We start from the raw sequence: 72,089 nt of genomic DNA on the forward strand, positions 1-72,089 counted from the left end.
GAATGATAGTAAAGTTAATGTTGCCTTAGAGGACAACATCATATCATTTACATTGCTTTCAGATTCAGGGCATAATGCTGAATGATGATCAACAGAGCGGCATAATGTGCCATATTTCAGGGCCACTGAGCAGCTCTCAGAGAGAGAGAGAGAGAGAGAGAGAGAGAGAGAGAGAGAGAGAGAGAGAGAGAGAGAGAGAGAGAGAGAGAGAGAGAGAGAGAGAGAGAGAGAGAGAGAGAGAGGCAGGGAGGCAGGGACAGAGAAGTGGGGATAAAACCATGTACTCTGCATGCACATGTTGCCTGAAGAACAACAGAAAGGGCTTTGCTTTAAATGATTCAGAGCAAAGATTAAATATTTATTGAGGTGAAAGATTCATGTTTGCCACATCTATTAACTCATTGCTGTATGGCCACATTATTTCAAATTTCAGTATCTTGTGTTAAATAAAATAAAAAATGCCAGAGATTTTTCCTTTACATATTTTTTAAACCCAAACGACTGACTGCTTAGCAGTATATATTTTATACAACTTTAAAAAATGCAAAACTGTCATGTCATAACTGTACTTTGATGAATCTTGGTAACATTTTTGCTGCTTGAATAGGGAACATATTTATATTTATTTTTTTTCCATAAAAGTGTAGGCTCAAGTAGGGATGGGAATTAATAAGAATTTAACGATTCCGATTATGCTTATCGATTAGATTTCTTGTCGATTCTCTTATCGATTCTCCTTGAGTGAGGGAATAAGTACAAATCAGTTTGTTTGTACTAACTAGCTTTAATATCTGATCAGAAGTGTGTCTAGTGGGTGCCTTGAAAGATTATCAAGAGTACTTTAGGATTAGGGAATTGTCAATTTTCACATTAATTGGTCCAGACAAAAAATAAATGTTTGTCTTTTTAAGCCCAAATGCCATTATGTGCCCTAAAAACTAAAAACACAAACTGAAAACAGTCAAGGAAGAGCTTGTGCCTTTTGGAATATTAACAGTGCTCATTTGCATTAAGCTTTTGAAAAGATAAGTCTACAACTATTAACTTTGTCAAATTAACTATTTTTGTGCAGAAAAATTATCATGTTTGCCCTCTCAGGACGGATACGAGATCTTTAATGTGCTGTTCTAATGTGCAGCGCGCTGTTTATTATTAATATAACGGCCCGTCATCACATGTACCGGATTTTTTGCACATCGATCGCTCCATCAAGTTATCCAAGTCAGCTTTTGTATGGGCAGAGATCGTTATTTTAAGTATGTCTTTATAAAGTTTCTTGTTAAACGTTGGTGTAGGTTACTGTTTCCTTATCGCCGGACTGCCGAGTTCCGTTGTGTGTTGTTTTGGGTTTGTCTCCACCGCTGTGCGTAAGGCAGCATTAGAACAGCTGACGAGAGGAAAAATAATTTTTTTTAACCCTCTCCCTCTTTTATTTGCCCACGCCTAGGTCTACACACGTTAATTCTCATACATGTTATGTTGAAGTCCAAGTGATGGGCAAATCTGGTGCCGACTACACAGCATGATGCTAGTGTAGGTCAGCGGACGTTTAAACGTTTAACCGCCAGGATCGCCCTCTGTGCGCTTGCTTGTGCTTGTGTTTGTGCGCGTGTCGTTTGATGAAAAGGAAACTTAACATTTGTTGCAAGTGGCCATATTGTCGTCTTTTTGTGTGAAATACAACCAAACTTTAGAGCGCTTTGGCCTCGACGCCATGTTTGCTACGTTCTGAACCAAAACAAAGCAGCGCTTGTGTGAAGTCATGACCCATTTGCAACGAGCGGAAACGAACAGCAGAATCGTTAAGCAGGCATGCAGACGATTCCAAGGAATTGATTCACTTGGCACCGGTTCTGAAAAGGAACCGGGTCTTGATTCCCATCCAGTTTGGGGTTCTCTAATCTTTCATCAAACAGGCGTTTGAGAGAAAGAGCGGCAAATACCAGGATCTTGTGCATGACTGCAGGGAGAAAGGATGACAGGCATGGCTCTTCCCAGTCGACGTCGGCTGTAGAGGATTCCCTTCCCAGTCAGTGTGGAGGATCCTCACAGCAATTGGGGTGACGGGGAGGGAGAGAAAGACGGCAGCTCGCAGGATGGGGGAGGCATAAATGTAATGAGTTAATTCAACATATGCATGCACAACAAGGCAAAATCCTTCATATTCTCATTAGCATATAACAGTAAATATTTTCATTGGTATTGAAGTGTTGACTTGACACAGGCCTGATTGCACCCTATCGTTTAACGCTGTGAGAGACATTTGATTATTTCTCATGCAATAAATAGAGCATACGATTAAGTGGTATTCATTAGATGGGTGGATGTTAAAATGAACCACAGGCGACTGGAAGTTTGTCTTGGAAATCCACGGGGGTCCTCCAGCAGTTGGTGCGTGAAAACCAAATAAATCCTTATGGTTCAGGGTCATGGCAACAGTTCAGATGTTTATTGATTAAATGTCAACTGTCCAGGTGAACGTGATTCACAACCCAGAGGGGCCTCATTCAACAGTACATCAACAGTAGAGCAACGTTCAAACACACACATCATCAGGGCACTGTTTTCAGTTACAACTCGAATACAATTCCACAACTGATGGATTTTGTGCATGGTCGGAAATAGCACTGTCTATGAGGAAGTTGTTCTTGAAGTCATGCAAAGATAATTAATATCAGTCTGATTTCTATCTGCACGTACTTGTATTCATACTCATAAAACGACTCCAATACACCATAACCAATTCTACTTTACGGGAGTGTAATGTCACTAAGTAAGCGGCGGAGGACATACAATGTTGTTTAGAAATGGTTTCTATGTGTTTACGCATTCATTCATTCATCATCAAAAATAACACAAAAGATGGTATTCCCCAGCCAGTGTGTGCGTGTTTGCAGTGTTTTCCATATAATTGTTTTAGGTCTGCAGGCCTGCCCCTCCCGAAGAAGATTTGTACCTTTTTTAAAGTTAAATGCATCAATCTGGTGAACTTTGAGAGGCTAAATCAACAACTGTGTCAAATATGTCCTGAACAGAACTATTTTCTGGAATAATTTGGAGATGAAAAGCTAATGAATAAAAACACATTGATTCCAATAAAAATATTATTATCAGATATGATAAACACTAAAATCTAATATAGAGTAACGTACTGTCTAGTATTAATTTTTTGGAATAATCTGGACCACATTTACTTTCAATTTCCAAATATCTTGCTTTTAACATGGAAAAACAAGAACGGCAAATAGTAACACATACTGTATATACTTACACAAAACAGTCTCTTAATGCCCATAATGCATAAAATAAAACAAGGTAATGATCTGCGCTATGGCAAAAGTATCATATCACCTTTTTTATGGCAGGATCTAGGGATGGTCATAATTAATCGATGATCGATCATTGATCGTTAAGAATTCTGTAGATCACGTGAGATTTTTATCGATCTAATAGCTGTTGTGTTGCGCAGTGAGTCGCCACATTGTGGCCGCACCATAAACTGTATGGGAGCAATGAGACATCCTACCAGCAGGTGGCGATACTTTACTAGTTGAAGGAGACAACAGAACAGGATCAGGCAGTAGATGTCAAAAACATAAACATGACAAAGTCAAGGCGAAGTTTGGCATCGGACAGTTTTAGAACCAAAAATAACCAAGTTCGTTGAACATTGCTATAAGTACAACACCACGACAACTAGGGGTGGGAAAAAAAATTATTCTCCAATTATTCTCCAATGCATCGCGATTCTCTCTCAAACGATTCTGAATCGATTCAGATAAATTAATAATCGGAATTAATTTTTAATTTATTTTTTGAAATCGGAATTTTCAATACTAGTACTTCCTGCACCACTGCACATGCACACCACACACATGCAAGTTTTTAACAAAAGTGGTGACAAAAGGGCTGAGAGCAGCAAACCCATACCGGCACTGGCTTTATTTCCGTTTACTTTTTTGTATGAGAGCTGAATTCCAAGCCATACTTTTTGCACAAATGTTGAAATGACATAGAAATTAATAGAATAGAAATCCTAGAGAAACATGATTTACAAAAAAATTAAACTGAATCGGTTTAGTTTTTATACACTTCCATATTGTGTTGAAATGCAAGCTGCATTGATTATTGCATTGTTCATAGAAAGTCATATTTGTGACAAGAAAAGCTTTTTTCTCTAAAACAATATTAGAGAAGGTAATTCGTCTGTTGATTGTCTTTAATGATCATTTCAAAAGTAGGAAGTGATTAGCAAACTTTGAGTAGCAAACTTAGATGTGTATATAAATATATTTTTGAAAATCACACATGGGTATGTACTAGGGGTGGGAATCTCTTGGCACCTCACGATTCGATTCGATTCCGAGGTCAACGATTCGATTATCGATGCATTTTTTTTTACATACATACCTATGTGTGATTTTCAAAAATCTATTTATTTACACATCTGAGTTTGCTAATCACTTTCTACTTTTGTGATGATCATTAAATACAATCAACAGATGAATTACCTTCTCTAATATTGTATTAGAGAAAAAGCTTTTCTTGTCACAAATATGACTTTCTTTGACCAGTGCAATAATCAATGCAGCTTTCAACACAATATGGAAGTATGTAAAAACTAAACCGATTCAGTTTAATTTTCTTTCTACTCTTGTGAATCATGTTTCTATAGGATTTCTATTCTATTATTTTCTATGTCATTTCAACACATTGTGCAAAAAGTATGGCAAGGAATTCAGCTCTCATACAAAAACGTAAACAGACATAAAGCCAGTGCAGGTCATATGGGTTTTCTGCTCTCTGTCGCCACTTTTAACAACTCGCACTTGTGTGGTGTGCATGCGCAGTGGTGCAGGAAATACTAATATTAAATACTAGTAAAAAAAAATAAAAAATAAAAAAATATATATTTTTTTTATTTATTTTATAAATCGATTATTAACTTTAATGAATCGATTCGGAATCGTTCGAGAGAGAATCGCGATTAATCGGAAAATGTATTATTTTTCACACCCCTAGTATGTACATATATTTTTTTTTGCATCGAGATGCATTGAGAATCGATTTTGAATCGAATCGTTGACCTCTGAATCGGAATCGAATTGAATCGTGAGGTGCCAAGAGATTCCCACCCCTAACGACAACCCAAGTGATGTACCACTTATACATTGAAGCCTACATCCGATCTGACCCTGTGTATAAATTTGAGTACAAAAGTGGTATCCGTGCATTCCTGTAAAAAAGTTTCAGCCTTGATCACAGGAATGAGACTATGTTGTATGACTATTATTATTGTGCAGTGCAACTGTAGTGGGGTATATTCATTTGGATCCCAAACCCTAAGGGATACCCCTCCCATTAGACAGAGGTCTGGCAGTCTTGGTCTTCATGCAGCCCATGAGCGTACAGTGACACATAACCTTGCCCTGTCACCACCCTCACCAATGTGTCAGCTAACATTACTGTGATTGACGTTGAGCTAGCACTCCTGCCCTATGAGATCTGAGGCTCTGTATAACCTCGCCCTTAATGCGAACCAAGACTAGGACATTTGGGGCATGGTACTGGATCATGATGCCGTCTGTTATTGTAGCCTGTGCCTCTGGTAAACAAGGGAACACACCTTTGTGACCTTGCCCAAATTGGAGCTTTTTTATCAGTGTTATCTCAGCCAAAATTATTTATTTTGAAGTATCATTGTATCTATATATTCTTATATCACTGCAGTCTACTCAAGCGACCACGGCGGGGAGGTTGAACAACCAGGCTGCTCTACAATATAGCTAACAGCTAACTGGAGCTAACACAGCCTTTTCCTGTTCTCTCCGTCTCTGTCCTGTCCCCATTAACTGTATTGAATCGAGCCTGAATAAAACACAACATTCTACGACATGTTGGCTATTATAATTAAAGTTATAAAATTTAAATTAAATTAAAATCTACAATTTTGAGTTGTTTGAATGAAAGAAATATGTTCAGACGATAACACAGATGATATTATAGTACAAAACAGCATGTTAATGAAGATCCCAAAAAACATGGATTAAAGTAAGAACAATGATCTATAACAATATGTACTTGAGAAGAGTTTAATTAAAATAAATAACTCAAATATGACTAAGAACATAAATAAATCAAATTGTAATAAGATCTTTTCCATGTATCATTTTATATAGATATTTATTAATTTGAATTTACACAATTTTCTGTATCAGGTAATGTATCGTTATCAGTAAATTAAATTACCTATATGGGGATATGAGATATGGTCATATCGCCCAGCCCTACCACTTTAATTCAGAAGATGAATTCAACAATGAAAATGTTCAACAGCTAACTAATAAAAGCTCCAAGAAAATTATATATATAGGGGAGAGTGGCCTAAGTTGTGCCGGTGGGGAAGTTGTGCCACCCCTTGTTTCTAGAAAACCATAGAAGAAATTGGAAATGTGACCACATATTTAAGAAGAGCCATCCATTTGACTCACCCTGTAAAGAAGGGAGAAACATGGAATAAGATATAAGCACATTTAAGCTCAAAAAACAGTTTTTTGCCTTTCAAAGTAAAATTTCCATGATCAAGGTTTTTTGATTATTGTGTCTGAACAATTATAAACACGTTTGAAAACATTTGACACATGTTTTAGTGCTTTAGTATGCTACACTTTGTGTCTATATAGTGAGCACAATGTCAGCCCTAAACTGCTGCATCATGCTTATTATCCAAAATTCTGGGGTTGGGGTGATTTGTGCCAGAGGGCCTGGGGTGAGTTATAAGTACGTAAGTAAAATGTATTTATAAAAGCACATTTATTACAGTTTGCACTGTCCAAAGTGCTGAACATAGTGCATTCAGTAGGTAAAAAATTAAAGGCCTACTTCACCGGTGGGAATATGAAGGTGTATTGAATTCTGAGATCCTATGTAGTATAAATGTGCAAAAAAAAAAAAATCGGTTCATCCTAGCCTGAGAAAAGGCAGAAAGAGTGTTTTTTTAACCCTATATTAATCTTACTGTGACATCACAGTAAGATAAATATAGGGTTAAAAAAAAATTACTTTGTAAATATTACTGTGATGTCACAGTAGGAGAAATCACAGTAATATTTACAAAGTAAGGTTTTTTTTTATAAGAGACTTATGACAAACTGTCTTTAGATGTGAGTTGGATGTCTTTAGTGTCAGAGTGTGTCAGACTTTAGTATTTTCAAAGTTTTTCAGAGTGTATGGTAGGCATAAGCTGCATTTGTATGCATATGGAGCTACATATGCCGTTACACATTCAACAAGGAAACGAATGCTCTGACTTTTAACAGCACACTGGAGCCCCGTTAAAGGCAACAACCAAATCACATCATATTGGCTCTGAATCTTTAAAAATGTATAATTTTATTATTAGATTGTTGACCTTGTGTGCAGCTACAAAGTTGCCAAGGGAGCAATACACACCTCTGTGTGAGCAATGTTTCCCCCAGAAAATGTGTTAGTGAAGGTGGTCACTGGCCATGGCCACAGGAGTCGCGGCGCGAAGGGCCACAGGAGTCGCGGTATTTTGCTCACAGATGCCAATGCGCAGTAAATAAATAAACAACTGTTTATTTGAATACAAAAATGCAACAGACACTGACCTTACAGTTGTGCAATTTTGTTTGCTATGTGCAGGTACACATTGTGTGCAAACATGCAGACAGTACAAAGCACAATTAAAGAAAACTTCTACTGTTTGGGTGCAATATTATGCAGACACACTTAACAATAGGCCTGCTGTGATGCGATAGCCTATAATTAATTAATGGTTATTATTAGCATACTTGCTTGATTTTTTTTAAAGTACAGAGGTTATTGATAGTTTTGGAACAGTTTAAAACATAAAAATAAAGCAGCATTAAAAATTCAGAAATTAAATAATCTTAGTCCTACACTAGCATGCTGTTTTAAAAATAACTCAATAGTTGAAATAATACAATGTGTTTTCCCCTTAAAATTACTAAATGCATTTCAAAGACAGTAACAGTGTGGCACTTCTGTAAACTTACTGAAACTTGCAGGGGCCATAGTATTGTGAGTCTTACACTAGTCTAGCTTTGCAAAGCTCTTCTTTCTGTTCAGCTAAATATCCCCATAGAGCAGCGCTGCCTTTATTATCGCCGCTAGTTGAGTGTCGGCTTGCTTCTGCTCGTTTACTCTCCCGCGTGCATGCCGTACTCACGTGTGGCGCGGTCGCGTGCACAGTGCTACAGAGCAGGCCCCCAGGACTGTGCCTTCTCCGAGAATCCAGCATGGCCAGGTGGCCACGCCTGGTATTACACACTTTGACTGTCTGGGACGGGTGCGTAAAACAAAATGGAGATCATGGGAGCCCATCCCCATTCATTCCCAATACAATTTCGTCAAACAAGAATGTATCTCCGCTACATTTTTCTGGATATCAATCGAAGGCTCATACTTTTCTTTAGACCATGTACTAATAGAATGGAAATTTTCGCTTTTCAAAACGCCAGCGAAAGCGTTTTATAGCCGTTTTATTTTCAGTTTTAGCCGTTAGGCGTGGAGCTGCTAAAAGGAGTCGTAGTGAAACAACCGTTGCTTCGGCCGGCCCGGCCTCCGATGGCGGGAGGAATCTTCGTTTATCACTATATTACTTTACAGTGATAAAGATTACATATAGAAAATCATTGGGGATTAGTAATTTATACTTCCATGGTCGATAAACAATGCAACTGTGCTCGTCCCGCTTAGCTTAATGCACGGAACTATTGTAACGTTACACTGCTCGAGAATGAGTAACGTCAGTGAAACGTAACCTGCGCGTCATGCTTTAGGGCCGTGGCAGGCTCCCATGAAAGCAGTATGGACGCTTCCTTGTTGCTTCAGGAATGAATGGGCGCCATGTTTCAATTTGGTGTCCATTTCTTTTGTGCAGCACAATTTATTTATTTTATTTTATTTTTTATGGGTCGGTCGGTAGCCAAGGCGGGGGGGCTGGGGTTGTTAAGGCGGCCGCCTTAGCCATAAAGCGCTGGGGGAAACACTGGTGAGCATCTGTGTGCACGCATATGTGTGTTTTTCTTTGTATGCATTTGTAAGCAACCCCTGAACACAATATGGCAGGATTGTAGATTTGCTATCACTGAAAAGATTATATTCTTGATGATGATGATGATGTTACTCCTCCTCATTTTAAAAGTGGGAATGTGCTTGAGATTATTCTAGATGCAGCTTTGTATCCTTGAGTTTGTATTTTTTTCTAATCCGAAATATTCCCACAACACAGTTAACTTTCTTTTTCTCTAATTTATCAAGTCTTTTCTTTCTATAATATTACTTTGCTTGTTGGAGGCTAAGAGCCTCTGTCTAATTTCAGTTAATGTATGTTGTGATATGTCCTTTTAGAATCTTCTTATCGTTTTGTAGTCTAGAAAGCATAAACTGAATTATTGAATAGATGTGTTAATTTCTTGTACATTTTTAAATAGGATATTCTGCTTAACACAAGCTGCCAATGACCTTTGATTGAAACCACAGTAAAATATAAAAACAGCGATAGGGGGAGGGTTGCTATAGAGCTACAGTTTATACATGATTGTAGCTGCTGATATAGAAGTGGATATTTAGAAGGATGTAAAAACAAAAATAGACTTTTCAACATGAGGAAAAAATTATCACTCATAATCTTTCAACCTAGAATTAAACATATCTGCCAGTTTTATCATGAAGAATACACAGTGGCACTGAACTTTTATTTCAAAAGATATTATACAAATCAGTGAAGAGCAGTACTTTATTAACCCTCTGTAGAGAATGCCATGACCTACTGATGAAGTACATTTTATCTGCATTTGGTGGTCATCCACAGGGAAAGAGAACAATTAAAAGAAAAAGGAAATGGTCAATATCAGGAAACAATGCTTCTGTTTCCAACTGTGTTACTCTGTGCTACCCTTTTGCCACTTTCCTCAAGAAGACAATAAGAGAAGACATGCAAAACTAAGTCAAATCAAAGGTTAATTGGAGCCAGGAAAATGTCAACCAATTTTACCAATCACCCATAAGGGATATGCAGCCCTTGGTGAAATAGAAACTGGAATATCTGCCCAATATATTAGCTTCCATATCCATAATGGCCTTCTGAAGAGCGTGATGATGACATCTTTTCAGCACTTTGTTCCCCCTCAAAGCATTTGTGTGTGCAGGAAAGACAAAGCAAGAGTGTGTGTGCATGTGCGAATGGATGTGTTATATGCTTTATGTCGAAGTCAGTATTGTTTTTGGAGTTCCCTGGAAACCGACGAGGTGTTGGCACCAGATCTCTGACACCTCTGTGGTCATGACATATCCATCCATTTCAGTTAGTTTTACAGTAACACATAGCGGTTTTATAACAGCTTTCTCTCTGCTGAAGAATATAAATGCCGTTTTGGGCCTGTTATGCCATGTATTATAAATATGACAAATATAGTAGTGAAAATAGGCTTATGCTGTTGAAAAGCTTTTATGAAGGCAGCTTTTGAAAAATCAAAGGTGTGATTTCAGCTCATTGTGTGTGTGGGTCTTTTTGAAGGATTGTTAAAGCATCTTTCACAATTGCAATTGTGAAGAATCGCAATTGAAATCTGAAAAAAAGAGATTGATAAGAAAATGTAAAAGCTATAAGGGAAATGAAATACAGTCCCCTAAATATTTCATGAAATTCATATACATTTTGATGAATAATGAATCTCTGTATGATGCCTCCTGTTTGTTTATATCATTAAGTTAGTTGGGAAAACATATCTATCTATCTATAAAGCAAGAAACATCTGTCTGTGTGTCTGTCTGTGGCTCGCATATCTCTCTGGGTTTTAGTCAGATCGGCATGAGCTTCCGGATATTGCTTGCGCACAGCACGAAGGTATGCATCCTTCATTGTGAAGTTTTTAGAAGTACGAAGGTGTGCATCCTGCATCCTTCATTGTGTTTTTTTTTGTTCATTGTGTTTTTAGAAGCACGTGCACACACTGAAGGCCACAGTGAGCACGGAGCATGCACACACACACAGCTGCCTGCTACTGACACGTTAACGTTCATTGACAGCACGGTCTCGGATGCGGACGTCCGCGCGCACACACAAGTACCCCCCCCCCCCCCCCCCACACACACACACACACAGCTGACATCTACTGACACGTTAACGTTAATTGACAGTTATCCAAACTCTGTCTTATCTTTCAAATACCTAACAGTAATGGTAATGGGGTTGACAATGTTGTCATGGCGTGCAGCATAGACTCCTTTTATACACAGTGCAGCCATTTACTATATAGGCAACTGATTGTAAGTTTGAGTGCATTGTGCAGTATGGATGGCAGTTTAAATGTAACTGAAAAACAAATTGCCTTATAATGTACAACTAATATTGACAATTTACATTATACAGTAGTATTGTTAATTGAACTCATTAGCTCACAGTTGTGTATGTTTATTGCAACATTACTGAGCAGTACTTTAGAACACTGCTCAGTAATGTTACTTCTAGTACTCTAGAGTCTAGAGAGTTACTTGAAGTAACCCTTGCTATCACTAACATTAAATCATGCTGTCACACCTTATAGTCTTTTTTGTGTCTTTGACAAAGGGCAACTCGCCCTTGATCTTCCTCGCAGGACTACAGAGACTAATGATAATAAGTACTCTGGGTATAAGAAAAGGTGCTGTAGTCCTCTTTTAATTGGTGAGTTCTCTTGCTAAGTTGATCTAGTCTTGAGGCTGCCAGTTAGTGAACTGGTCAATTAATCTTCTCCGTCTCATAATGAGGTGGGGGATTTCAGATGGCTAGTCCTTCACACAAAGACAGACAATGTGCCCAAAGGATCTTCTGTCCCTGCACTAAGCGACCTGACAATTAAAAAATGTGCCTCCCTACTTCCCCCTCCTCACCAGGTGGCAAATTGGTCTGACCCAGCCTCATATCAAAACGACTAACCATGACTTCAAATCAACTTCACAGCCTCTAAAAGGGGGGAAAGGGCAGTATCCTCCATGAAATAAGATTGTTGTATTAAGACTTTTGGCCCAACATCATTCTGCCCTTCCGCATTTTGAGGTAAATGAAAGAAGACTTGTTGGGATACTCCCTGCTGTGTGTCAAAGGTTTACCCTCTCAGAGGAAAATAATGTGTTGTCACTTGATATTAATTTGATGATGCAGATGTGACAGTGGATTAAGCTAGATGTTAAGGGTTAAATGTGCTCGACCTTGCATTGTCACAGGCTTTAAATCCATTTCACCAGAAAGACAATTATAGAGGAGCCAGTCGCAATCAAATGCAAAATACCAAAAAAGTGATCACAATCTTTGACCTTAAAGGTCTCATATTATGCTAAATGCACTTTTTAAATGTGTTCTAACATATCCATGGGGCCACGGTGTGCCTAGAGACTGCCAAAATATCAAAAAAAATAACAATCTCTCCTTTTCTCACTCTCCCCCTTTCTGAAACCCCCACCCCTCCCCCCCAATTTACTCCAGTCAGAATTCTCGCCGGCTATGTCGTCACAGCCGGCACAGCCACATCCCCATATTTTCTATATATGTCCATGCTTCCGATGCTTCCCCCCCCCACATTAGTAACCAGAAATTTCCACCGTGCAGTAGTCTATGATAAAAAAAAAAAAAAAAAAAAAAAAGTCTATGATAACCCCACCCCCCCATTTCTTATTGGTCCACGGCCCGAGATCCCGTGGCCGAGATCCCATGAGATTCCACGAGATTTTCCCCTGGAAAATTTTCTGAGCGACAGCCATGTTGCTTTCCCCCTAAGCGACAAGAATGCCCATAGTAGCCTACAGCCTGAATGTTACATACACCAACACAGAATGCTTTTGCTCATACTCCACTAATTTATCTTATCCACAGCAGTCTATGCCTCGTTTTTAATAACACAACGGATAGGAAGCTACTTGTGGGTTTTTGCAAACAGTGAAACTGAAAGGAATGTTTTTATTGGTATTTTTGCCTGACTGGTGTATAGCTATTTAGCTTTGGGACAAGCATTCAGCTTTTGCTCATAAAAACATAATTCTATTACCCAAACCAGTCTGGAAATGCCTCGTTTTTAACAGGACAAAGGATTGTAACTTAATAGTGTGGAAGTGGAACTGATTTGTGCGGTACTTTTAGTTTATTTTATCGTCTGAGTCTTATTTTTAGCGTTAGCGCCCATGTAGCTTCTGATGTAGCACCAAGTTTTGCTCATAACACGCTGTTTATACTCCCCACAGCAGTTTGAAAATGACTCGTTTTTAATAGGACAAAGGATTGTAACTTAATAGTGTGGAAGTCAATTTTAAATATATTTTTTTCACTGATTTGTGTGGTACTTTTAGTTTATTTTATCGTCTGAGTCTTATTTTTAGCGTTAGCGCCCATGTAGCTTCTGATTTAGCACCAAGTTTTGCTCATAACACGCCGTTTATACTCCCCACAGCAGTCTGAAAATTACTCGTTTTTAACATGACAAAGGATGGGAAGATATTCCTGTAGAAATCAAGCTACTGTTTTCACTGGTTTTAATCATGTCAGGTCATGTCAAACTGTTCTCTTAGCCCGGAGCCTCTGGGTAACAACCAGGTGACAACACTGTGTTCGCAGTCACGACTCACGCAGTGTCTCTCTAGTATCGCGAGAGCACGGCAGAGACGGTGGGAGAGCTCCATGGCCATATAAAGAAAGCCCGGCAGAGAGGTGGGAGGGGCCAGCCAGATCGCAGAAATACAGCTCATCCAGGACAATCAGGGTATAGAGGCTTGCTACAATAAATGATCCGAACGGGTTTTTCAGCAAACATCTAAAAAAATAAGTATTAGGGACTACTTGGACCATATAAAATTGACAGCAAAGTGCATAATATGTTACCTTTAACATCATTTTCCACTATATTACCTGAACAGAAATGTTCTTAAGTTTTGTGTCGTTTTGAATTAAAATACACAATTTCTGTGATTCCTGTACATCTGATGTGTTTTGGAAATTGTATTATTTAATATACATTTTTAAACAGCTCTGCAGCTGGGAGGCATGTGTTTTTTTTAAAATTTGTGATTTTTTTTAAGATCATTTTTTAAATGTACGAGCTTTATAATATAGTACAGTAAAGATAGACTTGAAGCAGGGGAAAGACATTCAGCAAAGGGCCAGTACCGGAATCTAACCCTGGCCACTGCGACAAAGACTTGGCCTTGGTACGCACTCTACCAGGTGAACTACTGGGGTGCTCCTGGGAGGTCAGTAATTGACTGCCCACATGTGGAGTCAGGGATTCCAGAGAAAGCTTGTTGATATTGAAAATGTAATCTTGAAATAAAAAATGTACAACCCAAAAGTAAAATAAAAGTGTAGCCCCAACACCAACATTTTAAATGTCAGGAACATGCCCTCACTTCCAGAATTGATTGACATATCATTTTAACATGTGTAGTATTCAGGGCTGGACTGGGACAAAAAATCGGCCCTGGCATTTTTGGCCATGGCAGCCCACCATGATTATTTATACGATATGCGGAGGCAGGGGGTTGCACCAAATTATGGGCCCCTATACAGAAAGTCTTTCTGTATAGGGGTCTTACAATACAAACATGTAAAAGCTATGTTTGTCTTTAGCCCAAAACGTATGAGTGACTGGTCTCTCTCTGAGCCAGATAACAACACAATGTTTCTATTGATGAATGACCAAATCAGTACGCGTACTTGAACACAACCCCTGGTCTAATGACTCTTAATAACCATGGACATACACAGTGTTTCTCACAGGAATTTGGGAGACTGTGTCGTGGACCCTGGACCTTCTAGGGGGGTCCGGGGGAAGATTTTTTTTTAAATGTTAAAGTAAAATTCATCAATCTGGTGCACTTTGAGGAGAAAAGTAAGGCTAAATCAACTGTTTCCTATGTAAGCTATTTAGTACTATTTTCTGGAATAATTTATAGACACAGAATGACCAAAAAGCAGAAAGAAGAAATGTACATGATTAAAAAATCCAGTCAGCTTCGGGAATTTTTTCCCTTCGTTTGTATTTTTTAATGGCCCAATATAGGCATTTGATCTTCGTAGACCCGAACAATGTTATTTAAAAAATAACAAATTTACTGATGAATGAAAGGCCCCTGATATCTGTTTTTTTTCCCTAAATACATTTTTTCTGGGCCTTCAAAGATCAGGGGCCTATATTGAGCCAGTAAAAAATATAAAAAAATAAGTTTAAATTTTTTTGGGTGCAGCCCCCCTCTGCCTTGGGCCCCCCAAGCCTGTCCGCAGTCCGACGGCCCTGAACGTAACTGACCATCGTCAGATGCTCATAATTACCGAGTAGAAGTTGAATGCGTGATAATAGAATTCAATGCAGCCTCTGAATGGGCGGCCCTCTGCTGTGTGTGTGATAGGGCCAGGCCCAGCCTAGAACCACTCATAATGGCCTGGGAGTGCTGGGACAAAGTTTTATTTAACTTTCAGGTGAAGTTGACAGCCTGCACGCACATGTTTATGTCCATGGCACTCCCGAGAGGAAAGGGACCTCGGCCCTCAGGGTCCAAAAAAAAAAAAAAGATTTTTTTTATTTATTTATTTTTTTTTATGGACCCGGCCCGGCCCAAAATGCCTGCCGGCCCACCGATGGCCAGTCCAGCCCTGGTAGTATTAGCAATAGACAACAAATCAATCTTTCTTATATTTATCGATATAATTACAATTTTCTGTATAGCACTAATCCTTATAAACTCTGCATCAAAACAAGAGAATATTTTACGTATTTTTACTGAAATGTTTGTGAAAACTATACTGAAATATTAGGAAATTTGTTTTAAGCCTTGGTGAGTAACAGTCTCCTGAGTACAGCTCACTGGCTAATAACCATTAAGGTTCAAACTGTTTAAGTTCACTGTTGAGCTATAATCGTCATTGATGTTTGACTTTATCAGGTGCTGTCATGTAGAATAGCGGTACGAACCAGGAATTTGTCGACTCACTGCCTCAACCTGGTTGTCTAACCTCGTAGACATTTTGTCTATTAACATTCGAACACCACAGTCTGACAGAAATATCTGTTAAGGTGTCTAATGGAGCTTTTCCACTGCGTGGTATCAGCTCAGCTCGATTCGACTCAACTCACATTTTTGGCGTTTCCACCGCAAAAACATGGTACCTGGTAGTGGCTGCTTTTTTGGTATCGCCTCGCTTTAGGTTCCAAGCAAGCTGAGCTGATGCTAAAAGGTTAAGTCGGCAGACTGCCGGCCACTGATTGGCCAGAGACTACTGGCTTCATTCTGTTATAGGCCCATAAATACTCCCAAACTCTCCGGGACTTTTAGAGTGTATTTTGTCTCGCCGTGTGCAGCCTTCTCTGGCTTTCTTTCATTTGATTTGCATCACAGATCTGAAAAAAGGTTTTTTGGTAGCGCCCCTCGGTAGCTCTGACAGTGTGTGTGTGTGTGTTGGTATCTGTATCTGCGCGCGCACCTGCACGGCATGCAGGCCTGGTGCAGACAGCAGAGTATATCTTTTGTAATAGGTCCATGGAGTAAACATGGATGCCCCCGCACAGCAGCATTGCGGCCAAGCCGACGCTGAACTGTGGCGGAAAACGCAAGCAGCGTCTGCTATATTGGGATATTTAGGATTCAGGTACGCGGACGTTGAACACATATAAGTGCTGTGTACACGCCCAGTCTATCAACACCTAAGACAGTACATAGAAAAGTCAGATGAATGCAGGAGAGTGAAGGGCCTTGCAAGTTTCAGTAATTTTACAGAAGTGCCAAACTGCTACTGTCTTTGCACTTTAGAGCAGTGTTACTCATTGCGCGGCTCGCCAAGCTTCTCTTGGCGGCTCGCATGCAGTAAAAAAATACTGTGAAATGATCATGCAGTTAATACAGATATTTCATAAAACCAAATATATGTAAACTTGCCCTACGCAGACTGACAGCGGGGTTGCCAGATTTTCGGTTTTCATGCATTACAAGGGAGAACGTGCTCTCTGTGCTACTGTGGGCAAAAATAACTCGCGGCCAATAAAAATATGTTATCACAAGCATGCTCACGAATATGGAGTATATTAAATAATTTGCAAAAAATAGATCTCGTTTTATATACAGTCATATGAAAAAGTTTGGGAACCCCTCTCAGCCGGCATTATAATAGACTCTGCTTTCACACAAAAAAGATAAAAGTGGTATGTCTTTAATTTACCAGGAACAGCTAAGTACTGGGATGTTTTCCAAACAAAGATTTTTTGAAAAGCAGTATTTAGTTTTATGAAATTAAATAAAATGTGAAAAACTGGCTGTGCAAAAATATGGGAACCCTTGTGGTCTTGCTGATTTCTTTGCATGTAACAGCATGTAAAACTGATGACTTTAAACACAAAATTGGTTGGATTATGTTGTTAAGCCTTGAACCTCATATAAAGGTCTGTTTAATCATGAGAAAAGGTATTTTAGGTGCCTAAATGCAAGTTCCACTTCTCTTTGACTCTCTGCAGAGGTGAGACAGAATGCGATCATCAAAACGGCTCCCAAAAGATCTGAAAAACAAAGATTATTCATTGTCATGGTTTAGGGGAAGGCTACAAGAAGCTTTTCCAAAGGTTTCAATTGTCAATTTCTACTGTAAGGAACGTTGTCAGGGAATGGAAGTACACAGGCACAGTTGCAGTTAAACCCAGGTCTAGCAGACCAAGAAAAGTACAAGAGCGGCATATGCGGCGGATTGTGAGAATGGTTGCACACAACCCAAAGATCACCTCCAAAGACCTGCAAGAACATCTGGCTGCAGATTGTGTATCTGTACATGGTTCTACAATTCAGTGCAATTTGCACCAAAACATCTGTATGGCCGGGTGATGAGAAGGAAGCCCTTTCTGCGCCCACGCCACAGATACAGTTGCATGGAGTATGCAAAAGCTCATTTAGACAAGCCAGATTCATATCGGAAGAAAATGCTTTGGACTGATGAGACAAAAATTAAGTTATTTGGTCTTTATAAAAAGCAGATGTTTTGGTGCAAATTGCGCTGAATTGTTGAACGATGTACAGATACACAATCTGCAGCCAGATGTTCTTGCAGGTCTTTGGAGGTGATCTTTGGGTTGTGTGCAACCATTCTCACAATCCTCCACCTATGCCGCTCCTGTTTTTTTCTTGGTCTGCCATGCCTGGGTTTAACTGCCACTATGCCTGTGTCCTTCCATTTCCTGACAACGTTCCCTACAGTCGAAATTGACAATTGAAACCTTTGGGAAAGCTTCTTGTAGCCTTCCCCTAAACCATGACAATGAACAATCTTTGTTTTTCAGATCTTTTGGGAGCTGTTTTGATGATCCCATTCTGTCTCACTTCAGCAGAGAGTCAAAGAGAAGTGCAACTTGCATTTAGGCACCTAGAATAAATTTTCTCATGATTAAACAGACATTTCTATGAGGTTCAAGGCTTAACAACATAATCCAACCAACTTTGTGTTTAAAGTCATCAGTTTTACATGCTGTTACAGGCATTAAAATCAACAAAACCACAAGGGTTCCTATATTTTTGCACAGCCAGTTTTTCACATTTTATTTTATTTCATACAACCAAATACTGCTTTTTAAAAAATCTTTGTTTGGAAAACATCCCAGTACTTAGCTGTTCCTGGTAAATTAAAGACATACCACTTTTATATTTTTTTTTGTGAAAGCAGAGTCAATTATAATGCCGGCTGAGAGGGGTTCCCAAACTTTTTCATATGACTGTAGCTAAATTGGACATTTAAATTGGAGGATACTAACAACCTGGCAACCATACGCATGGTGCCGCAACAACGCTAGCTTGGATGCGATTTCAACATTTCATGCTGGCTATTCAACTGGTGTTATAAGGACTAAGATTGACTGAAAATTGATAGATTTCTAGTCATAACCAATTGGGCACCAGGTGGACAGATACAAAGCTCCACAAACGAGGAAAATGAAGTGTTTTGGCTAAACTGCATATTGTATGTTCACTTTGATCAGGCAGGGTTCCCAATGTCTCTGAATTATTCCAGAAAAATAATAGGCTGCTAAATAGCTCACATAGGACACAGTTGAATTAGCCTCTTAATTTTCCTCTGATTGATGCATTTACCTTTTTGAAAGGTAAAAAAAAAATTTATTCCAGGGGGGGTATTATATGAACACACCCATTTTGATTGATAATATGTCATTCATAATTTTTTTTTTACAAATATTTGAATAAAAAGTAGGATAATCATTTATTCTTCAATAGCTTCCATGTTATGTGACCTAGTGTCTCCAAATTATTCCAGATAATAGTACACAGTCACTCAGTTCTTCATTTTCCTCCAAAAGTGCACCTGATTGATGCATTCTGGGTTAAAAAGTACCACATTTTCTTCCGGGAGAGCATGCCCCCAGACCTCCCTAAGGACTGGGTTCCCTATGTCTCACAAAATTCTGTGGGAAACACTGGTTCATGAATTACATATTAATTAGCAGGCTTGCTTATGTATGACTGGATTTATAGCTTTTGATACTCTGCGGTAAAAATGGCTCTCCTGTTGACTTTGTCCTGTCAGTGCGGCTCTCCTGAAAAAAATAGTGAATACCACTGCTTTAGAGGAATGCAACTTTTTAAACTATATATTTTTTATTTTGAAAACAGAAGGCTAGTGTACCTACAAGCTTATTTTTTTATATTGTCAATGGTTCTTAATAGATATTTGTTTTAAATTGAGATAAACGTTTCAAAATGATCAATTATCTAAATTTTCCTTGAAAACTAAGCAAGTAGAATCATAATACCATTTATTTATTATATCACGTTATGTAAGAACTGTGATGTAAACGTTAAACTACTGTTAATTAGGGATGGGAATCTCTTGGCACCTCACGATTCGATTCCGATTCCGAGGTCAACGATTCGATTCAAAATCGATTCTCAATGCATCTCGATGCAATTTTTTTTACGTAGGGGAGAACGGGGTAATCTGAGCCACTTTTTACATTTGCTCCCCTCTAATGGAGCTAAAATGATTTATCACTCAAATTTACACAATTTCCCATTAATTCAGGATGTATCCTAGAAATGGGCATTAGCAGGATTTTTTCAAGATAAAGGGCAGTGAAAATATGATTGTTTTTAAAAAAGTTGTCATGTAGCTCACTTTACCCCAGCTGTGGGGTAAACTGATCCACTTACTTTTTCCACTCTGAAACTACCATATCAACACATATTGTAACAGTAAGAATCCTGAAAGCTAGTCACACATTCCAGAACTAATGTCGGACTAGTAAAAGAATGATGGGGTTTGGTCAATTAAGCAAAGCTAATTTTCTAAACACTTGAAAGTAACTCTGAACAAAATCAAATACAACATATTATAATTCAAAAGGTTTTAATAAGATTCAAATGAAAGATAGAACCAGTTAGATTAAAACATAGTCTGGGGGTCAGAACACAGGACCCTTAGAGCCAGCTAGTGTCTGGGGGTCAAAGCATAGGAAAATCAGAACCAGCGAGAACAGCCTGGGACACAGAACACAGGAGAAGACCCAACTGGATTATAACATCAGCCTGTCATACTCTACAACTATAGGCCTACTCTACATTCCCGCCCTGAAGGTTACAGGGAAAGATGAGAAGGTGCTCTTTCCGTGTGGTTGCCCCAGATCGTCTTCCTGGTGTATTTCCTTGGCATGATGGCTTTTCTACAATGTGTATGACATTAAAATAAAACATATGTTATGTAATATTACATTAAAATATGTTTAAGACTAAACTTAACTTGTGCCTCATGGTGGTGGAAAGTGAGACAGTGGCTCACTTTCCCCCACAGCATTTGGCTCACTTTCCCCCACCACCACAATTTGAGAAAAACTACCTCTCTTAGCATTTCAGGCTTATCTTCAGTTATCAGCATCACATGGTTTCATTTGTTGGTAGTTCATCAACACGTATGATAGAAGTTTTTCTACGTGAATACATTTGCTTTGGCACAACAGTTGATTAAGTTGACAGCAATAAAATTTACTTTTACATGCAAAATACCAATTTTGGTGAAAAAAACATGCTTACCACAGCACCATGAGGTCCTCTTTTTCAGGGCCATGGGGAAATGAGAGGGGCTTGAAAACATATATCTCACATGACCACAAATGTTTTCCGTTGCCTAGATACAGGGGGTGGCTCACATTACCCGATGCCTCAGATTCCCCCGTTCTCCCCTACATACGTATGTGTGATTTTCAAAAATATATTTATATACACATCTGAGTTTGCTACTCAGAGTTTGCTAATCACTTCCTACTTTTGTGATGATCATTAAATACAATCAACAGATGAATTACCTTCTCTAATATTGTATTAGAGAAAAAGCTTTTCTTGTCACAAATATGACTTTCTATGACCAGTGCAATAATCAATGCAGCTTTCAACACAATATGGAAGCATGTCAAAACTATCTCACCGATTCAGTTTTATTTTCTTTCTAATCTTGTAAATCATGTTTCTATATGATTTCTGTTCTATTATTTTTAGGGCTGTCAAATTAACGCGTTAATTTCGATTAATTAATCACAGAAAAATTAACGCGATTAAAAAAATTAACGCAGATTAATCGCACTTCTATAATGCCCTTTGACCCAGTGCAAAAGTGGTGCGTAGCTGCACCGAGCTGCACCTGAAGCAGACACAGCCCGCGCGGGTGAAAGGGAGAAAAGTAAAGAGAGAAGCAGGGGGCCGAGGGCTCTATAGACGGTTTAATAAGCATGAAGGTAGGAAGACATCTTACTTTATTCTCCGCAGCCAGTGTCTGTGCATTATTGATTTAGTGGGTGCAACAATGTAGGCTAGGTTCAAAACAGTATCTCTCAATCTTTCTCCCCGTGTCTCAATTCTGTTTGCTAGCTGTCTCATCGTCCGCGTAAACGTGTGTGTGTGTGTGTGTGTGTGTGTGTGTGTGTGTGTGTGTGTGTGTGTGTGTGTGTGCGTGTGTGTGTCTCTCAATATTTTTGCCTATGAGTACGACGATGGTGAATGAATCGGCATAAGCATCTGTGGCAGTGCAGCGCTGTCTGTTGTGGAGACAGAAGTTACGAGAGAGAGAGAGAGAGAGAGAGAGGGAGAGAGAGAGTTTTTAACAACTCGCACTTGTGTGGTGTGCATGCGCAGTGGTGCAGGAAATACTAATATTAAATACTAGTATAAAAAATAAAAAATAAATATATATATATATATAAATATATAGGGGAGAACGGGGGAATCTGAGGCATCGGGTAATGTGAGCCACCCCCTGTATCTAGGCAACGGAAAACATTTGTGGTCATGTGAGATATATGTTTTCAAGCCCCTCTCATTTCCCCATGGCCCTGAAAAAGAGGACCTCATGGTGCTGTGGTAAGCATGTTTTTTTCACCAAAATTGGTATTTTGCATGTAAAAGTAAATTTTATTGCTGTCAACTTAATCAACTGTTGTGCCAAAGCAAATGTATTCACGTAGAAAAACTTCTATCATACGTGTTGATGAACTACCAACAAATGAAACCATGTGATGCTGATAACTGAAGATAAGCCTGAAATGCTAAGAGAGGTAGTTTTTTCTCAAATTGTGGTGGTGGGGAAAGTGAGCCAAATGCTGTGGGGGAAAGTGAGCCACTGTCTCACTTTCCCCCACCATGAGGCACAAGTTAAGTTTAGTCTTAAACATATTTTAATGTAATATTACATGACATATCCTTTATTTTAATGTCATACACATTGTAGAAAAGCCATCATGCCAAGGAAATACACCATGAAGACGACCTGGGGCAACCACACGGAAAGAGCACCTTCTCATCTGTCCCTGTAACCTTCAGTGCTGGAATGTAGAGTAGGCCTAGTTGTAGAGTATGACAGGCTGATGTTATAATCCAGTTGGGTCTTCTCCTGTGTTCTGAGTCCCAGGCTGTTCTCGCAGGTTCTGATTTTCCTATGCTTTGGCCCCCAGACACTAGCTGGCTCTAAGGGTCCTGTGTTCTGACCCCCAGACTGTGTTTTAATCTAACTGGTTCTATCTTTCATTTGAATCTTATTAAAACCTTTTGAATTATAATATGTTGTATTTGATTTTGTTCAGTTACTTTCAAGTGTTTAGAAAATTTGCTTTGCTTAATTGACCAAACCCATCATTCTTTTACTAGTCCGACATTAGTTCTGGAATGTGTGGCTAGCTTTCAGGATTTTAACTGTTACAATATGTGTTGTTATGGTAGTTTCAGAGTGGAAAAAGTAAGTGGATCAGTTTACCCCACAGCTGGGGTAAAGTGAGCCACATGACAACTTTTTTTAAAACAATCTTATTTTCACTGCCCTTTGTCTTGAAAAAATTATGCTAATGCCCATTTCTAGGAAACATCCTGAATTAATGGGAAATGTGTAAATTTGAGTGATAAATAATTTTAGCTCGCTTAGAGGGGAGCAAATGTAAAAAGTGGCTCAGATTACCCCGTTCTCCCCTATATATATATATATATATATATATATATATATATATAAAAATCGATTATTAACTTTTATGAATCGATTCGGAATCGTTCGAGAGAGAATCGCGATTAATCGGAAAACCGAGTATTTTTCCCACCCCTACTGTTAATATAAACCGCTGTTTACCATTAAGCTAAAAGGCTATTAGAAAAATTGTGCAATGTGGAAGGGTCATTATGTCAGCAATCTCACTCTGTAATAAGTTGTGTGTTGCATTACAATATGTTGCTAAACATATCTAACATTAGTCACAATAAGAAACCAGTAACCAGTAAGTCGTAGTCATATAACACCATTGATATGTACTCATTCATAGGCTTTTAAATTGTGCTTTTGGGAGGGTATCCATTCCATCCCCTTTCACTGTACATCTTTGCTCTGATTGAAATCTGCATAACTTTGGACTTTTCTGACCATGTAAAGTTACTGACAATGTCAACATTCTGCTGTATGTTACTTCTGGCTATGTGTTTTTTCAATTAGCCAAAACTTACAAATACATACATGGCTTTGTAACTAGGCACGTACAACAATAGAAAATGTACCTTTTATATGAATACTTTGCACTGACTTTTCTTTTGAGCTTTTCCGGGATTTATTATTTCTTCAAATTTTTTTTTTTTTTTTTTAAACTGTAGGTTATGCACTATGTTACTGTTGGACACATCTTAACCTTTCAAAAAAAGATGAGATTTTCTTCTGGATAATATGTATCCCACAACATATATTTTGAACAGATGTCTAAACATGAACTTGACCTTACTTATTTTGTATGGTGACTGAATTGTTAAATTGTAAAAGCCCTGTGAGGGGTGATTTAATAGTGAGTGTACCCTAAGTAAGGGTCAAGATCAGAGTCAAGTTTTTTTGGCTCTGTCTTGTGAAGTACAGACTCCACCGAGAGTAATTATTTGTGGAGGGTTTAGGGCCCTGGGGGTGACAGAGTGGGCGAGAGGGGCAGAGGGTGCGCTGAAACGGAAAGCACGCCAGTCCCACTCATGGTTGATGCTCAGTGAATCTGAAAGGTCATGTCATGTTTTCTGGCAATTGACTCGATTGGTTTGGATTCTGCAACATAAGGCCGGGACAGTGCTGTGTGTTTATTTGTGTGTATATGTGTGTTTCTGCACATTTGCTGGGAAAAGTGCCCCTGGGTTATTTTTTGCATTGACCTTATTACCCTGCACAATGACGAGCCACATACATAACTTGCTCCCTCTGACTCTTCAATCACAAACACATCTCAATGCAGATACTTTACTTGTTAATTTTTACCTCAGTTTAAACCTCTTCGATGTGAAATATATTGACTGTCTCCAAATGTATACTTAGTAACAAACAATAATGAGTCTAAAAATGTCAGTTTCAGTATGTAATGATGCCAAGTATCATACATCTTTAGGATTGAAGTTATTACTTATTGAAACAGGACTGTAAATAGTGTTATGTGAAAACGTCTAATAAAACCACCTTAAGAGAAATGAGGCTGTCCTCCAGGCAATAGCACCCTACATGCAGTTTTTACCAGCAAATCTTTTGCCATGCTGCACTCGGCAATGCCTACGCGGTTGACTCCTGCACTCCAGCGGATCGGTGGCAGAGGTCCAGAGTCACTTAGATCATTTTACCCGGGGCACAAAGGGGGCAGAGAGGAGCCACTGACCCTGCACTCGTCAGGCAGGGCTTTACGCCTCGCTGGCTTCCCTTGTGTGACATTTCTCCTGTATTTGCCCCCTCCCAACGCCTCCCGATGTAACCACCACTGCAGTGCAGAAAAGGATCATTGTCTGTAGTGATATCAATCAAATGAACATCATCTGGGGTCAATCTGCTGTCAGTGCTCCCACTTTACTGTCCCAGCTCTCATGTAAAGTCAAAATAATGACAGAATGTCAGAGATGTTACACAAGATGACATTTTTTTTTGTTCTTAAACAGACGCATTGTACCTGACTCCCTCTCATTGGCCATCACACACACGGTTTTTGCTTTGCACAAAGTGCTGTGTGGATTCAAGCCACCTCCCCCTACAACAAACACACACCCCCTGCTATGGGTCATTCAATGGTCATGACATTATAAAAGGATCAATTGTGCCTTAAAACACTGCCTCTCCTCCACGGGGATATGTAGTTGAACAGATGGGGCTTATGCAGAGCGGCTTTAATATCTATTTAAAGTGCTTTAGAGACAATGATTTAATGATACATTTAGTTCAGCTGGGTTGGGAAAGCTTAGAACTGTCATATGACATTGCCAGCACAAATGTCCTTAAATCCAGATTTTCACCTGGATTTAGTGTCAACACACACCTTCTTGTTCTTCCTGACTGTAGAAGGAGATGCTGATCACTACGGTACATAGTATATGAATTGCCCTTGATCCATCATGCTTCTAATAATAGCGAAGAGAAAAATGGGTAGAAAATGCAAATTACTTAAGCTGATGATTATGCACTGCACTTCCTCTTAGCTAGTAAAAAGATAAAATAAATTAGGAAACTCCAGGGTGTTGGTGCTGATATCTATATTTTTCAAATCCAATTTTCATACAAATTTTGTGTTATTTATTTTTGGATTCATTTTATTTCTAATATATAATGACTACTAGACCTAGAATACCTTTAATGTTATACTGTTGAAAAAATAATGTCACATTTTTATTGGGAATTGATGAGTAAGTTGTCTGTCATAGTTCACAAATAAATGGGAATGTTTGGTGCATGTGATTATAAAAGGGTGCAGTAAAGTTTCAGGGGAGTTGCGGAGAAGAGGTTGGGAAGGTAAAAGTGAGGACGTTGTGCTGGGATCAACACGTGTCTGCAAAAGCCTGGAGGTTCAGCAACAATCTGTTCCAGTTGGTTCACCCTTGTGGTGACCTCAATTTTTGACTGATGTTGGAGCTTCTTTGCACTCTGGTTTGACACAAGAAGAGTAAGGCAGCGCTACACCCATTCAGCAGAGCGCAGGTCCGTACAGTGGAAGGGCTGCTCGAATATCAAACATGCTGAGAGGAACATTGAATTAACATCCGCTTATCCTGGGCCGCAAGTGCATCTCAAACTTGGCATTCCTGTGAAATGACACTTTCAATTGGGGTCAATTGGACCCCTGCCTCTGGATTTCAGGCAGCTTCTCTGCCTAGGGGTAATCAAGGGCCACAGATATAATTAGAGTAACAGGGCTTTCGTACTGTAGTTCAAGCAGTTCAACTGAACGTTTATGCAACACTAGGGGTCAGTGGCAGTCCATGCAATCATGAAGTGAAGAGACCCTTTCTGACATGTGAATCACTTTTAGATTTGATCATAGAGCAGGCTTGGGTTGCTGACTAAAGGAGGCAGTGGAATTATTTACACAAACTTTAGCCTAATAATACATATTTTTTACTACAAAAGCAACCGCTGCATAAGGTTAATTTATAAACCACCATTAAAATCATATATTTTTATGCATTTTCAGTTTTTAAACCATTTTTCGCCTCCACTTTATTTTTTGATACAGAAAGTGTTTATTGCGGCTTTTTAGAGCTGTTTGTTACTTTCTCCACTCCATCTCAATGGCAAAGCAAAACATCTCAGCAGTGGTGATATGGTGGAATAGTAATTATCTAATTGTTCAAGCTATGTCTTTCTTTGATTTATGGTCTCGTATCAGTGGCTGACCTGATTTATAATGAGGTTCCCCCACTTGTGAAAATATGAACTTGAATTATGTGGCACCCATCCAATTATTTCTTTGTTCGGCTGAGGTTCACGTCGACAATGACGATGTGCATCACAAATAGCTGCCATTGATGCTTTCACCTAATAACAATAATATGATCCATCATTTTAGATTGGCCCAATCAAACCTCCCACCATTTTACCTACTTCATCTATCATTTTGTGGATGCACCCTTATCCCTTAAGAATGTAATCAGACATTTTCCTCTAATGGATTATTGGTAGTTCATCAGATTGTAGATTTCATCACAATGTTTATAAATTTTACACCTGTCAGGTCACACTATACGATATGATGGTCATTACCGCAATACAGTGTCTGAAAAATACTAGAAGAGTAGCAGCTGGGACACAACATGGCTGCAACTTCCATTAATCCAGTAGGCCTCCCATTACCAAGTTCAGGCTACAAAGTCAAAATACTGGGCACTAAGTGGAGCAAGTCGCTTGGCACAAGGACAAAGTTGACAGAAAACATAAGGCCCCCACACACTGTCTGGACAGCAGGAGACAGTGTGTGAGTACATGGGTTGAAGAATAGACCCTGTCCAGAACACATCGACTATACAGATGAGCTGCCCTCCTTCAAATTAGCAGCGAGCACAGGGACTGCTGCTGGTGTCTGATGAAAAGATGCACGGCTGCCACTATTTGTGCTGCTAAGGCATTCATCAAATTAATTACTGGTGGATCCAAGCACCTCTCTCATACCTCTTTATTTTGAGTACAGTAAATGGGGACTCAAGTCTAGTGCTGACAGAGAGGCCTAATACACCCAGTCTTTTGCTGCACATAATTAATTGAAATCTTTGCTAGCTTGACAAATTGGAATGATAAATCCATCTCCTATGAATAGCTTAAGAAAAAAAATGCATAATCAGTCAAAACTATACAGTAGAAGCAGAATCTTGCTCTCTCTGTCTCACTCACTCGGTCTCTCTCTTTTGCTCTCTGCAGCACTGTATGATCCATTAGGCTGAGAAAGCACAGCTTGTTGAGAAGTCTTCCCTTCCTTTCCCCACCTCGATTGATAACTTTAGCTTCTTACTTTATGGAGAGGTCAAGGTGGAGAGTTCCTTTGTGTAGTCCAATACAATAGGGGTAAACATAAATCAGGCTCCTTGGTTCTTCACCAAAATAAATGGATACGCTTGAGTCTCTAATATCTCAAATCATACAATTGTCATATTAGTCAATAAAAATGGATCAGACAAATTAGCAATAATTTATAATCAATATTTAAATAATAACAGCCGAAAATGTGTTATTAATACACACAGAGAATTACAATCATACTCTGTAGTTTCCGTTGGGGTAGTTTATTTTCAGCTCAATTACTTTATTTTCTGGATACATTATACAGTCAACATAACAATAACAATAGATTACGTTCTTATAATATACTGGTCTGGTTATAACTTGGCTGTTTTATTTTAATTCCGATTAATGATCTCAAAGCGTTGTGTTTTTCCGCAGCAGGCAGCTGTATTCTGTAAAAAAAAAACTACTGAGAACCCACTGTTTGATTGTTTATTGGTACAAAATCAAAAAAGACTATGACAGAAACAAGAAAACGGGAGAACAGAGATGTTTTATATCCGATTTCCCCTTCGTACATTTCCCTTCAGATTGTGATCAATGCTTGCAATAAAGAAAGTAGGGAACTCAGAAAGCAGCACATAATAAGCCTACATAGGCTATAATCAACCTCTAACTAAAATGCATGGTTTGAACCATGGACATATAATAAAAAGTCGGAACAAGTGTTGATTGTTCATTCATTAAAGATAGGCTATGTTTGTGATATATATCAGTGATTCTTGAGAACCGGGACACAAGGCCGTCTTCCATATGTAACTGCTGTTATATTTAAAACTAAAAAATATTTAAAATTGTAGATGTTATTAGGGATTAAGAATAGAATGTCTGGAGCACAATTATCCCCTTAAAGCGGCAACGAGTAACTTTTAAATATCTTTTAAACAGCCTCATGTTTCCTCTCATAATCATAAATGACCTTTAACAGCAAACGAGACCATCAGTGCAAAGAAAGACGTTTTTATATAGTTTTTATTACTGCATTTGATCTGGTCGTACACCCAGTCCGATTTTCGGTTCACGCGTGCATGCTCTATGGTCACATATCCGTATTGGTCACAGATTTCAGTGAGGCGTGAGGGAAGGGGAGCGGGAGCCTTGTTTGAGACAGTTGTTTGTCGTCATAATGACCGATAACAGGGCTGAACCATAAAATAAAAAAAAAGAAAATGCAATGAAGAAAAGCTAAAAGGGAGAGTGATAGTCAGGCGGGAGGGCGTTGCCAAGCAACGTATACACAATTTCACGCAGCGAAACTAGACTGCAGTGTTTACTCCTAAATGAATGAGCGGTAGCCTACTAAAACAAAGTTTACTTTGCCTCACCAGCATCATCAGATGACCATTATTCATCGGAAATAGTCATTATTTACAACATAAACACATTACCTCATCGTGATCCATACTAACTAACTGCCATCTCTCGTTCATTCGCTTTGTGTGAGGACACGGGGACTCGTTCAGCTCCGTGAGAGGTGACAATGCATCAACTCATTGCAATCAGGTGTGTTTAGCACTTACTGGCATTAGTTGATGCTGTGTCACCCATAGACTCACGGAGCCGAAAAGAGTCCGGTGCCCTCACACTTTCAACACACGGACAAGCACCATATTGCTTCCTGATTATTTGAATCTTGCACGCCTGCACGAGCTACAAAACAGCTTCACGACAGCTGGCGTCGTAATAATACTACCGCTTTTGTTCAAAGGAGTCGCCAACGTGCCGACTTACTCGTAGTAGCTTTAAATTAAATTTTATCATTACTATGTCAAATATATGACACTTGTTATCTTCTCACAACGTCCAAAACAGTGTGTCCTCAGCGAAGGTTTCAATCTTTCATATGCAATAAAACCTATTAGAAATGTACTTTAATTATTAAAAAAGAGCTTTTTTCATCAAAAGCAACACTAAATAATCTCTCATATCAATACAAACATTTTTCTACAACACATTCATGTTTTATAAGGATTCTAAGTGGTGGGACCACTTTACTGTAAGTCAACACCGTCAGACATTTAATTATGTAAAATGTAATAAAATCAGGCGAAATAAGGGGCAGCTGTCACTTTGAAGGACCTCTTGTCAGATTCTACCTCTACCTACATTAGAGTCAGACAGGCTCTGATAAGGGTTGTAGTTTTAGAATATTTTACATTACGAATCTTGAAAGTCCTGTGTCACAACCATGATATGTCAACACCGACTTACAATTTCTGAAGAAGTAGTTAATACTAGCACCTAACATCAACAGAAAAAACAAATGGCTACTAGATAAATTCCATTTGTTATGTTTAAGAAACGTTAAATATGTCAACACCGTCAGACAGGAAATCTGACGGTGGTAATAGGCGAATGACGGTAAAAAAACTAAAGCTGGGAGGTTGTGTCAAAGCTTAGCTCAGTAGCTTAGTATATGTTGGATACGATACATACATGTAATTTAATTTGCTGAAACATAGGGTTTGTATTTTTATACATTGCACCCTGTTTTGTCCCACTTCTCAAGAATCACTGATATATCTTTTTTTAATCGTTATGCTTTGATAGCGTCCATAGCAACGGGGGTGAACACCTCGCCAAACCATAGTGAACTAACAAAATAGAAATAGACCTGGGGCCTGTTTCAGGTAGCAGACTGAGGCAACCCAGAGTTTGTTCGCTCCGAGTTAGTGAAAACTCTCGGTTTTCCGTTTCAGGAAGCAGGTTCAGCGCAACCGAGAGTCAGTTACTGCGGCAACATACGCCGTGGGTCTAACCTGCTGGATAGGTGATTTGACTTACTCAGAGTTTGTTTTCACTTTACGCTGCAGCTCCGACTGAAGAAAGAGTCACTGTCACAACGCGACCCTGTACAGTTTGAAGCAAAATCACTCCATAGAATTGTCCATCGGGATGTTTTTACCATTTCCTGATGATTTTACGTTTGATCGATCATTTATCTGATCAGTAGCATAGTTCTCAGCCCTCGTGCCGTTCATATGCGGCCAATTTACACATCGTGAACATGCTCTACATTCAGATTAATAAACCTATTGTTTTGTTTTGTATCTCATTATTATAATTTTTTATTAACCAGAGTTTTTTAACGTCTGTGCCACTGATTTCTGTCAGGTTGAAATGTAATTCTGTAAAGGTCTCTCTTCCCCTCTCTCTGTCTATCTGTCTGCCGGTCTTTGTCACAGCCATAGATAGTAAATAATATGGATGTAGCATCCGGGCTGACCTCAGTTATTCACACGGCATGCAATAATCCTGGTTTGTGCGCGTCGCCATTTTGTGAGATTTTTATCCGCCTCACGTCGGGGGGAGGGAGATAGCTGACGTATACCTCCGAGGCAAATTGAGGGACAACGGGCGGACAAAAAAATTCACCCCCCTCAGAGTTGTCATGGAGATATGACCTAAGCATACAGACTAAAATGGTTGTGTGGCCCAGGCTGTAAATAGGTTTAATAAGACTTTGAAAACGGCCTATCTAACAAGTGAGTCAAAGAAAAACTGCTCGGTCTTGGCACCACCCACCAGTGGCACTTCCTGGTTACTACAGTTGTGGTCACTTCCTTTTTGGATGCTGGTAAAAATCGCTGAGGTTGGGGCTTGCTCACAGCACAGTCACTCCAACAGCATCGGCAAAAAAGAAAAAAAAAAGACGTCGCCAGCGTGGTGTGGGCCCAGCTGAGGGAAATGCATATGCAGATCAGGCAGACTAGTGCATTTTTTGTCATCATCACTCCACCTACTCTAACCACACTCTTACTACAAATGCAGGCAACAGTAGTAATTTATCCTGCTTTATTTGGTAGTATGATTCAATAAAAAGAGGCTTTGGCAGAAAGCAATGCAATGCATTTTAGCGCACCTTCAGTTTGTCCATCAGCTGCATCTTCACATAAAAATCAGAAATTACAATGTTAGATTTAGAATATATGATGTGGATCCCACAATACAGTGTTTGTAATCAATAACAGACATTATACAAAATATTATTGAACAGTGCTTATATCAACGTAATCTGACGATTATTTGTTTGAAACCAGGAATTGAGTAATTGAGAGCAAAAGTAGACATTTGTCCACACATATTAATTTGGGCGCAAACATTGAGATATTTGAGACCATGAACTAGTAATTCAGACACACTTGTTAATTTTAGCTACTTAATTTTCACTTTGTTTTAGATTTCCTTTTAAGGTGAGATCTAACACATCAGGTTCCTGTGTGGAGGCAATAGTATTGTTAATTTGGTATCCTTATGAAAAAAAGAAAAGAAAAAGTAAATCACATTTATACTTACAATTGAAATACTGATTATCCAGAAAAATCCTCCTTTCCACCTTTTCATTGTTATCAGAAAACACTGGTCCAGGTACAGTGTGCGATGTAAAGATTTCAAGGGTATGATAAGTGTGTTTGTAGGAAGGACAACACCATCACATGTGGCAGTAGATGAAATATAACAAAAAATATGCACTGCAGTCTGTGTGCGTTTGTGTGCGAGCACACAATGTTACATGTGTGTTGGTGTAGATTGAGAAAACACTGAATGTGAAGGTTGTTGCTTTGAAGGACATATCTTGTCTATGGTAAGTAGTCATCCTTAATAGGTTTGGTTTGGATGTGAAATATTAGTGTGCCAAGTCAGTATGTGACATTATTGTTGTCTCTAGGGAAAACTGCAGACTGATCTCAGTTCAGCAAGTACAGGAGACAGGATAGGGGGCTAAATAAAGGCTCAGATAGATGAAACTATACCTACACCTTACAACCCAAAGACAAACATTTCCCTCCACCACCACCTTATTGTTGCTGGAAAATACTCCTTTGTAAAAACATGAATGTTAAAAAATAAACTGTTAACAGTTTGTGTGCCAATATCAAAGCAGAAATATACTGAAGACCATTGATGTATATATCTGAGATTAATTCTGGCTTAATATACGAGTCGGTTTAGAATAAAACCTATGATACTGTATGATATGTTTGTGAGGAATATATTAGCTTGATTGGAGCAGGAAATCTTAAATGTTGTTGAGATATCTTATATACAGTATATACTGTGTATATATAATTTGAATTTGAATTTACATTACAGAATAAGTTCATCCAAACCATGCATCCAATTAGAAAGAGGCCAACTTTGAATCTTGTCACACTTTCTTAAAAGAAAAGGCAGGAAATTAAGGGTTTCACTTGCTTTAAAAAGTATTCGCTCTGAATAAAGCGGTGCTTTGATTGAAATCCTTGCCACAGAGCGTGACATGAGCATTTCCTTTCTGTTCTCCTATTATCAGCTGAGCCTGTGGTGCACAACCTAATCCCTCTTCATCAAAGCGGTGTGGGCAGCAGTCAGCGAGATGTGACCATCAATTAATCACCCACTACCCCCCTGACCAAGTTCAGTCCCCGCACAGATGTGAGGCCTCATTGGTTTTAAGCACTCTCACTGGGGGATCTGCTGCAGACGAAAGACTGCCACAAACTGGCTTTGTCAAAGGGCTTCGGTGGACAGTAAAGCCGTACCCGATATGAGAGCCAGGCTGCTCTGAGGGGAGGTCAGAGTGAGAGAGCACCATCAGATTAACCTTTAAGATTGGCCTTAACTACTTCCTCCGTATAGTCACGCTTTAGTATCTTAACTCCATTTTTAATTGAAAGGAATGCTCTTATTTTTTTCTGTCATTGTCAATGTGCCTTCTCTGAGAGTTAAGACCAGCTAGTGAGCTCATTAACTCAGTTTCTATCTCAGGATTCCACTGCTCTCAAGCTAAGCTGCTTTTTTGAGAAGTCCATTGTCTTATTGGAAATCTTTTGAATATTGGATAAACCAATTTCCCCAGTAGCCCTATCCTTAACCCAGCCTCCTCTGCTCCAGCCGTCAAATTCCCAACACACAAGGCAGATAAAACACCAGCTTGCTAGCCTTACTTTTCATTAAAATGCAGGTTAATGTAATTTCAAAGTGCATTTTCATTCAGCCCTATACTTTAAACTCCAAATGCACTACACTTTTATAACACCTAGCCATATTATATTCCATGTACATTTTAAGCACCAGGTAGCTTACAGCACTTCAGAACAGAAGGGTTGCACAGTTCATAAATGAGCAAGAATCTCCAAATGAGTTTGGTGACCTCTTAAACTCCATGAAATTAATATAAGCAGACATCCTGCACGCTGCAGGCTACTGCAGAGCTTGTGAAGATCACTCAAGCTCTCTGAGTTCCATAAAACTTTTATAAGCTGACTCTCAAGACACATTGTAGCTGCTTACTGGTGACGACAGGGAGCGTAGGGAAGCAAACAAACCTTTACTACCTTCACTTAACCCCTCATACAAGCGCAAGGGGGATACCAGCTAGGGCTGGGCGATATGGGCAAAAATCAATATCTCGATATTTTTTTACTATATCTCGATACACGATATATATCTCGATATATTTCAAATCTCCTCTAGAGCACATCCTAAATGCTCAATTAAATTAATTTTTTGCATAACATCACACCAGTAATATGATTTAAATAGTCCCTGCAAAATGTGTCTGCACTAACGATGCATTAGGCTACATGAAACATGTTTATATTCTTTAGTGCTTTCTATTGGAACAATTTGAAACTTGCACATGGCAAAGAGTTTGCACATTGTATTGATTATTCCACATCCTTCCACTCCCATACAATGGATCCAGCATTATTTTATTTGGAAACTGTTTTTTCCATTTTCTGTTAATCTGTAAACTGAGAACAATAATTATGACTCATTACAACCACTTTCTAATTGTTTATCACCACTAACCCGCTGAAGATAGCAGCCACACTTTAAATGTAGAACAGGTTTTGCTCCATAATAGTAGGCCTAGTCTATGTGTATAAAAGGCTCTGACATTTATAATGGTTACTGTCGCTTTAAGAGCAGTTGCTCCCAGTCTGTAGTGTATAAGTTAAGTTTCGTTTTCTGCCTGTTAGTCCGAGAGAGAGATTCATGCGAGCGCCCACCAGCTGGTGGCTCATCGTCCCTCTGTTACCTGCCTTATTGTTTAATTAGCCCTCCTTCATTTTCACTAAAACACTATGTTTTGTTTATAAAAAATACTCGCAAATGTAGCCTACTTTACATAGACTTTTAGTTAATAAACGGTGTGCACCTCCCTTGGTGCTGACATGGACCTATTATAAGAGGCTGCCCGTAATAAATGTGATGCTGTTTGACGTTGGACCAAAAACTCCCCGTGAAGTCGGAGTAATCCGCCCCCCGGCGCTCGTTCACCTTCCTCTCATAAGGACCAGGCTGTACAGCGGCCGCTTATGCTGTCAAGCGGCCGCCTCCCCCGTTCTTTCGCATGTGTAGCCACCATAGATAGTATATAAAGTGTAGCCACTAGCCTTCCTCTCATAAGGACCAAGGCAGGCTGTGCTGTGTACAGCGGCCGCTAATGCTGTCATCTGCGCCCGCCTCCCCCTGTCGTTCGCCTGTGTGCTTCTTCTCATAAAGCATGGACCTACAAAAAAGGTCCATGCTATGAACGACGGCCACCATCGCCGTCTTTCGCGCCCCCCTCCACCCGCTCGTTCGGCTGTCATAAGAGCACAAGAGCCCTCGTCTTTTTTTCTCCCCCTCTCGTCGTTGTTTTCACATGGCGATTAAAGTAAACACTCACAAGGCACAGACTACGTCACAGGTGCGCGCCCAGGAGACTCTGGTTGGGAGGGGTGAGTGAGTGAGTGAGTTGCCAATGCATGTAGTCTGAGGCAGAGAGCCACAGGAAAGAGCGAGAGAAGCGAACACCAGCGAGTTTGCCGGTGGCGGCGGCGGCTAAAAAAAACACATTACGTGCCAATTTGTATTCGATGGTCGCGATAGGGTAATTTTATACATCCCCTGGAGCACATCTCGCGATACATCGAATATATTCGATATATCGCCCAGCCCTAATACCAGCATCAAAACATGTAACATCACCCACACATGCATTCAAGCTTACTGCTTGTGCAGAGCCCTGTTTCAGGTAGCAGGTTTTTACAAACTCTGGGTTTAATCCTGCGCTCTGAGTTGATCATCTCAGAGCTGAGCAACTCTGGGTTTTCGGTTTTCAGAACAGTGGATCAGCGTTGGGTCAATCAACTCTGAGCGTGTTCACTCTGGGTTGAGGGTGTGTGTAAGAGCCATCGTCAATGGATCGCTGATAACATGATTCACCATGGAAACAGGAGAAACAAATGCTTGATCCTCCTTCTTATCCACTCCTCAAAAAAAAAAAATAACTTCTCCGCTCCTCCCACTAGAGTAAGAAATATTAACAAATTAGTTTATGGTATGGAGAAGAATTAACGGGGATATTATCTCATAACTGATGGCCAGCATTGTGTGTGTGTGTGGTGTGGTGTGGAGCATGGACCTATTAAGAAAGTGGAGTGAGTAACCATAGTGAATAACTATGATTGACTGATGTTAACTCCTATCATATGAGCTTTGACGGTCATTTGGCCAATCAGAAACAGTATTTGTCATTGAGGGGCGTTGACATCTGTCAGTCAGAGCGTCTGCAGGGAAGTTTACATTTTTTTCTCTCCGAGTCAGGCCTACTATTATTTTACCGTGTTAATGTGCCTTCTTGGTTTATGTGAATCACTTTTTAAATAAATGCACAGAGTTTGCCAACCGTTGTTTTACAGCCGTTTGCATTGATTTATGTGCGCGCTGATTAACGGCCGCGGTTTGCGGATTGTCACTGCAGTTTAACGTCACCTCAAGTTAATAATGTGCTTTTGTCTATTGCTGTTTTCACGGTTTTTGAATGATGCATGTTGTTCTGGCGTACATATGTGAGGTGAATATAGTGATTATAGCAGATCAGCGCCGAAACAACACACTCACCTGTTTCTTCCACTATCGTCCCATTTTGCACCATTATGTTCCTGCGTGTGTGTGTGCGCGTGTGTGAGTGCGTGAACACGAGATTAACTGATTTAGGCCCAATCTAGATCCACCCCCTACACCCTAACCCTATCCACTATCCCTCCGTTTGCGTGTTCGCGGGGAGGGCCCGCCATATTGAGTGCTGTCCCAAACCATCAAGCCTCGAGTGTAAGTGGGTTTTAAAGCCCTCGATCACCGAGTCTGCATCGATGGAGGCTTAGCCCTACGTTTGACACAGGTGTCCGCCAATCAATTATGTCCGGAATGGAAGAGCCAAACCTACAAATGAGAGTTCTATGGAGTTTGTTTCCCGAATTATAAATTAAACGTGCTCTTACCTCAAACAGACATTTGATTGATTATTTTTATGCATAGCCCTAATTGACAGAACCGGAGGGTAGCCTACAATTTAGCATATTGGAACGAACATGTTGTTTTACACTTGTTGAATTGACTATGCCACTTGTCTACCTTTAGTGTTTTTTCAGGACCGTGGATAAAAGATAAAAAGAAGCAGATGAAGAAAATGCCCACAAGTTAATAAGGGACAGTGATTATTATTTCCTTATATTGTTAGTAAGATTTGTTACTGTTATTTGAAGCCGATGAGGGGTAGTAAAAGCGGCAGTGACGTCAGTCAGCCGGAGCGTCTATGCATGACTTTTCTTATTTTTGACCACCCTTGCAGTGCATTATAATTTATGCACGCTAATTAACTGACGCGATTCGCGGGTCGTATTGGCAGATTAACGTATCATGACAAGTGGAATACATGCCTAGCAGACTATTGTTCTTTTCCCTGGTTTTGTATGCTGCTGTGCATGTAAACTAAAAGGATAAACAGCGGATCAAACACCCACCCGTTTTCTCACATACTGAGCTGGTAAAATTTAGAATATGCAGTTAGAAAATGTTTAACAACAAATAGATTATGCAGCCAAATAAGCATGAGTTTGTTTTTATTCAATACTACATTTTATTCTCACATGCGTATATTAGCCTATTATGAGTGTAGGCTAAAGAGTGTTTCAGGTTAATGTTTTGTATACGATTATAATCAATATCCTTTCTGAAATGTTCTGTGTACAGGTTAGCATACAATAACTAGGACTTGAAGGTAAAGTGATAGCAAAACATGCCTAAAGAAATACAAAGTTCTTATCGTTACCAAATTTAAATATTGCTGTTTAAAATATAAATGCGGTGGAATTTTATTTTATGGTGAGAAATAAAGACTGAACAAACTTCCTGTTTCCGTCTGACAGAGGCGAGGGCTTGCCAAAGTCGCACCGTTGTTATACCCTCGCCCTTAATGATCGAGTGGCACTCCACGGCCGCGAGGGTGACTCCACAGCGAGTCACACTCGCTCACGGAGTGGGAGTGCCTAGGGAGTCATTTGGGATTGGGCCATAGTGTATTCTTATGTGTTTGATTGATGGTTGTGTAGCAAAGATAAGGCAAATCCTGTTTGCCACAATATAAATAGTTAGTTTATTGTAAGGGAATTTGGTGTGATTGATTTGAGGCTCCATGTTATTTTCAGTCTTATTTAAAGCTGGTTTTGCCAGCATTTTTAACCGTTTTTCTAAGCTGTTTTTAACATTTATCTTTGTAAATATGCTACACACTTTGTATTGGAAAAGTCAAGAAGGTTGGCTGACTAACTTGTTTTGCTCATTCTACTATTCATCTGATAAAGTTTTCTTTGTCCTTAGTTCTCTTCACCAGAATACACCAAATTGCTTCTCTTAAATGTTCAAATCACAAAAAAAAAAAACTTCTGGGGTTGTGCTTCTCACCTTTTTCGTGGCTTATGAGTTTGCATGCCTGGTATGTTGCCGCATTAACTGACTCTCGGTTGCGCTGAACCTGCTACTTGTAACGGAAAACCCAGAGTTTCCACTAACTCAGAGTGTTAACAGAATTTAATTTGCTTTATTGTATAATATTTTAATGCACAATACATGCTTTCTGCCTATTGAACTTTGTCCCAGAACCTGAGAACTCCAAAGTGTTTTGCTACAAGTTTGTTGTTTAGCCTTGAAGCCTAATAAGATTTTGGCCCATACAGAGGTATGACGCATTCATGTGCACAGTAATTTCACTCCCCATATTCTGTTATCAGACATTGTATGAAGAATAACACCAGCTGAGATGAATTTCTGGGAATGTATGCCTAATTAAAACATTTCTGCTTTCGCCAGCAAAAATAAGGGCTGGACACACCAAACTTAGTATGTGTTTGCGCACACACCAACTTCTCTTGCATATAATCTCTGTACACTGTTCATTCGATGTATTCAATCATGTAAGCCCACTTGCGGTACATTGTTGTTTGACCCTTGCATGCTGTTTGCAAGTAAATTTCACCTGCTTTCAAGAAGGCCTGACTGTCCTTCGGGTTGCCGGATCCGACATCCTCTTCTCTGGACAAGAAGAGCCTGCACGTGAAGACGGGGGAGTCTGGGACTCTCCACAGAAGACCTCCAGCCCTTTGCTACGGGGAGAGGCCGTCAGCAGACTCGACTTGGACGGAGGGGGGGTGACGGAATCCGGAGCCTGAGCGAATCGGGGCTTTCTTGAAATCAGGTGAATATTAACAGCTGATTTGTTTTGTTTTGTTATGTTTGTCAATAGTCTACAACTGCAGAGTAGACTTATTAGTTTTATTTAGAATACATCACATAGGGTGTTCTAGTTTTAAATTGGTGAATTTTGTTAATCAATTGGAGGGAATAGGGGTGTTCACCCTGTTAAATTGATTAGATTTTACATTTAAAAAAAATTAAATTACTTGTAAGCGCAACTGCCCCTCTTACATATGATCAAATATCTGACTTTACATTTGATCCAAGCCCCCATCGTGAACAGTAAAGAGAAAGGTAGTGGCCAAAGAAGATGAATAAGAGAATGTTGTTGAAAGTGTAAGAGGAAAAAGATTGTTTGGAACTGATTGTTTATGGATGTTATAAAGAAAGAAAAAGTATGTAGGGGAAGGGAGATAAAAGGTTTTAGTAAAGTGTGCATACAATTGTTATGCTGTTATGATGGGTTATAAAATGCTTGTCTCCTAAAGATGACCAGAGTTCTGACTAAATTGCTAAACGCTTTAAAGTTTAGAGCTAAATATCTTAACAATCCAAGCCCCATAGTAAACCTTAAAGATTAAAGGTGCAGTCAATCATTTGAAGTTCCAGCATAAACTTACAAAAAAGCGACCTTTTGTGTTCTTTTTATGAAAATGTTCACTGAAAAGAATTATTCAATGCTTTTGATTTGAATTACAAGTTAAAGGGGATTTTTATGCTGAAAATATGATCATAATGTGTATTGTTGATATAAATTGATTCAAAAACTGGTTAACTGTAAAGACACCTATACTTAACCTACATGTTAACTTTTGTTATTTGAAGAACAAACTATAACACCATGTCAGATTTGGAGAAGTGGAGAGCTTCTCATATCTAGAAGGAATGTGGTGTGTGTGTGATTCAGTCCCATGCAGAAAAGGGAGGGCCTGTCTCACTGACTGCCTGTGTGTGCTTGAATGCTGCCCAAACACAGACAACCATGTGGAAGAATGAAATCAAACCTATCCTAAAATGTTGTTGTGCGTTAATTGTGACATCTAAAGCAAGCAAAATGGATAGGATGATATTTTAGAAACAACCCTGGCAGAATGATGAGCATTTCTTTTGAGAACATGTTACTGCTCAAATTCATTCTGTTTCAGATGCAAGGAGAAGACCAAGCTGACCATGCTTCAATAAGGACAATTGGACACTGAGGAACAATCTGAATCGGTTATGGTAATATCCTACATAACCATTCCCCCAGTGACTGTGATATGAAGGACACTTTGCGTCAAAATGCCACAAAAGGACTTGTTGACCATCAAGACGATCCTGGTTCCTGTTCCCTGGCTTCTGCAAAAAACTGTCCTCTCTGAAACTGTACATAGACTGTTGCACCAGTACACAAACTTGCATTTTCACAACTGTGATGTTGATGTACTTGATATTATTCTGCTTGACTGAAATATATTTACTCATATGCTTTGCCCTTTTGCTTTGAAGTGTTGCAAAAAGTTGCATTAAATATTATAAAAAGGGTGGAATGTTAACAGAATTTAATTTGCTTTATTGTATAATATTTTAATGCACAATACATGCTTTCTGCCTATTGAACTTTGTCCCAGAACCTGAGAACTCCAAAGTGTTTTGCTACAAGTTTGTTGTTTAGCCTTGAAGCCTAATAAGATTTTGGCCCATACAGAGGTATGACGCATTCATGTGCACAGTAATTTCACTCCCCATATTCTGTTATCAGACATTGTATGAAGAATAACACCAGCTGAGATGAATTTCTGGGAATGTATGCCTAATTAAAACATTTCTGCTTTCGCCAGCAAAAATAAGGGCTGGACACACCAAACTTAGTATGTGTTTGCGCACACACCAACTTCTCTTGCATATAATCTCTGTACACTGTTCATTCGATGTATTCAACCATGTATCAATCGAGGTACATTGTTGTTTGACCCTTGTATGCTGTTTGCAAGTAAATTCACCTGCTTCCAAGAAGGCCTGACTCAGTTTCAATTATTCAAACACTTGGTGAAATAATTCTAGTAACACAGAGCAAACATACTCTGGGTTGCCTCAAAACCAGCTACCTGAAACAGGGCTCTGGATGTGCAATGCTTATTCCAAAATATTTCTGATTGAATGTATACATGTGTGATTGTTTGACCATTGAACACAGGTTACATGTTGAGGTAGTTTACAGACTTAATTTATCGTCTATTATAAGAAGAAGTAACTGAACTTAAATTGGGTTTTTATTGCCACTGCTGTTTTGTGGGATGCTGTCACATAAGATTTAATATACTTTTGGTCCTCTGATAAAATATATATCCCCTCTGTTTCATCTCAGTCACTTAGGGCGCTTTCACAACTTCAGTCCGTTTTGCTTGTCCGAATCAGAGTGATTTTTTTTTTTCTGTTTATTTGGGTTCAGTTTCACAGTGCACAAAATTAGGCTGACAAAATAAAAAAATAAAAATTGCTGAGGGGTGTGTGTATGTCAGCTTGTCGTAAAGTTTAAACAAAGCTCTTTGTTTATGTTTTTCTTAGAGCAGCACCCTTGAAAATCAAATTATATCTTTTTACCTGAAGAACCACAGGACATTCTTCTAATTACTTGCTTTAGCCTTGGAGGATTTATGTTAACTGAGTGTATGTTAAACTACAGTAGCCCAATCCAGCCTCATGAATCTTAATGCTCTTCATATAAAAGGTGCTGTGTTAAATCTCCTGTGTCCCAGGGTGTGACTGTCTAAGCAGTTGGTGGGATACTAATCTGAACACGCCTCTGGAAATTAAGTGAGAGAATTGGCTATTTAAATATGATCAAGCACAGTGATGCTATGGGTATGTGCTGGTGGTTATCTCGTGTTCAGAAGCTTGCCCAGGTTAAGCAGCATGTTTTTAAGGAAAATGGGCCAGCAATATAAATGGGACACTGAAATGTATTTAATGAGGATGAAATCTACTTCTCCCATAAGGATGTGTTCATGCTTAAAGGCCTACTTCACCGGTTGGAATATGAAGGTGTATTGAACTCGGAGATCCTATGAAGTATAAATGTGCAAAAAAAATTGAAATCGGAAATCTGTGACATCACAGAAAGAGAAATGTAGGGTTAGACAGTGAGACCATAAACACTCTTTCTGCCTTTTCTCAGGCTAGGATGATCCGATTTCATTTTTTTTGCACATTTATACTTCATAGGATCTCCGAGTTCAATACACCTTCATATTTCAACCGGTGAAGTAGGCCTTTAATGAGTTTTACCCCCAACCCCAAGAGGCAATTTACAGGAGTGGTCTTGCCAAGTCGTGCATTTAGAATAATACTGTCAGATGTTTCTGTTTACTATACAATTATAGTAGTAGTGTAAGCTAGCGAAATAAAATAAATATATGTAATGTTTGTAAGTGTACGTGTAAAACATAACACATTGTTTATCAAATTGTAGTTCTAAAGAAGGGGTTGACCGATATTGTTTTTTCAGTGCCGATACCGATTATTAGTAGTTAATGAAACCGATAACCAATATTTGGAACCGATATTCACTTATAGTAAAAATTATATTTGATTGTAACAAACTCCAACACAAAACTTAGTTTGAATGCTTTAAGCAGTTAAACAGAACTTTTAGCACATACACAGTGAAAATTGTATGAATAAAACAAAAACAGCTTCCTGAAGTTTTATGAAGTGTATTGAACAGCTACATCAGTGTGTTACGTTTGACATTATAGGCTATATTTAATATACATCAAAATAATCGACATGTGGAAGTTTAAGTCGATTACAGGGTCTAATTTTCTATTAATTGCCTAGCCCTAGAAAACACCATCTTATACAGATGATAAATGTTGCATTTGCAGGGTTGAGCTTAAATAAGTCCCTGCTGCACTGGAACCAATGATATTTAAAGATTCAACACTTAACTGCTGCTCCATAGTCACACATAAACTCCTCTAATGTTAGGCTAATAGTCTAGTTAAAATTGTACACTAATGTTATCACAGCTAAAAATAAAAAATAAAATGTATTTAGACTTTTTCAGTGATATAACTGGGCAGGCTTGGCATTTTAGAAATAGATTACAGCATTGTGGTGTTCTTGCAACTTCAGTGTTGCAGACTATAATGTTGATACCTTAGGAAATCCCTGCGTGATCGAGACCTCTGGGGCATGTTGCTCTTCTGCATGACGCTGCTGCATGTAAACAGCTGCAAGGTTTCAATGTGTTGATTGTGTGTTGATCGTGTGTTACTCGTATGACGTCAAGACAATCACATCGGGTAGTGGACAGGACATTAAGTGGCTTCAGTGGGATGATTTGATATTAGTCTTATAACATCTTGCCAATCAGATAGTTATGTAAGCGGGACATTAAGTAGCACTCTGTGGTGAATGAAACCGTAGCGCACATTGTAATTAATTCACTAATCGGTTATCTTTGAAATAAAACGCCCATATTAAATCAACAAAATGCTAAATATCAGCACGATTATCAGCCAGGCCCGATAATTGGTCGACCTCTATTCTGAAGATATGACATGGGACAGAAACTGTATTAGAATCAGCACACAATTATTCTTAAATGTACACTGCATACTGAGTAATAATATGTTACAAACTGTATTTATTGTCATGTAACATTGATTAACAAATTGCTCCCGATGGTTCAGAGAGCGCCTTGCATGGCAGCTTCTACCATCGGTGTATGAGTGTGTGTATGAATGGGTGAATGTGGTAAGATATGTAAAGCGCTTTGGGGCTGAGAAAATCGGCTAGAAAGCGCTATATAAGTCAAGTCCATTTACCATTTACCATAACACAGTGTTTGCCCTAGAATTTTTTTTAGGCCCGGTGGTAAGAGCTGATAAAGAGTATGCGTGCCGCTTCCGTACCAAATTTCTAGAAGAAATTGACCAAAACGAACCCCATTTGGGATGAGCCTCTTTTGACAGCCCGCTAAAAATGAGGGCATAGGGTTATGCTTTCACATTCGGTACGTTTGTACATGTGGTGTTTCTCACAGGATTTTTAGATCCTGCTGGGTGAGAATGGACCTTCTAGGGCAGTGGTTTTCAAACTGTGGGGCTGGGGGGGCGCAGAGTTATGGGGGGGGGGGGGGGGGCACGGATGAATATGTGATAGAAAGAAAAAATTAAAATTAGCTGAAATTTGTTTGCTGAGGGGGGGGGGGGCTCACTTTCTCACACTTTGAAAACCCCTGTTCTAGGGGGTCTGGGGGCATGCCCCTGCAGAAGAAAACCTTATCCTTTTAAAGTTAAATACATCAAACTGGTGCACTTTGAGAGGCGAAATCTGATTAATTTTGTGCTCTGTAAACAACTGTCATATGTCCTGCCTATAACTATTTTCTGCAATAATTTGGAGACACAAGTCATGTTAACTATTGAAGAAAAACACGTGGATTTCAATAAAAATAAGAAAATAAAATACAATAAACACTAAGATCTAATATAGACAGGTCCTGTTGTCTAGTACTCATTTTTGGAATAATCTGAATCACCTCACCTTGAAGCTAGCCTATTGAATTTTTTTTTATGCAAATAGCCTCGTTGAAAATAAATTAATTAACATAGGCTACACATCGTGATTTGCCTATCAACATGTGTGCTACTGCTACATAAGGCAAATTTCCTATTCCGACCATTATATTTCATCTAGCCTATTCCTCAATTTAAAACATAAAAATAAAATAGCATTGAAAATACAAAAAAATAAAGCTTGTAGGCCTACAATAGCCTGCTGTTTTCAAGATAACTTAACAGTTTAAACAATAAATACATTAATATGTCCCTTGAAAATAAAGGAATGCTTTTCTGAGAATGTCAAAGGCAGTAGCAGTGTGGCACTTCTGTAAACACGGACAGAACGGAGCATTACTACAGAAGATCACGGGGGGCGCATAGCCAACAGTTCACTTTCACTTACTGTACATTTGTTTACAAACACAAACGAAAGACATAATACTTTAGAAAAGGTCTTAACTTTTGAGGAGAGGTTTGTGTGAGTTAGTACGAAATTACATACACATTTATATATCTATGAAGTTACACGGCCGGGGCACAGGGACAGACAACTACAACAGAGCAGCATGAGCGGGGATCGCACGGGGAAGAATGTCAGCTAGACGGCAGGCTGACGGCAGCAATAGAGAAGTACCGGAGGTCCGTGCGAGACTAGTTTGTTTGACATGTCGTGATTGATGTTCTCAGACCCCGCTGTCTATAATACAGCCTCTAGTTAAGCCTCTTCCATTGCTACGGTAGTATATCGCTAAAGCTGTTTCTTACATGGACCTATTATAAAATATGTATTCCAGTTAATTCACTGTTTGACTCTTCTTCTTCCTATTTGAGTAACTTTTTACTCTGAGCGGCGATGCTGCCCACTAATGGTTGATTTGTTAAATGTCCATTCCAACATAAAGGACGCATGGAAGTATGAGGGCAGTGACGGATATAACGTTGTAAACGTACGTCTCTATTTACGCACGGGATTGGAGCATAGAGTAGCCTTTACTAGGTCGACATTCAAGCTGAACAAGAGCCCTGCGCTGCGCGTCGGGCTCCTGCTTCAGCTTGTCGGTCTTTATTTCTAGCAAGTGACCCGTTCGCTATACTTTATCCCTTACTTAGCCTAGCCTAGCTTTCCCATTGTACAACTTCTCCTGGGCAGAAATAGACTCATACACTCTGCAAAATGAAGCGCGGGGGTTTGGATTGAGCAACGGACCTTATGATCAGCTAGATTATACACCGTTCCTTTTATTTGGTGATTTTTACGGGACATCAGGCCGCCGTGGTTACACACGTCCTTCAACTGCTAACATGGTCGCATGTTTAGAACATAGACTATGGAACGTCAAACGCCCTCCTGTTCCGCAACAACAAGCTGGAGCATTTAAACAGAGAGGCGGAACTGATTGTGTCGGGAATCTTACTACCCCCCCGAGGTAGTAAAATTCCCGGAACAATCTCTCGCACCTTTCTTCCCTCGTTCCGCAACTGTCGCATTTATACAGCAGGGCGGAGGGCCGAAAGGCCGGCATATTCCCGGCTTTCACTGGCTGTGTAAAAGGGGCTTATGTAGCCTACAGTTTAGTCAAGAGTTGAGAGGCTATCAATCGTTTTGCACTAAAAAACGTATTATATTCATTAGGGCTGTCAAATTAACGCGTTAATTTCGATTAATTAATCACAGAAAAATTAACGCGATTAAAAAAATTAACGCAGATTAATCGCACTTCTATAATGCCTTTTGACCCGGTGCAAAAGTGGTGCGGAGCTGCACCTGTAGCTCGCCGGGCCGGGCGCGTGGGTTAAAGGGAGAAAGGTAAAGAGAGAAGCAAGGGAAAGGGGCCGACTCGAGGGCTCTATGGACGGTTTATGGGATGCATGAAGGTAGGAAGACATCTTACTTAATTCTCCGCAGTGTCCGTGCATTATTTATTTAGTGGGTGCAACAATGTAGGCTAGGTTCAAAACAGTAGTAGGCCATATCTCTCAATCTTCCTCCAATTTTGTTTGCTAGCTGTCTAGCACCCGCCCCGTGTGTGTGTGTGTGTGTGTGTGTGTGTCTCTATTTTTGCCTATGAGTAGGCTACGAAATGGTGGCAGTGCAGCGCTGTCTGTTGTGGGAGATGGAAAGTCGTAATTTTGTCTGCTTGTTTTTTTGAGAAAATTCGGCGCTAGTTCATGTATAAAGCTGGCTGAGGGGAGGAGACAGAATTTAGGAGAGACGGAGAGCGAGCGCGCGCGCGAGAGAGAGAGACAGAGAGAGACAGAGAAACAAACTGTAGTAGGCTATACAGCTGTTTACAAACAGGTATAAAAGTGTCATATAAGTATGCGATTAATTTAGATTAATTAATCACAGAGCCTGTAATTAATTAGATTAATTTTTTTAATCGCTTGACAGCCCTAATATTCATACATCCATGGCTGCTTATGTTTCACAGTAGGGCTGTCCCCGACTCGGAATTTCAGTTTACGGGTGAACCGGGGAGTTGGAGCGCAGCTGAATCACAAGCGTGCCTGAGCCTCGGCCATAGATAGTAAATAATAGGCCTCGGCGAGCCGGTGAGAGAGAAACAACACAGAGCCGGTGACGGCTGCAGAGAATGGTGATTCTCGCGACTTTCCGAGAAGGAGATGTAGAGAGGCTACTTTCTAACTAACTGCTCATATAAAAGTCCGACACTACGCTAGAGGCAGTACGGCCGTGTGTGGCTGTGATCCGCATATAAACGTAGCATAGAAGAAGAATGTGTGTCCCCTGCCTCCGAATTTGAAGTCGGTCGCGTGAAAGCAAGAAAGGGGAGAACGACCCAGCGAAATACATGCCCTGCTATTATACATTCAGTGAGAGGTGGAGGGTGGACGACAAATATCATGGCTGGCTTTATTCACCCCGCGACCACACACTGCCGCTACTCCGTAGGTGTGCAACCACCCGCCCGCTGGCGATGTAGGTAGGCTACTGACCCAAACGCAAATCACACAGAAACAAACTGATTTATTGTGTTTAGTAAAAATGTTTATTTATCTATATTTATTCATTAATAGCTGCTCATCAGACGGTCATTCGGGTCGCGTTGCAGTGAGCTCACAGAGTGAGACGCGAGTCTCTGCTTCTCTGTCTGTCGCTTTCTTTCTCTCCACTCTGCCCTGGCTCTCTGACGGCTAGTTAAGAACTATTGCCGATCGTCCCGTCAATCGCAGACAGTAGCCTACATTTCCATCTCCATCACGGTACAACCCTAATACCCGCAGTTTATTAACCTGGCCGCCTGCAACAATATGAAGAAAATAAAACATTTCGCAAATTACCGCTGGTCCCGTGGGCATCCCCCAGTCATGCAAACCTGTATACAGTATAGGCTATGCCTATTTTGAAAGTGCAAAATCATTCACCTGTGGAACCAATTTTTAAATAGTTTCTGCCACAAGTTCTGAAAAATAAAGTTAATGGACTAAGTTTGTTGTTTATTGAATGAGTAGGCTAATTAAAATTCGAAGGACATTCTTCCCCATAAATTACCAGATTTTTGTATTTCATTCTAATACTGCATGCTGCAGCTAACACTTTTTTTATTGATTAAACTGTTCTTGTGACTGGTTTATCAGAAAATGTAAATCAATTGATACAGCTCTATAATAGGTTGAAAAGGTGGTAATGATGGGTTTTCACGTTGCCTTTACAGGGATCTTATATTTATTTGATGGTAAATGCGGGGGACATTGTCTTCATTCAGACTGCTGAACATTTTTTATTTTCTGTAATTAGACAGCAGTTGTTAGCTAAAGTCCATTGAATATTTGATATTCAAACTTAATAAAACTCTTTACAGAGCATATACTGTAGTGTAGTTTGTAGGTATTGGTGTTCATTAGAAGTCTTAAAATGTGCAGATACCCTGAGAGAGGCTACTTTCTTCCTAGCTTCTGATATAAATGAGTATCACTTTATGTTCAATAAACAGACAAAAAGCAAACTTGAATGTGTCTCATTGAGTGACACACAAGCTATGCTTGGGTTGTAATACAGCTGGACCCCCCAAATATCGCCTATATGTATTGTGTTTTAGGTCTTAAATTTCATTCAAGGTGGTATTAAAAAGGTCTTAAAAAGTCTTAAATTTGACATGCTGAAACCTGCAGATACCCTGTACATATTGTAGTCTATGAATCTACCGGTACCTGGCAACAGTAACTTGTTAGAGCCTAACGTTTAGTTATTTGGACGAGAAAGGTTTTAGGCGTCCATACTTTCGCGAGCAGATGCACTGGAACACAGACAGGTCGGAACTCGGAACTACCAAGTCGGAAATCTCCTTCTTCCGAGTATAAAGGAACGCAGCATTCAACTGAAACTGGAGCGTTCTCAGCAATTCGCTCTGTTCGCTGATTGGACGATTGTAGATTCTCCGGAGAATCTGGGAAATGCGCTGTACACCCAGACTGACTACTGAAGGGAAAATGAAATTTGGCCGGAAGTAGGCGGGCGGGCGGAGCCAGGCTAGGTAAACGCAATCAGATGGGCCAAATTGAGTGATGAAATGGACCAATGTAGTGAGAGATCTTTAGGGAAGAAATTGGGCGGCACTAGATAAAACAGAGATCAAACCAGGTCAGTTTAGGCTCACCAAAGTGAACCCATACAGGTCAGACATGCTAAAAGCGAAAAAAATCTCAGAGGATCTCAGGAATAGAGTTGTGATGCTGCACATTTGTCTGGGGACAGCTATAAATTAATTAAAAAAAAGTTTGAGCTCCTGTTATGGTTTTGTACTGGACCCAAGAGCAGACAGAGGCAGTTGTAGGATATAATAAAAAAAGGTTTATTTAACAAGGTGGGGGAGCAGGTGGTGAGTGGGGAAGCCGGGGTGGAGAAGCAGGTAGGTAGGCGGGAGGTAGTGGTCCAGAATACTGCAGGCAGAGGAAACACAAGTTAGGACAAGAACAAACACAACAAGAGGCTAGAGAGCCAGGCACGTATAATTACCACTGTAGAGAGTAGTTCGATCTGGCAATCGTTGCAGGGGAAACAGGAGTAGATGTAGGAGTGTTGATTGCAGATGCAGACCAGGTGTGGAACGGAGACAGACAGGGGGAGTGGCAGAAAGAGGAGGAGGAACACACAGCAGCCAGCTGTGATCACCACAGCTCCATCGGTCCACCGTGAGGCAAATCATCTACAAATGGAGAGCTTTAAGAGTGACTTAACATCTGCCTAGAAGTAGAATTCCTTCAAAAATATCCATAAGCACCACAAAAAAAGTTATTTTTCAGTTAAAAGCCAACCCAAACATTACATCTAGTGATTTGCAGACCTCTCTTGCAGCATCTGGGACACAATAAGAATAAGTCAACATGGCTTTCAAGGGAGGGTTGCTGAAGAAGCCTCTACTCTCAAAAAAGAACAAAAGTGCTTGTCACAACTTTGCCAGAGAGCACCTGGAGATACCTGAAGTCTTTTCTGTGGACAGATTTGTCCAAAATTGAACTGTTTGGTCATAACCAAAACCGCCATGTTTGGGCAAAAACGCAACTCTGCCTACCACCAAGAGAACCTTCTCCCAAGTGAAGAACGGTGGTGGCAAATGGTCTGCAAATCTCCAGATGTAATGTTTGGGTTGGCTTTTACCTGAAAAATCCCTTTTCTTGTGGCGCTTGAGGATATTGTTGAAGTAAGTCCACTTCTAGGCAGATGTTAAGTCACTCTTAAAGCTCTCCATTTGTAGATGATTTGCCTCACGGTTAGGGGTGTAACGATACACGTATTTGTACCGTACCGTGACGGTACAGGCACGTATTTGGTGTTACAGAGGTGGACCGCGGTCCGTATGTGGAGTACATAACGTTATTATTTGGCGAATGTACAGGGTTGTTTTGCGGTGTGGAACTTAAAACTTCTCGTCGGAGTTCCCCCCGGACCATTTAGCCTCCGGCTCGGCTCGCACATGCGCAGTAGCAGCCAGCGTCTGAGAGTCTATTATCTCCATGGTGAGCATGAGGGTCAGGCAGTGTTAGCAACTTAGCCGCTATATTCAGCGACTTTTCAGACCCCTCTGGCGACTCTTTTTCAAAAAAAGCGACCAGCGACCAATCTTGCTACTTTTTCTGGTGTTATTGGTGACTTTTGGAGACCCTGTCGCTAAAGCATGTATCGCTCTTAAAACTTCTAAACGAGCAGCGGGTGCTCAACGGCCACTCCCCCGTCCCATAGCACTGACAGGCGGTCGAGTCCTCACGCAGCAGTCCCTCCCAGCTGCAGTCAGAGCAAGAGATACACACCTCTCCGCTCTAGTGTTCCGTTTGCATCACTATTAGCAGTTGTAGTAGAAGCGTTGAATTATGAAAACAGTGATAGACGTGTGGAACAATGTCGGCACACAGGTTATTGTTTCACCGCGATCGCTTATGTAGGAGGCAACACGTTAAACATGCATGCGCATTTGAAAAGGCACCATCCAGGTGTTTGGCTACTATCACTATTACTGTGAAGAAAAACGAGCTGGGCAAAACCCAGACATTATTTTCTTTTTTATACTGAATATAAACAAGCTGTCATTTAATTAATGCTGCAGTAGCACTTTTATTTGATAATTGTTATATTTTTAAGAGCACTTTAGAGTTTAAGAGAGCTGCAGCAATATTTTATTTTTTTAAAGTCAAAAAGACCCTTAAAGATGACATACCCTTTGTTTACACCAGCTTACAGAGCCTGCTGAGCATTAACACTATATTTTTTCATTGCAATTTTAGTTGCTGCACCTTCACTAGTATTTAATAAGTATTTTATTTATTGGAGAATTGCAGCAGTATTTTTATATTTGTTATGCATTTTATTTACATGTTACATACTGTCAGCTAGTTACTGACAGCTAAAGCTGTTCATTCTCCCTTAACTATGAACCGTACTGTACCGTACCGTGACTTCAAAACCGAGGTGCGTACCGAACCGTGACTTTAGTGTACCGTTACACCCCTACTCACGGTAGACCGATGGAGCTCAAACTTTTTTATATGAATTTATAGCTGTCCCCACTCCCCAGACAAATGTGCAACATCAAAACTCTATTCCTGAGATCCTCTCTGCTTTTTTCCCCTTTGAGCATGTCTGACATGTATGGGTTCAGTTTGGTGGGCCTAAACTGACCTGGTTTTATCTTTGTTTTATCTAGTGCCACCCAATTTCTTCCCTGAAGATCTCTCATTACATTGGTCTATTTCATCACTCGATTTGGCCCACCTGATTGTGTTTACCTTGCTCGATTTAAGCAATGCAGCTCAGGGTTCACAAACTTTTGCAGATACAACATTTGTCAAATAATTTGTTTTATCTGTTTTAACAGTTGATTTCTGGAAAAGAAAAATGTTGAATTGATAAACAAACATCTGTTATTTCATATAAAAAATACTGGTATTGATAAAAATGAATTAATAATGGTTAAAATAAATACAATTCCAAAAGGTTCAAGGGGTTCACAAACTTTCACACTACACTATATGGTGCGCAATTTGCACAGCGCAAACGTACATCTGCTTTGTTTTTTTCTTTTGCCATTTCCTCTTTAGTTTTGACCACTCTTCTTCTATGGCGTTTGACGTGACGTGACACATTTCCGCCACCTATTGCCCTTCTCCTTTCCTTTTTCCCCCGACATTCTTCCTCAGTTGACGTCAAACTTCAGCCGCATTCATAGCGCAGCAGCTGAGCTGATAGATTCCGAAATGACAGCAGAAGCTGTTTTACCGCTCTCAAATTAAGCAACCACCGCTAACCGAAACACAACCCACGACAACCAACAGGAGGCAAAGCCAATACAAACAAAATACACAAGGCGGGACTATAAAGAGGCAACGCATTAACCCGTTCTCGTCGTTGTCATATCCTTCTCATATTGGTGTGGACAATTTCAGCACATTTGAATATTGGTATGGACACGTCCACACCGTCCATACGCAATTTTACGCCCATGGCTTCCGTGTTTAACAAGTGCGCACCGAATGCACACGAGCATCGCGCTGCGCGCAGCCGCAACCATACACACGCGCAGACACACAGATCAGCTGATGGATGATAGATGACAAACTTACATCCTGATAACTTTATTTGAGTCCATGTCTAAATGTTCAACGACACAACAGAGAACATGTATCGTCACAATAAACCAGATAATATTTTAATGATGAAAGCTAAAAATCAATCAAGTGGGTACCATTCTTGCCTGTTCCCAGCAAATAGGTTTGTGTTGTTGTTTTGCAGAATATTATATAAGCCCTAATTATTTTGTGTACATTTTCAATGTCCAAAAGTATTTCATTAAGCACAAAAAATGCTTTTGAGAGCAGGGACAGTAGCTAATGCTCATATGCTTACAATAACTTGGCTGACTGATGGTGTTTATCTTTCTGTCAGATTATTAAAGCGCACAGCTCTTGTAAACAGCATCAGTCACAGCTTCTCTGATATTAAACCAACAACACTCAATTAGTAGAAAAAATACACAGCTGGTGCGAGAGCAAACACAAGGCTAAACAAAGCTGCTGTTAATCAGCAGGATGGAAAAATGATGTTCTGCTGAAGATTCCTTGTAAGACTTTTTAAATTTCAGCTTGAGTTTATGTGACTAATTCCATCCACTCACACTACAGACCTCCCTAGCATGACCTAACACAATAGTTAATCTGAAGTGTACTGTGTTAATTTAATTGAGTATTTCTATTTGTTCTACTGTATCCACTGCATTTCATGGTAAAAGTGCAGTATTAACATGTGGCACTTTGTAGTTTTGCATATTTGAAGCTTGCATGATTCTTGCTATTCTGAGTTTCTACCTTCATTGATGAATGCACTTGTTGGAAGTTGCTTTGGATAAAAGTGTCAGCTAAATGAAATGTAATGTAAAAAGTATACTCATTTCGTCTCACCTACATTTATCAAACATTGTCATTATTTAGCAGTTTAAGTTTCACGTGCCAACATTTTTATAATTTTATACAATTGTAACTATATATCAAAGACTATATAAAGCACTTACAATTATAATCGCCTTTAAATATTCCCAAAACACAAACATGTAAAATTAACTTAAGTCAGTGAAAAGTGCCCTGACCAAATACATTAAAGCAGGGGTGCCCACTGTTTTTCAGCTTGTGAGCTACTTTGAAAATGACCAAGTCAAAGTGAGCTACCACCTACTATTAGGGGTCAGAAGTCACGGTTCGGTACGTACCTCGGTTTTTAAGTCACGGTTCTGTTCTGTACGGTACGGTTCTCAGTTAAGAGGAAAAATGTGTGCAGAATTGCAGCCTAAAGGTATTTTCCAGTATAGAAAAGAAAAAAACTGCTGCATACAACCAAAATCTCCAATAAATAAAATACTTCTTAAATAAAAGTGAAAGTTCTGCACCGCAAACCAAACAAGCCTGAACATATTTATTTAAACATATTGAAAATGAATGTACAATATAAGTTGGTGTACCTTGCATACCTGCATGAACCTAGGGATGCACCGATCCACTATTTTTAGTTCGGATCCGATTCCGATATCTGGGTTTTGGATATCGGTCGATACGATACTGTCCGATACAATATCATAATTGGTATTAGGGATGTAACAATATACCGCAAAACGGTCGTTCGCGATATGAAAAGGCCACGAATGTCAACCGTAAGTTTTTTCTTGTTATACCGCGTCACGGTATTGAGGCGAGCGTGCATGGTAAATGCGCTCCGTCATTGTGGAGAGTCTGGTAAGCAACGTTGTCATAAACGTAGCACTCAATCTAACACTGTATGGGCCACACCAACATTGGAAACCAAACAATAACACATTGACACAACATCTTATCACTGAAACATGACTTCTAACTTTAAACTGAACAGTCACGTCTCACGTGGGCCGTTGTTTACACTAGCGCGTGCAGCATCACAACATTGAGTCACGTAGCAGCAAAGAAGAGAGAGAAAGAGAAAAGGGAGAGATAGAGAAAAAGATCGACTAGCTTACCAGACTGAAGAGAAAGTTGCTCGCGGGTCAATTATATCATTATGAATCCAGGCGAACGTGAGGAAATGAGATTATAAAAAAAAAAAAAAAAAAAAATAGAACAGAATAGAATAGAATCCACCGCCACCGCGCGTTAAATCCCCGGTAAAGTCGGCGAACTTCCGTGAAAGGCAGATGAAGGAAATAAGTCCAAAGATCCTTGATATATTCATCACAACTTCACGTGAACTCAGCAGACAGTAGCTAACAGCATGTTGCGCAATACTATGGAATCCCTACTATGTCAAACTTAGGTGACACTACTTTGGTCAAATGAAGGTGACGTTGCGAAAGTGTGAGGAAGGGAGGGGGAGAGGAGTGCACTGCAAAAACATTGATTTTGAGACTGCAATTTAAGTTAATAACAAATAAAAATCATAAATAAATATTTTACAGAGTTAATTGTGCTTGTCATAATGTAGGCCTAATAAGGTAAAAGCATGGCTTGCAAAAATAGAGTTGATAAGCAAATAAAACATAAATAAATGGGGAAATTATCACACTATTTAAATTATTTTTATTTTATACATACTTTTACAGTTACAGACAAGTGACTAAATTAAGTTTAAATTTAAAATTCCTATTTCAGTTTGAAAAATATAGATGTAAAGCTTCTTTAAAAACAGCAGTAGAGAAGCAGTGTCTTTGTTTTGGTGATAAGTTGTTTAAATCTCTCAGAAATCTCTTCTTCATATTAAGATATAAAAAATTTGAATTATTCTTGTGTTTATGTTTTATTTAAATCAGCGGTACAACATTTCATTTGAGGGGGTAGAAATGAATTCCGCGCTTAATATCGTATCGTGATATCGTGATATCAATCGCAATATCGTATCGTATCGTATCGTACCCAAAATTTCATATCGTTACATCCCTAATTGGTATACATTTTTTTGTTGGTGGTGATGTTATGTATTAGGCTAGGAAGGCTTAAGCAATTCCAGGGTTCAACGCTAAGGTTTTTTTTCACTTGCCCGACCGGGCAAGTGGGTCTGAATTCTACTTGCCCGAAGTCAATTTTTACTGGCCCCTATATAATTTTTTTTTTATTAGTGGTGATAAATATTTGTTATATTCGCTCTTTATTTATAATGTATAAACACATCATGGACCGTGTTATAGATGAGTGAAGGGTCATACTGAAAGTGGAGGCTATTATTCAAATATTATTTGAGTTGGAACATTTGTAATTTTTTAGTTTCTAAACCGACAATAACTGCAAATGAGACTTGTTTTATGCAAAAAAAACATTGGTCACACAATGTTTTTTTCTTGTACCTTATTCTTTTTACAACAGCAATTCTTTAGAATTTTTTTTCTGTAAGACATTATTTTAGGCCTACAACAATCTGTTTTAAACGTTTTTTATTATTATTATTAAAAATCTCAACTTTTGGCTAAGGACACAGGACAGGCTGTTTTGAACACTTTTCCAGTATAGTTTCAAGCTTCCACTGCCTCCTGGTATGAGAAATGACACCTCAGGTCCATTTACATGCAGGCTGTAGAGATGTTCCTCTGCTAACTGTTGCTGATGTTTGTGTTGACCTGCACACATTAAACTGGTACTAGCAGCAGAGCTAACGTTAGCATCCTCGCTAAACTACTACTAGATTCACTTTGGATGCATTTAAAAAACGCGAATATTTTTGCTGCTTTTCAGACGGCTGGGGTCTACTTATTTAGGCTTCTCGTTGGCTTTTGTACTTTCTGTTACACCAACGTAACGCGTGTAGTTCTTTTTCCTATCTCTCTGACTGTTTGTGTGAGAGACGCGCACCAGTTTTTTGCCGAAATCTGTGTGTGTTTCGGCGCTGGAGCCCCGCCCCCTTCACTAAACGGAGCAGAGGAGAGAGATGCAACGAGCAGACACAACTACTCACACATAAATTAGATAAGTAACATAGGCCTAAGCGTTTATTTAATAATGAGCACCAGCTCTATATGAAAAAAGACCGTGGATAGATGTATTTTATTTGGCGCTATAAAAAATAAAAATATTATTATTATAATTTTTTTTCAATAATTTCGGAAAAACTCCTGGTTGCCCGTTCGGGCAAGTGGGTTGTCATAGTTACTGGCCCGACGTGGCGTTTTACTTGCCCCGGGACGTCGGGCAATCCTTATTGTTGAGCCCTGAATTCTAATTTAAAAGAGCAAGAAATATACACAAATGCATATAGGTTTATCTTAAAGGCAGAATTATAGTCATACAAAAAAAATCCTTCTCAATGATCACTTCTGTCCCACTAGAATATGTGGTGGTCTGTTTGTCTGAACAGTCTTCCTCTCTCTGGCTGTATTTTACATTGTAGAATTTGTCACAGTGCAGAAATAGTAATTAGTCCATTCCACTGGAATTGTTTAAAGACCTTATACTTTTCTACTTTTATGACCTATAAACGTTGTCATAATGATTTATAGTCATGTTTAACCATACTAGCGTATCAAATAATTACATACAGGCATTTAGACGTATTCCTTGCTGACCGTCTGGGGTGGCTGTGCAGAGCGCTAAACACTAGGGCAGCCGGTTGAGAAATCACGTGTTCAAATCGGTTCAAATTTCCTGCCATCGTGTCGTCACGGTTCCGGATTTTTCCATATATGGTAATGCTGCAACGTGCTCCGGCCATGCCCCCACCTTCCTGCTCTCAAATCTTCCCGCGTGCTGCTGAAAGTGTTCCGGAAGGAAGGTAACCAATCACAACGGAGTGGGGGGGGGGGGGGGGCGGTGATGGCCGAAGCACAGTGTTGACAGGGCATGCTGAATCGCCCAGATGAGAGGAGGCGTTTCCCGGAAATCTACATAGTTTTTGTGATGTGATTCGTGTCAGGTTGCTCTATAGCAGTTTTTAACAAGAAATTAAGACCAGAAAAGTAGTATAATAGGAGATCTTTAAAAAATGAAGTGTTGCTCAAAAGTGCCCTCAATATTTAGCATTGATTACCGTAATTTTTGGACTATAAGCCGCGACTTTTTCCCCATTTTTCGACCCTGTTATTAAACAGCACAGTATATGTTCTGTAGCTACTAGGGATGGGCGCTAGTAATCGAGTACTCGAGTACTCTGGTCTCTCCTTCCTCCAGAACATTTTCAGGAATATAACTGTCCAATTATTTCAAAGCAGATGATAAAGTTACGTTTATAAAAAGGGGAGATGACACCTGTTACTCTTAGTTAGTAGGCTAATGAGTAGACTCCAGGTGAACATGCAAGGTGCTTTCCGCTTGGAAAGAAAAGTAAAGAAGAAGCAAGGCTTACTTCAGGCACATTCGCTCCGAGCCAACAACAGTTAAGAAGCCTTCAATAGGGAATATGGGGATACGATTCAAAAACCGACCGGTGTAACGTTCCGTTAATGAGGAATTAGTCGCGGTAATTATTCACGGACACTGAGTGAGCATTACGCAGTTGGATATACAACTATCTGCTTTGGTGAGTTATTTATATGTATTTAAATTGTAGGACAATCATTTTATATTATTTGCTGCCCTTCTTATTTTAAATGGTGACTTAGGCTATTTTTTTTTGTTACAAATACAGCCCATGCTTTTTTTCTCTTTTTTTCTCCGCACCGCAGACCTACTCGATCGGTTTAAATTGTGGCCCGTCTATTTAATTACTTTCAGTGAGGAAAATGTGTATTAAACTTGTGGAAAGAAATCCTTAATATTATATGGCAACTGTGACTGTTTGACAATAAGCATTGAGTGCTTTATTGCGGTGAACCGTTGTTCTGCAGACAGATGCGTTGCGTTTTAAAAATAGAAAAAAAGTTTAATGAGGAATCGATTGATCCTCAAGGGATGGAAGCGATCACACGAGTAGCGAAAACACTCGTGCCCATCCCTAGTAGCTACTATTGCACTAAATGGTAACACTTGAATACGTTCTGCAAATATGCAACTTGTTTGTTGAAATGTTAATAAATGGGAGCTTCCTCAAGCAGCCATCTCTTTCCCGACAATCCCCTCTGTGCATGAACTCTTACATATGGTAATTAAACATTATAACACCTGCGGCTTATAGTCCAGTGCGGCTTATAGTGCGGAAAATACGGTAAGTATATTTACTGCACAAGGTACATACGAAAATGTATATCTATATTGCACTTAACCCTGGGCAGCATGTACCTTCAACCGTATGGAAGGAGAACAAATTCCTCCAAAAGGTGATGGTCAGAGCTTGATAAAATTGACCTAAACCCCAGAGGTGCTGTTTTGCTCAGTAAGTGCATCCACTTAACTTGATACTAAACTAAATTTTGCTCTGAAAACGTATGTACTTTTTAGGTTTAAGTCAATAATTATAAACTGTATTTGCTCTGCTTCTGTTTATCAAGTGTTAGTTGCTTAGCTTGTTTCAGCTCTGTGGTAGAGTGATGTAGTGCATGGTATGATGGGATTATTAGGCATGAGTGAAGAAGCGAGGTCAAACACAGATCATTCTATGCAATAATCTCAGTTACATTCACCATCAGCATGGAAAATGTGTGGGTTAGAAGCTCACCTCGTGTGTGACTGTGCACATGCACGTGTGCTTGAGAGCTAAATAGTGTGGGAGATGAGAGAGGGAAGGATGGAGAGAAAGAGAGGGAATGAGGGAGAGAGACGGAGAGGGAGGGGTGAAACGAGGGAGAAGTAAGGATGGAGGAAAGGAGAGAGATGAGAGATAAAGAGAGGGAGAGAGAGACTGCTGGATGTTGCAATCTCCCCTGTGGGCTAATAGATTCGAGATGACATGCTCTCCGCTTCCGAGCTGAATGTTCACTGAACTTACTGGCAAAAGAGGCTGCCACTAAAGAGGGTTCAAACAGAGGTTAATATAAACAAACAGCAGTAAATGGAGATCTAGGGATTATTAAATACGGGGATGACTGACAAATTCCTCATTGCTATTTATTAGCCCCTGGCCCTCCACCTATGCCCTTTGCCAAACATACAGTGTCTATTGTTGTCTTGATTACTTAAATTAAGTTTTAGCTTTGGAGGTCAAATATTCCTTATTCTTGATTGCGTGGTGGTGACACACATTGTTCTGTTGAAAACAACATCCAATACATATCAGTGTAATTGTAGCCTATACCACTTATATCTCTGCGTTTTCTTTAAATTAAATCCATTTCTATAACTCGGCCCACAAGACTCATATAAATGTGTAGTTTAATTTGATATCTCACAAGAGGGCAAGTATCTTTAATTTCTCTGGAAGACAATATGACTTGCTTCAATGCCTTTTTTGACACTTCCTGTTTTGGAAAATAGCCAAAACTTTTTCTCAAATAACCCATCCCCCTTCATTGTATAATATCATTGTGCGTATAATGTACAGTATCATGTTATTTAAATTGTATGCTGCCCTCCAGTGGTTGTTTTCATACATTGCTTATATTCCCAGATTGCTTTAATGTGCCATTGTTACAGGAACCTCACTTTTTGTCAATGGTAAGTCATTGCCCAGCAATAACGTTTTGTGAATAAACCTGCATGAAATATGTTGTAACGATTGTTGATGTTTTTAAAGTTCCCATGTGCTATCATTTATTACGAAGTTATAAAACTAGATATATAGAAAAGAACGGGTTAAAGCCACTACGAGTAACATGGCACGTTGGCGTCCCCTTTGGACAAAAGCGGTATTATTTTTACGACGCCCGCCGCTGTTTTCTAGCTCGTGCGAGTGTGAACTGAGAAGGGCGCAAAATAGTGCATGTCCGTGTGTTGAAAGTGTGAGGACTCCTTTCGGCTCCGTGAGAGTGATTTTGACACTGCATCAACTAATGCCAGTCAGTGCTACACACACCTGATTGCAATGAGTTGATGCAGAAGCGTCACCTAACACTCTCTCTCACGGAGCTGAAAGATTATGTGTCCTCACAGAAAGCGAATGAACAAGAGACGGCAGTTAGTATGGATCACGATGAGGTAATGTGTTTGTGTTGTTGATGTAAATAATGACTATTTCAGATAATGGTTATCTGATGATGGTGAAGCAAAGCAAACTTTGTGTTAGTACCAACCGCTCATTCATTTAGGAGTAAACACTGCAGTCTAGTTTCACTCTCGTGAAATTGTATACATGTTGCTTGGCAACGCCCTCGTCCCGCCCGTAGCCTATATCACTCTCCCTTTTAGCTTTTCTTCATTGCATTCTCTTTTTTTTCTTTGATGGTTCAGCCCCGTTATCAGTCATTATGACGACAAATAACTGTCTCAAACAAGGCTCCCGCTCCCCTTCCCTCACCTGGAGGGATAGGCTTCTCAAATCGGGTTGCTGCTCCACACTGAAATCTGCGACCAATACGGATATGTGAGAGCCTGCACGAGCGAACAGAAAATCGGACTGGGTGTGCGACCAGACCAAAAGCAGTAATAAAAACTATATAAAAACATCTTTCTTTGCACTGATGGTCTCGTTTGCTGTTAAAGGTAATTTATGATTATGAGAGGAAACATGAGGCTGTTTAAAAGATATTTAAATGTTACTCGTAGCCGCTTTAAGTGAATGAGTTGTCCCTGCTGGGATACTGAAATGTATCACTGCCAGCACTAATGTGCACATTTTGTGATGTTAGCCGTGCATTGTTAACAGTGATTGTCATCTAATTAAATCGTGGTTTGTCACAAGAGATGCTTTTAATGGTGAGATAAGAACAGAGAGTCCACTGAAGCAATCACAAGATCAATAAAGATGTTATAGTCTAGAGTACAAACTGTCTCGGGGTTACATAGGCCAGTTGAATTAATTAGCATTGCAATTTAATATCCCACACTTTCTGACCATGCCACTTTGGTTTGGACTCCGGATGGGTGTAGCCTCTGATTTTATTTGCTCTGGGGTAGTTTCATTAAGGGAATTCATCTGCCATGTTTTAGTTTCTACCAATTCTTTTTATTCTGTACAGATATTTTCAATGCTTCCTTACTGTATTCTGGACGTTATTTATGTCATCTTGTCCATTGTGGCCCAGTTTTTTTCTTGCACCAGCTTTATAAATCATGTCCATCAACCAGCCCTGGAAAAAGCTTTTCTGTCACTGCAGGGGGCCCCACAGACGGACTGATGTCTGCCCTATTTGTAATTCCGTGATTTCAATCAGCAGGCCCTGCGCAGGTACAACAGAATTGCTTTTTTCACTTTTCCTGGCTAAAATAAAAAAAATTGAGGCCAAGTGCCCAACATGAAGAAAATCCTGTTCTTAGTTCCTAGCAGTATGCTTGGTTCATGGAGTGAGAAAAGGCTTACCAGGATGGGCACTCTTTACAATGTTATATTCCGATGGCAAAGACCAGTACAAAAAATGATAAGCAATATGTCAAGACACACTGTTTTTTTTGTTGTAAGTTTATTAAAACATACTTATAAATCAAATGTGTTTATATTCGACATACAGCACATAGCAGGGTAGGGACTGAGGGGTTGTGGTGTCGGTCCAGGGCAGGGGTCACCAACCTTTTGAACCTGCGGGCTACTTCATGGGTACTGAGTCATACGAAGGCCACCCAGTTTGATACACTCTTCTGAAATAACAAATGTGCTCAGTTTGCCTTTAGTTATATATTATTATTAATGATTAATGATACTCATCTATGTGTAGACACTGATCATGTTAATGATTTCTCACAATATTGATCAACAATGACTTAAAAAAGGTGGGAAACAGATTATTATATCAATATTCAACACTTTATTTCTATTAATCTCAGCAATTGTTTACATTTTTCGGATGATCACTACAACATTTCATAGGAAACATTTTTTTTTCACTAGCCAGTCACAAACCCTTTCAACAAATTATTAACTATGTAGCACCTTGTTTTAAAAAGTTAGTAATTATGTAATGTTTAAGAAAAATCAACTTTCATATTTGTAAATAAATCTATCACATTGTGAACTAATGACCAAATCTGCTGCATTTTTACAAAATTATATCTGCTACATTTCACTCTTTTGAATGGAGCACAATTTATCCTAATTTTGATTCAGCTTTGCCACTGACAACATCTGGTATCTGTTTCTTTGTTAGTGGGAAGACTGGCATTGCATGCTGTTCACCAGTGTATTGTAGTCTGGTGCGTAACTTGACACTGCAACTCTGAGTTAGTCTTGCAGATGTGCATCAGTGAGGCGGGTTCTGTGTTTGTTCTTGATGAAGTTTATGTCAGAGATAGGTTGAACCGCTACAGCTTTTCCAGTGGTACCTTTTTCTTTACGAAAACCTCCTTCACCGCGTTGTAAACGTCAACTCCATGCCCCCAGTTGGACATCGGAGAGAGTGGAGATTAGATCGGTTCCATTTTTCTCCTCTTAAGTACAGTTTTGGCAATAATCATCATTGCTTCTTTGAAAACTTCTCCGTCTGAAAAGGCCTTCTTCTTCTTTATCAGAAAATGTTCTGCTCTAAAGGAGGCTTCGGTTGCTTTTTGGGAGTTCTTTGCTGGCCTCGTGAAAAAGGACTGCTGCTTTCCCAAAGCTGCCTTTAGCTCACAGGCCTTTTCTGCCCGTAGCGCGCTACCCGCGGGGTAGTTAGCGTGGTAGCTGTTGTGTGTAGCGAAGTATCTCTCCACATTCTCTCAACACAGTTTTCTTTCACACTGGTAAAAAATAATTCTCCCTCCCATTCACTGTGGAAATGATAAGTTGTCTTCCTTTTTTCTGCCATGTTTTTGGGTTAAGAATGTGCATTCAGCTCCCCATCATCGCTGCTCCCGCTAGCTTACTCTCAGCTCCGCGAACACTGAAGCTTCCTTTGTCATGCGCACTCACCTTTGAACTATAATAGGTCAGAACTCGAATAAATGTGTCTAAACTTCATGTATTATACAAATGTTTTTAATTATTTTATTTTAAAGATCTTGTCATTTTCATATAGGGGAGAGCGGATTGAGTTGTGCCAGTGGGGAAGTAGTGCCACCCCTTGTTTCTAGAAAACGATAGAAGTAATTGGAAATGTGACCACATTTCTAAGAAGAGCCATCCATTTGACTCATGGATTTGTCTTGCATTACAGTTTATGAGATATACAGTATCTCACAAAAGTGAGTACACCCCTCACATTTCTTCAAATATTTCATTATATCTTTCCATGGGACAACACTGAAGAAATGACACTTTGATATAATGTAAAGTAGTCAGTGTACAGCTTGTATTACAGTGTAAATTTACTTTCGCCTCAAAATAACTCGACACACAGCCATTAATGTCTAAACTGAAGGCAACAAAAGTGAGTACACCCCTAAGAAAAAATGTCCAAATTGGGCCCAAAATGTCAATATTTTGTGTGGCCACCATTATTTACCAGCACTACCTTAACCCTCTTGGGCATGGAGTTCACCAGAGCTTCACAGGTTCCCACTGGAATCCTCTTCCACTCATTCATGACAACATCATGGAGCTGGTCGATATTAGAGACCTTGCGCTCCTCCATCTCCCGTTTTAAGAAGCCCCAAAGATGCTCAATAGGGTTTAGGTCTGGGGACATGCTTGGCCAGTCCATCACCTTTACCCTCAGCTTCTTTAACAAGCCACTGGTCGTCTTGGAGGTGTGTTTGGGGTCGTTATCATGTTGCAATACTGCCCTGCAGCCCAGTTTAAGAAGGTTGAGTGCACGTTTTCAGCGTCATACCAAGAGGTTGGCTTTGGAAAATTGACGTATGAGTGCTGCCAGCATTGCTGCAGGTCTTGAAGGGGTGGGGGGTCAACCTGTCAGTGCTCAGACCATACGCCACACTCTGCATCATACTGGTCTGCATGGCTGTCGTCCGAGAAGGAAGCCTATTCTAAAGATGATGCAAAATAAAGCCCACAAACAGTTTGCTGAAGACAAGCAGACTACGGACATGGATGACTGCAACCATGTCCTGTGGTCTGATGAGACCAAGATACATTTATTTGGTTCAGATGGTGTTAAGAGTGTGTGGTAGCAAACAGGTGAGGAGTACAAAGACAAGTGTGTCTTGCCTATAGTCAAGCATGGTGGTTGGAGTGTCATGGTCTGGGGCTGCATGAGTGCTGCCAGTACTGGGGATCTACAGTTCATTGAATACCAACATGTACTGTGCCATACTGAAGCAGAACATGATCCCCTCCCTTCGTAAACTGGGCCGCAGGGCAGTATTGCAGCATGATAACGACCCCAAACACAACTCCTAACGACCACTGGCTTCCTAAAGAAGCTGAGGGTAAAGGTTAAGGACTGGCCAAGCATGTCCCCAGACCTAAACCCTATTGAGCATCTTTGGGGCTTCTTAAAACAGGAGATGGAGGAGCGCAAGGTCTCCAGTATCCACCAGCTCCGTGATGTCGTCATGAATGAGGGGAAGAGGATTCCAGTGGCAACCTGTGAAGCTCTGGTGAACTCCATGCCCATGAGGGTTAAGGTAGTGCTGGAAAATAATGGTGGCCACACAAAATATTGACACTTTGGGCCCAATTTGGACATTTTAACTCAGGGGTGTACTCACTTTTGTAACCGGCAGTTTAGACATTAATGGCTGTGTGTCGAGTTATTTTGAGGGGACAGTAAATGTACACTGTTATATAAGCTGTACACACGCTACTTTACATTGTATCAAAGTGTCATTTATTCAGTGTTGTCCCATGAAAAGATATAATGAAATATTTGAAGAAATGTGAGGGGTGTACTCACTTTTGTGAGATACTGTATATGGGGGCGATATACAGTATCTCACAAAAGTGAGTACACCCCTCACATTTCTTCAAATTTTTCTTTATATCTTTCCATGGGACAACACTGAAGAAATGACACTTTGATACAATGTAAAGTAGTCAGTGTACAGCTTGTATAACAGTGTAAATTTACTGTCCCCTCAAAATAACTCGACACACAGCCATTAATGTCTAAACTGCTGGCAACAAAAGTGAGTACACCCCTTAGAAAAAATTTACAAATTGGGCCCAAAGTGTAAATATTTTGTGTGGCCACCATTATTTTCCAGCACTGCCTTAACCCTCTTGGGCATGTAGTTCACTAGAGCTTCACAGGTTGCAACTGGAACCCTTTTCCACCCATTTATGACAGCATCACAGAGCTGGTGGATATTAAAGACCTTGCGCTCCTCCACCTTCAGTTTGAGGATGCCCCAAAGATGCTCAATAGGGGTTAGGTCTGGAGACATGCTTGGCCAGGCCATAACCTTTACCCTCAGCTTTTTTAGCAAGCCACTGGTCGTCTTGGAGGTGTGTTTGGGGTCGTTATCATGTTGCAATACCACCCTGCGGCCCAGTTTACGAAGGTTGAGTGCACGTGGTCAGCGTCGTACACAGAGGTTGGCTTTGGAAAATAGACGTATGAGTGCTGCCAGCATTGCTGAAGGGCTTGAAGGGGTGGGGGGTCAACCTGTCAGTGCTCAGACCATACGCCGCACTCTGCATCATACTGGTCTGCATGGCTGTCATCCCAGAAGGAAGCCTATTCTAAAGATGATGCACAAGAAACCCCACAAAAAGTTTGCTGAAGACAAACAGACTACGGACATGGATTACTGCAACCATGTCCTGTGGTCTGATGAGACCAAAATACATTTATTTGGTTCAGATGGTGTTAAAAGTGTGGAGCGGCAACCAGGTGAGGAGTACAAAGACAAGTGTGTCTTGCCTAGAGTCAAGCATGGTGGTTGGAGTGTCATGGTCTGGGGCTGCATGAGTGCTGCCAGCACTGGGGATCTACAGTTCATTGAATTCTAACATGTACTGTGACATACTGAAGCAGAGCATGATCCCCTCCCTTCATAAACTGGGCCGCAGGGTAGTACTGCAACATGATAACGACCCCAAACACTTCTCCGAACGACCACTGGCTTGCTAAAGAAGCTGAGGGTAAAGGTTATGGACTGGCCAAGCATGTCACCAGTCTTAAACCCTATTGAGCATCTTTGGGGCATCCTCAAACGGGAGATGGAGGAGCGCAAGGACTCTAATATCCACCAGCTCCTTGATGTCGTCATGAATGGGTAGAAGAGGGTTCCAGTTGCAACCTGTGAAGCTCTAGTGAACTACATGCCCAAGAGGGTTAAGGCAGCGCTAGAAAATAATGATGGCAAAACAAAAAATTGACACTTTGGGCCCAATTTGGAAATTTTTTCTTAGGGGTGTACTCACTTTTGTTGCCAACAGTTTAGACATTAATGGCTGCGTGTCGAGTTATTTTGAGGGGACAGTAAATTTACACTGTTATACAAGCTGTACACTGACTACTTGACATTGTATCAAAGTGTCATTTATTCAGTGTTGTCGCATGGAAAGATATAATGAAATATTTGAAGAAATGTTAGGGGTGTACTCACTTTTGTGAGATACTGTATATATACGGGGCGACCGTGGCTCAGGTGGTTAAGCGGGTTGGCCAATGATCCAAGGGTTGGCGGTTCGATCCACGCTCTGCCACCTGTGTCATGGTTGTTGTGTCCCTGGGCAAGACACTTCACCCACCTTGCCTCGTGTGAATATGTATGACTGCTGTATGTTTGAGGTGGTGGTCGGAGGGGCCGTAGGCGCTGAATGGCAGCCACGCTTCCGTCAGTCTGCCCCAGGGCAGCTGTGGCTACTATGGTAGATTACCACCACCAGTATGACTGTGTGTGAATGAATGGAACCTGGAACCCTGTAAAGCGTCTTTGAGTGCCTTGAAAAGCGCTATATAAATCCAATCCATTATTATTATTATTATTATATATCAATGGCACAATTTACCCCATGGTATTCTCTCCAAAGGCAAAAGACAACTTTTTTTCCCAAAAGCTATATTTCTAAAACAGTTTATTTCAGATCCAAAGTTATTGTTGCCGGGGATGCACCGCATCCTAGCCTGGCTCTACCCGCCTACCTACTTGCGCTCAAATTTTATTTTCCCTTCAGTAGTCAGTCTGGGGCTGCGGTGAATTTCTCAGCTCCAGCTCAGGAACATTTCCGGCCGTCCAATCAGCGAACAGAGCGAGTTGCTGAGAACGATGACGTCGAAGTCGCGCTCCAGTTTCAGTTGAATGCTGCGTTCCTTTATACTCGGAACTCGGAAATTTCCGACTTGGTAGTTCCAAGTTCCGACCTGTCTGTGTTCCAGTGCATCTGCTTGGGAAAGTATGGACGCCTACAACCTTTCTCATCCAAATAACTAAACGTTAGGCTCTAGCAAGTTACCGTTGCCAGGTACCGGTAGATCCATAGACTACAATATGTAGTGAAGTCGGAAATTTTCGAGTCCCCTGTACAACTGGAACGCACCGTCAGAAGCCGGCTCATGACCAAACGTGATGCGATTGGTTGGCTAATCCAGAGTGGCACTGACACAGATCCAATAGTTTTAAACTTCAACAGACACCCGCCTCCAAGTGAGTGAACGTTTGCCAATTAGGGGAGAACGGGGTAATCTGAGCCACTTTTTACATTTGCTCCCTTCTAAGGGAGCTAAAAGTATTTATCACTCAAAATTACACATTTCCCATTGATTCAAGATGTTTCCTAGAAATGGGCATTAGCAGAATTTTTTCAAGACAAAGGGCAGTGAAAATATGATTGTTTTAAAAAAAGTTGTCATGTAGCTCACTTTACCCCAGCTGTGGGGTAAACTGATCCACTTACTTGTTCCACTCTGAAACTACCATAACAACACATATTGTAACAGTAAGAATCCTGAAAGCTAGCCACACATTCCAGAACTAATGTCGGACTAGTAAAAGAATGATGGGGTTTGGTCAATTAAGCAAAGCTAATTTTCTAAACACTTGAAAGTAACTCTGAACAAAATCAAATACAACATATTATAATTCAAAAGGTTTTAATACGATTTAAATTAAAGATAGAACCAGTTAGATTAGAACACAGTCTGTGGGTCAGAACACAGGACCCTTAGAGCCAGCTAGTGTCTGGGGGTCAAAGCATAGGAAAATCAGAACCAGCGAGAACAGCCTGGGACTCAGAACAGGCTTGAAAACATATATCTCACATGACCACAAATGTTTTCCGTTGCCTAGATACAGGGGGTGGCTCACATTACCCAATGCCTCAGATTCCCCCGTTCTCCCCTACAGCAGTTCCAGACCTTCTGTTCAAATTAAATGAAGTACGATGGTCTGGTTGTACCAGGCTAACCACATCCTGAAATATACTGTACATACATATTTTAGTTGAAGACATTACTGTCAAGGCCTCACGTTAAAGTCGCTTTGAGTAAAAAGTGGCACAGCTCCCCCTACTGTCTCCTACATATAAATGCAAGTGTGAGTAAAAAATAATTAATTTGAAAATTAATTTCAACATTTTTAGACGCAGCTCACTGGTGAGTTGTGCTACTTTTAGAACAGGCCTGCGGGCGCCTCATATGGTCCTTGCGGGCAACCTGTTGCCCGCGGGCACTGTGTTGGTGACCCCTGGTCCAGGGCATGCTAAAGCAGTGTCCTGCTGAAGACATGCGACTGACTGTGTGAACCCCGGGCTTCTTTACAGACTGTTCGTTGTGTCAGTGGAGCGGGCCAGGGGCTCAACTCAGGGGCTCAGCTCAGGCCACATAACAGAGTAAAATCAGAGGCGCTCAGTTGGCACCTCATGCCTGAGTGGCCCATGACCCTGAGGGGCAAGACCCATGTCTGGGTCATGTACAGTCCTGTGACCCACTTATCAACTGATGGGAGGGTGACAGTCATGTTCAAACAGCAGTTCCACTGTTTAAAGTTGCCCACAGATTTGTTTGCCACTGCCACTATTGGAGTCTCTCGCCCTTTTGCAAATTATTTTTGTTGACCAAATCCATTTCAACCATTTTATTATTGAAACTAAATGTCCAAATGGACAGCTCACCTAACAGTGTTCCTGTCCCCACACTGACCAAAAATATCTAAATCTTACTTACCAATATGGTGTAATTTAGGAGACAGTTGGCAATGCATCCATTGTCTTTATTGCAGTTGGATTAAAACTAGTGTTATGTAATGCATTTTTCTCTCACTCAAACCAAAATTATATACCTAAAAAAGTAAAAGTTAAATAAAAAAAGTTATTGACCTTCATTAGAGTTTGGGTTTGAGGATACCACCATAAAGGGTATACAGTTGAGTATATACTATACATACTATTATAAGGCCATTGGTCTGCCTTCATTAAAAACATAATTGCCATTATTGGAGATGAACCATTTAGGTTCATGCCCTGAATGTAAAATGGAATTTTAAGATATTAACAATTTTTTCTTTTTTTTTCTTCACAAAACAATTATATTCAGGGCTAATTAAATTATATCCGCAGCTTTAGCCCCGAATAAAACAGCCTAGTGACTGGTTCAGTGTCGGCTGCTCCTGCTCGTTTACTCTCCCTCGTGCATGCCATAGTCACGTGCGGTTGCGTATGCAGAGCCGCAGAATCACACACACACACACACACACACACACACACACACACACACAGTCACAGCAAATTGCGGCCTTTCACGCAGTTATGACCATGCACAAACACATATTGCGCTTGCTAGTACATTTATTGTGCACTAAAAATAAAAAATTAAATTAAATTAAATTTTCTTTTGGTCGGTTGGTCGGTAGTCAAGGCGGGGGGCTGGCGTTGTTAAGGCGGCCGCCTTAGCCATATGGCGCTATAAACACTGTTAAGCTTCTGCTAATTCACATTTACAATGGAAGAGCTGTACCTTCCTGCGTATTCCAGCTAATCAGTGATGATTTATTTGTTTCTAAAATAATAGTAAACAAGCTAAGTTTTACTATCTCTTACGCGCCCCACACACATCCTGCGTCTACCTCTGGAGCGCGTCGCGTTACCTTACTGCTGCCTCTCTCGGACTTTTCTCGGACACACATGCAACGTCTCAGCAGCTGCTGCTGCTTGTTGGAAGTTTTATTTTGAAGGGGACACACCAGGAAATGGTGAAACTACAGCGAAAGCTGCCAGTATGAAGTCAATATGACTCTCAGCAGAGTATTTCAAAAATCACTTTACTGATTTATACGGGAGAGAGAGAGGGGGGTGTGGTCGGGGAAGAAGAAGGCCGTAGACACAGATAGAGCAACGGAAAACTGTTGCGCTCATCATGATCTTTTTTATTTCTTCACTATATTGGATCTCTATATGTGTCATTTATCCAAAAATGAAATGCCAGAACTAATTGAAAATTAGGTTTTAAATCCCTCGGATTTTGATTGCACACTTAAATCGTGAAATAAAGGGATTATTCGCGTATACGACTGAGGGATGTTTTATTTTGAAATAAACACACCGGGTAAACGTGTAACTAGAGTGAATGCTGCTGGTATGACTGTCAGCAGAGTATTTCTCTATCAGTTAAAGCACAGAGACGCGAGAGAGACGCGCTGCTCTCAGAAAAAAATAGGCGAGCCTCCTGAGGTGAAGGGGAGCGTCGCTGCAGACGTGCCTCCGACGCGCCTCAGCAGTGCGTCTGAGGTTGGATGTGTGCTCGCTCTACGTTGATTTCACAGTCTGTGACAAAAAGTCAGACGCAGACGCGAGGTAGACGCGCAGTAGAGGTAGGATGTGTGTGGGGCGCGTTAAATAGCGTTTACATCTCAAGAAATTCTATACAGGCAGTGAATAAAATAACATCAGATCACTGTATGTGTATCGCTTTATATATTTTTCATTTCTGATTTAAACCCCAGCGTTTAAGTTG

Source organism: Ammodytes marinus, assembly GCF_949987685.1.
Source record: "Ammodytes marinus genome assembly, chromosome: 5".
In the NCBI taxonomy this organism is placed as follows: domain Eukaryota; kingdom Metazoa; phylum Chordata; class Actinopteri; order Uranoscopiformes; family Ammodytidae; genus Ammodytes; species Ammodytes marinus.